Source organism: Chiroxiphia lanceolata, chromosome 14 (assembly GCF_009829145.1).
Source record: "Chiroxiphia lanceolata isolate bChiLan1 chromosome 14, bChiLan1.pri, whole genome shotgun sequence".
Lineage (NCBI taxonomy): Eukaryota > Metazoa > Chordata > Aves > Passeriformes > Pipridae > Chiroxiphia > Chiroxiphia lanceolata.
This window is the reverse complement of record NC_045650.1, coordinates 20,256,903-20,327,791: the sequence shown is the minus strand read 5'-3', so window position 1 is coordinate 20,327,791 and position 70,889 is coordinate 20,256,903. Positions and strand designations below refer to the sequence as shown.

Here is a 70,889-nt window from a genome sequence, read left to right as displayed (position 1 = left end):
TTTCCAGCTGCCTCCTTCCCCAACACAGACAAAGCTGCAGTGGCCCATGAGCACTGGCAGCTAATTTCCTAGGAAAGCGTAGGTTTGGCACATTTATTTCTTGTTTAGTGCTTGCAAAGCAACATTTCATCTCAGGTGACAGTCTCTGTTCTTACTGTTGTCACAGGAAGGTGCTCAGTGTTGCCTTCTCTTGGCCAGGACAAGGGATGCCACCTTCCCTGTTAGTCTGAGCAGGATCCTTATTTCCCAACACCCTCATTAGTGTTGTTTGGTCGAATGGCTCCTTTGCCCTGGGGAGGAAGTCTTAAACGGTGATTTCCACCATTCCTAAGGAGCTGCATGAAAGAGGGTTTATTGTTCAGTGGAAGGCACTCATCCCACCGTTACATGGCTGGAGAAACAGTGGAGTGAGAAAATTACTTATTTTCCAAAAATGGATCCTTACCATGCCCTGTAAGTGAATTACATGTTGGAACATGTGCACAAGTCAGAGATAATAGATATCCTGACTTCAGATCAGAGTTTACAACAAAATAAAGCCAAAATGTAAACCCAGTAGAGATTGAAACCCGAAGGGGACAAGCACCTATTGGTGGTGGAAGAACAGAAGACAACAGAAGGTAGTGTTACTGTCATGGGGGAAGGGAAAGACCCAGATCTGAGGAGCTGGAAGCAGCAGGACTTGCTGACTGATTTCTTTCTCCAAGTTCTAAGCAAAGTCCAGCACATGACAAGGCAATCAGGGACATGGAATGCAAAATTGCTTTTTTTGAAGCTGAAGCCTTTATATCAATCTCACCCCCCCGAATCTGCATGGATCAAACCAATGACCTGTGCTGCCAGTCAGGCCTTGCCTGCCAGTGGTACTAAATCTCTATGGATATATGCCTGGGACTGGCTGCTTCCCTTTGGAACCTGCAGCAGGGTTGGGAAAAGCCTAAAGCTCTTGGAGCCGGTGTGGAGCAGGACCAGGGGCTGCTGGATGTGCTGCACTGACCCCTCTGACTCCTCTGGAAGCAGCTCAGCTCTGCCAGAGGCAGAGAGGGTTCTGAAAGCAGCAGCTCCTTGCCAGTCCTTCCTAATTCCTTCCTTCTGTGCCGAATCCTGAGGCGTCAATGAAATCCTGCCTATGGCAAGAGAGGAGATTTTGTAAGACCGGCAGATTCCTGCTGAGGATGCCCAGAAGGGTGCTCAGGTGAGCCAAATACACCTGGGTTGGTCTGCTCAGAGAGTCTAGGACTCGAGCAGCCGCTCTGGAGCAGCCGCTCTGCGGGGAGCTGGGAGGGCAGGGAGGCAGTGCTGGGGGTCTGCAGCATTCCCTGTGCCAGGAACCGTGCCAGGCTCGGGGGTTGGGTAGGAATTTCCAGCCTTTGGGAAGGAAGACAAAGAAAGGAAACCAAAGCAAACCCAGAGGACCGTGTGAATTCCTGGTCACCACTGAGGGGAGTTCAGAAACGTGGGCCAGCCAGGGGCTGGACGTGCACCGTGACAGCCAGACGCCTGTGTCATGGAAAAGGCATCCCAGCCTCCTTGGAAAGACATCTGTGCAGAGGAGAACTGATGGGAGATACGAGACTGCCTGAGGAGCTTGGAAGGATGGCAGTGTGGGAACTGAACAGGGTAAGGAACTGTTCCAGCACAGCAGTGGGCAGGGAGACACTGGTGACAAAGGTGCTGTGTAGGGATGAATGAAATCCTATGGAACTCACAGTTTCCAGAGCCCGGGAGCTCCTGATACTGACACAAAACAATCATTCCCTCGAGTAGTGTCTAGGTTTGACTGTCATGTCTAGGTTTGACTGTCACTTTAACTTTCACAGAGTTACAGAGAATTTAAAGCAGGGAAATTTGATATCACAATAATGAAATTACAGCACTTCCATGGTTAAGGGAACTGCAGGAAATAGGATCAGTAACATGTCTTTGTGGGAAGGTTCTCAAAAGGAGGAAGCAAAAGAAATCTGGGGGTTTCTGTGACTCCTTGCTTTGCTACAGAAATAGTAAAGGTAGGAAAAACAGCAACAAAGACAAAAATTAAAGGTGAATTTAATTCAAGGAGAATTACAGATATTTTAAGCACTTTAGCAAAGTATATTGAGATGAGAAGCACTGAACTGTTCCCAGCACCACAGGTTTACCCCACCCTGCCCCTTCGCCCCAGCTCAGGCACACTTGGGCTCCTTTGGTTGTCATCAGAGTTTGCTGTTGGGACAAAAAGGTGTGGGGCCATGAGAGCTGCATGAATACAGGTGAGACTGAGAAGATGGAAGCTGAGTGAAGCAAAAGCAATCACCAATGCTTTATGTTGATGCTTTGTGATCTGCGTGGAATGTCCATGGAAGCAAGAGAAAGCAGTGAGCAAAGTGACCAGACCTGTTCATGTGCCAGACAGTTTGAAATTAGGCCTGTACCCTCCTCTGAGACTTCTCAATTTGCTGAGAGCGGAACAAACAGTCCTAAAGTTTACTTTTTCTTTCAGTTCTTCTGTCTAATTTTCTCTAGTCTTTCCAAATATTGGCATCCTGCTCTATCCCTCTTGGGCAGCCCTAGAGTCTGCACAGAGATTTTGTGGTGAGAGACAGTCCATCAGCATGCTGGAATATTTGTGAGGTAGTGCCATTAAAACCAATACAAAAATTTAATGACCCTTTAGTTCCCACTTTTTTTTTGAATTCTCCACCACCGTAGCATGTTTCCCCTTGGTGGAGCAGTATTTATGCTCCATATTTCATGCATAAATTGCAGTCAGTTGTCAATTCAGAACGAAAGCAAGAGAGCAACATTACTCATGCAAATGCTTTATCTGAATGCTTCCCTCATTGCTCCTGAAAGGAAAAGATGAGACAGTATGTAGCCATAATGCCCATCTACAAAATTTCTGATCTTTAGCTTTAGTCATACTTATCAGGCACACACTGCTTATGTGACTCTGCTGGATGTGGATTTTCTTCCTACTGCAGCAGTCCATGCACATCACCCACTTCAAATCAAGTGCAACATTCCCAGAAAGATGCTCCAGGGTACACCCAAAGGGGGAAATCTCAGAGAAATAGTTTGCTGTCAAGCTGAATGAAATAGCTTTATAATTAAGCTTTAGAAATTGCAAATTTTATTTGAAAAATAGTCTAAAATTAGGATCGCTCATAATGGAAGTGGTAGTGGTTTTTCAGATATATTTTTTCATCTTTTTCTTTAGCAGATGTTCAAGGGTGTCCACTGTAGTTCAGCAAGTAAGACAGCAGAGCTCTGGGGTGGGAACTGGAGACCTGGCTGCATTCAGTGACTTCTTTTTTTTCTTTTCCTCATTATTTTGCTTTTAACCTTTGCCCAAAGAAAATGCACCAGTTTCCTTCCAGTTAGGCTGGAAGGAGCACCCATGTGCCCCTGTTGCCCAGGCAGGATCAGTGATTTATATGATTCCCAAAGGTATTTTAACCTACTTTAAACACTATTGTGACATCTGTATGTTTGCTCTTCCCTGCACACACAGAAATGTGCATGTCTGTTCAGGTACTTTCAGCAGGGCAGCGTCCTGTTCACAGCTCTGTGCACGCACCCTCACGGTGCTGTCGGTGAGGTCATTTGGAGTCGGTGATATAAGAACCCGGTTCCTTGGCTGTTGATCCTCCACACTAAACTGTTCTTTTGAGACCCACACTGTGTCCTTAGCACCGACTCTCAGAACTGCTGTGCTGTGCAGTGCTGTGAGATCTGCCCGGGATCCCCTTCAGCAAACAGAGGCTCCAGATGCTGAGGGAGAAGCCCACGGAAGCTCCCGGGAATTCCGCACTCAGCAGCTGGTGTGTGAAGCTGCAGCAGGTGACACTGTGCAGCTCCAGGGCCGGGGGTGTGACACACACACCTTGGGCTCTCCAGGTGGGAGCTCAGGCCACCTGAGGACATGCAGATGCCAAGAGCCAGGTGAGTCCCAAAGGCACCATCGTTTCTCCTGCGAGCTGCACCTGGGCAGATTTTCCCTGGCCCTGCAGAAGGACCACAGCTCAGCACAAGGTCCTTAGACCTTCTGAGCTGGTCCAGCAGGCATGAGTTCACCTTTCCCTGTGTGCAGGAGATGTAAAGTGAGGTGTTAGAGAGAAGACTGTTAATATAGAGGCATTGTAAGTTAGGTGGTCAGGATACCTCAGTGAGAGGCACAATTAAAACTCAGTCACAGCAGCAAGAGATTTGGTGGCACTGATACTCCCTGACCAGCTTGGACATGGAAGACTTATTCCATCTTTTAATTAAATCCCAAATGAAGCAACACGACTTTTTTTTCTGCAGATTTCCTGATTTAGACACCGAGCAGAGACAAGAGTGCCCAATCAGAAAATTATCCTCCGGTCAAAATTACTTGTTTGATGAAGGTCCTGGAGATCCAGAGCTCCATCCCATTTTAGTCCAGCCTACAGCTGAATAGATTTAATCATTTTCTGCTTTTTTTCTGTTCTCACATGTAGCTTAAAATTCCTGATAAGAAATTGAAGGAAAAGAACCAAAAGGGAGGTTATTGGCTTGGCTGAAACTAAACAAGTCTGGAAGTTTTCTTGGAAACTGAGATCCCAATAGCATCCTAAGGGAAAAGTTTTTCCAACCTATTTTGGATATTCCAGCAACAGGAATGTCAAATAAGTCTTTGAACTGTCTGACATTTTTTGTCTGTTCAATATGAGTAGTGTGTGATCCTCAGTAATGTATCAGCTCAGGCTTTTGAAAAAAGACATGGCAGGAGAAGAACATGAGCTTGGTTTAGGACAATGTAATTATGATACATTTGTTTCATCACGTGAAAAGATGGCATGGGGCAGTTGTGCAATTAGACTCAGGTGTTCATTTGCTGACTCCTAGAGAGCTTCAGGTGCTTTTTTCTTGCCAAACTGACTTGGGCAGTAGATCCCATTTCACATTCAAAAGAGCTGAACAGTTTGGCTCTGGCACCTCCCTGGATGAGATCAGTGAGAGCTCCATCACATTTTAGTCAACCAGTGAGTCACTGAGTGGCTCGAGCCACTTGCTAACCATTTTCATCTTGCATTCATCACTGTATTTTTTTTACCTTCATAACAAAGGATGGAGAATCTTCTTAGACTGATGTCCCTGTAGCTCAACTAAGTTTTAGTAAAGCCTCAAATCAAACAGTGGAGGCTACTCTCCAAAGAAGACAGGAACTGCTGGAGGGTCTGTAGACAGAGTAACAGAAATGAGAAATCCTTTAACTTGCCTTTATAACCTACAGAGAACTGCAAATCTGTACAATGCTGTTGAACAGAAGGGAATAGTCTGTTCTATAAGCTCATGCTGGGTAAGACAAGAAATAGTATGCATAAACTGCAGTGAGAATAATTAAAATGAGACGTAAAATAAAAAAAGGTATTGACAAAATACAAAGAAATCCTTGGAACAGATTTTCTGGAGACATGTTGAAGTCTCTGTTACTGGAGATCTTTAAGAACAGGTCAGGAGTAGTTGGTTTTGATTAGACTTGGTTTGTGGTAAAAGATGGATTATCTGGTCTCTGAGGCCCTTCTGGTTTCTGTGAAGCTGTTATTTATCTTCCATGGTTGGTGCCCTGTGCTCTCGGTGTGCTGCAGGCGACTCAGCAAGGAGAGTGGACTCACTTCCAGCCACTGTGGGGGAGCAAACGCTGCCAATGGTGAGTTGTTGCTGTTTACAAAGTCTATGATTGAGAATGGAGACTGAGGATTTTTCAGTGAAATCATCAAGGACCTCTTGAGCTCATGTGTAAGATGTTTGGGGCCCAATAGAAGTAGAATAACTTAGATGTTTCTATGAAACCTCAAAATCATGTGTGTTTTTGCCTTTCTCTGCAATTGCTGGCCAGCGCCATTATTAATTTTCTAGAGCAGCCTTGTCAGGTTGTTTGTCTCCTTTGAAATCCTGATGCATCCTAAATCCCACTCCCTCCATGCAGCAGCAGTGACACAGTATTTCCTGTGAGCTTCATCGTCACTTGTGAAATTTTGCAGGCTGGTAGCAGTGTCTAGTGTTTCCTTGAAAATCCATGGGGTGTTTTATAATTGACCAAAAAGGTTTGGAGTGGTTATTTTGCTTTTCTTAGGGGTACCCTAATTAACTTAGTCAGTACAGACTGGCCAGACTCTGTGCAGCTTTCTTCTTGGTGATGACACAATGTTCATTCTCAACAAACGAGAGTTGCTTTGGGGAAAATAATTAGGCAGTTTTGCCAGCTGTGCCTCAGTCACCTGGTTGCAATGCTGAGTGATGTACACACCCCATGACACCTCAGCTAAGTCTATAATCCCTTGAGTTTGCAATGACACACTTCACTGAGACGAAACCAAGAGCTCTGTGGAAGCTGTGCCCGAGGGAACAGACTCCTCCTGAGCTGCCTGTGCATATGATAGGACAGAAGAAGTGACATCTTATTTCCCTTTGAAGAAGCGAGTGAGACAGGTGGGTAACACAGGCATGTACAGAGCACTGCTTGAAGGTGGAAGAACCAGAAAAAATGAAAAGAGGCAAAGAAACTCACTCTGTTCTGTCATCGTGGTACAGGGTTAATCTCAGTGCTACGGCTTGGAGAGACACTGTCTCCACATGCAGCTGCACCACTTAGTTGATTGCCTTCCAGTGTCCCTAGGAATCTGTATCACTTCTTTTCTCATGGATTTGAAGTTAAAAATTTATCCAGCATGGAAGAAATGGACCAGAATGGACCCTGTAGTTGTGTGGTCAATGAAACAGGCACCAAGAAAGCATTTAAAAGGCATCTACCAGACTTTTCAGGCAGAAATTTATGCCATGCCATGCCATGCCATCCCATTCCAAAAGCTGAAGTAAAAAATAACATAGCCAAAAATCTGAATGATAATAATGACCATTACCCCCATATCCTTAGGACATCCCCTTCCAGGACCGACCCAGCCGAGCCGAGTGCGCTGGGCGAGGCTGCAGCTCTGGGCACGGGCTAAATCACTTCTCTGAATGACCTTTACTTGCAAACCATGACAGCTATGGAAAAAAGGAAATTTAAAAGTAAATAAAAGCTTGCAATGGTTAGTTGATCAAAGCTATTGTTCACCTCTGTGGCCTCAGCAGAAAGCAATGTTATGGCCTCAGACTGGATGGATTTGTTTGGTGAAGTTTGATGGGAACTGATGGGTACTCTGTAGCCCAAGAAATCAAGGAGGAAAAAATAGAAGGCTATTTCCCCCCCAGTGGTTCTTTCTTGCATTTGTGAGGCTTGACTTTTGTATGTCCCATACGAGAATTTCTTAGTGGAAGTTAAGTAATACTGATTTGTATAAGAACCCAGACTAGAAATGGCATTAACTGGTGCCACAACTCTGTCTTGGGCAATTGTTTCAACATGTTTATTTTAGAAGTAGGTTTAGTAATTAAAATTCAAACTGGAGCAGGTGTTGAGAGAGAATTGGGGTGTCAGGGATATACAGTCACCCAAGCTATACCAGAAATACAGGTATCCCTCAAACTCAGTAGTTTGAGGGATAAAAGAAACCTCTTTGTGCAGAAATGTGCCCTGCTCCTCTTCCAGTAGGAATAGATAGGAGGAGGGAAAACAACCCAATCACCTTCTGTGATTGTGTTTAATGAATTTCTGAATGGGATTGTGTGATTCGGTGATGGAAATTGCAAAGAACTGTACCTAATGACTGGTGATATCTCCTGTGTTTTCTCTTCCTGGGAATTTGTGTGAGCAGTCTGTCCTTTTATTCTAGACTGGAAAGCCTTGGAGCAAGGACTGTTCACTTTTAAAAGGCATAAAATAATTAACCAGTTCCACAAAATAACGACAACACTGGAGTTTCTCTTCTAGTACATACCTGGTGGGCAGGAGTGGGGTCTCTGAAGGAAGAGAAACATGAATATCTGCCTGCTGTGCTGGTGTCCTGAGAGTTTTCACCAGAGTTTTTGCTTTTTATCAAGAAAAACATGCCAATAGGATTCCCTCTAAGATCTCTATGTCCAATGTGTCAGAAAAATTCAGTAGTCCCTCCTTGTCACCACATTCCACCTCTGTGTCATTGCAAAAATTTGCAAAAACTGATAAGAATTGCGTGTGTGAAGGGAATGTCTGGGGGAGCACAGAGGGGAAAACAACAGTTCTTGCTCCCAGAGAGCCTTGTGACCCTCTGAGCACATCAGGAAACTGAGCTCTCTGATATTCTGGCTTTAACCTCTGAGCGTATTCACAGACAGAAGCAAGATGATGTATTTTTGTCTTTTAATATGGGGAGAACAAATAGAGAAAAAGAATAAGTATGGAAATACTGTGCAGGTGGAGCTGTGAGCTTGTGTGTACGTGAGAAGGACCTAATACACCATCCTGATGGAAGGAGAGACACTTGCTGGCTGACAACAGGGAGTGCTGTCTCCAGTACAAGCAATTTAGGGGTCAGCAACTGATCCCTGATGGGTCAGAGGTTCACAGTCCAACCAATCTAATCCAAAAGAAGCAGAAGTGCCCAGTCAAACAAGGCACAGAGTGGTATAAAAGCACAGAGCCACTCAGATGCACTGCAAGTTTGGGAGGGGACTGCAGAGGGAAGGGAGCTCCTGCTGTCCTGCCACACCACCTCACCCTGTCCCTCAAATACAGGGGTTTGTAGCTTTCAGTTCCCTTTTCAGGCAGTTACTGCTTCCCCCACATGAATGAGCAGAAGCTGGAGGATACATTGCATGGGTGGCCAGAGCTGGAGGTGGATGGGACTGGGTGGATTAGCTCTGGGACACAGGCACACCTATTACATGATAACTCTCTAAGTGTGGCAGTGCCAGGAGTGGGACACCTGGGGACAGCAGCACCGGGTCTGTGGGAGCCTCAGGTGTCTGTGTGTGTGCACAGGCAGGTGTTAAAGCAGGGTTTGACCCCGAGCTGCAGCTCACGTCTGCCCACCCGGCACAGACCCGGGCACAGCTCAGCAAAGCTTTAACCTGAAGCAAACAAAACTCCTATCTCAGATCATCAGCAGAGAGAATCCTGGAGAGAACAGCCTGTTCCAGCACGGATGCCCAGCAGAGGCATAATGAAATGCCGGGGCTGAAACCTTGAGCTACAAAACTACAATCCAGGAACATGACAGGTTTTTAATGGAGGGGTGGGCAGCTGGAGGAACGGGCTCTCAGGAGAGAGGCTGTTAATTTTTCAGCACTTCAGAGAAGTAAATTAGGACTGGAAGATTTTATGAAAGATGTCTGGTTCTATGAGCAGTTATTGAGCTTGATGAGAGTTTATTTGCACAGCAAGGCAGCCTGTGTCCTAATATAATTCAGTGCAGGTATTCCTGGGCAAAATTGCCACAGCCTGTGTTTCAGGGATCAAGCTAGACCCTGGCAGCAGCCTGCCTTGGCCTGGAAGGATGCAGGCTGCTTGTTTGGGCAAGGAGGTGCTCTTACCACAGGCAGATGGTCATCACCATCGTGGGACATTAGGAGGGAATGTGATAATGCACTCACCATAGCTGTGTGAATAAATAAAGCCAGTTAGCAAATGCATGAAACATTCACAACATATTCTGGTTCCTGTAACAGAGTATTAATAACTGTGTTAATTAAGCAGTATGGAAACATCTTCCAGGGTCATAGATACAGAAAATTACAATGGCAAGATATTGAAATACTCCTTTCCACAATGCTTTTTGTAAAAGCTCCATCAATTTGATGACATTTACCTTGTATTTGACTGTTTACTAAGAAGATTGACTTTGGTGACTCTCTGAAGAGCCTCAGAGGACTATGATGACCGTGGGGACTCAAATTTCTTTATGATGTTTTAGAAAAAAGAAACTTCCCAACAGAAACTTGTCTCTGAGCCCAGGTGTGGTTGGTCAACCAACCATATACATGGATCATTAACACATAGATAGAAATTGGGCATTTCAAACCTCACAGTCTTAAGCCAATAGCCTGGGGAAGAACAGATGTTTCCCTTATCTTGTGCAACAATTTGTACCTGCACGCTTTGGAGTCAGTGGAAACAGTGTATTAGTCATGCTCAAAAACTGTTCCTGGTACAAGCAGGAAAAGAAGACTTTCCCAGTATTTTACTGTCTAGACCACTGCAAATGTTTATCCATTTTCAGGACCCATTTTCCAGTGACTGTTAAGAACTCCTGCCTTGATTCATTTTCCTTGTGGTTTTGTTTGGAATGTGGGCTGGCTGATGTTGAACTGGGGAAGGAAAGTATCAGAGTTACAGCATCTGGAAACACAAAGAACCCATGAAATCACCCATTCATCCATCTGCTTATCCATACTTAACATTGTGATGTTCATTTCTGAAAGGCTGCTGGATGGATTTTTCAACCACTTTCAGTAATAGATAACTCCACTGTCTTAAAAGCACATTGCTATGAAGAGTTTCCAGATATTCCATCTTGACAGTGTTGTCTAGAAGAGAAGAAATTCATCTTCCAGCCACTGGGCCAGTTCAGTGCATGGTGACCAGCAACAGGTCTGATTGCCTGCATTCCTGCCCTGCTGGAGCCCCAGGAGAAGCTCTCTGAGAGCCTGCAGAAGTGGGAAGAGGTGTCAGAGAATGGTGAACATACTTAATTTTCTATGACATTTAGTGGGCTGAAGGTTCCTGATTTCATCCCGATTCACAACATTTGAGTGGTCCTTTAGGAAAGGTTGAAAACTGCAGGATTTTCCTACTGTAGGTTTCCTTTAACAATGTCAGCACATTTCTGTGGAGCCACATCTCTGGCCTGTGTGGATGAGCAGTGGAGGACATTTTGTTTATATTTAGACTTGTTCCAGCTATGAAATTAGTAGAATAAATAAAGATAGAAGTACAAAGTACAAAGATTAGAGGGATTTTAATTTGGTACAGGCATCATTAATAGTTTATTTACTTTGTGTTCTTGGAACTTGAGCCATCTCTTGATAACCAAAAATGCTCCAGAGCAGCTGCAGGGAGCAATGGGGAGAGGAAGACAGAGCCAGAAGCAGGAGAAACTAGGTAACCTGGGACAGGTATTGCAGCCAAAAGCAACGGGCCACATCAACACACTCTTGGTTTTGACCGGTGTGGATGGAAAGTTGCAGATCCCACAGAAGGGAGGTCAGCCATGAGCAGCATCAGGAGGGTGTCTGATGTTGCTTTGTGGATTATTACTAGAATAAAACCAAATTAAATGATGCCACATAGTTGGTAACAACACAGTCCTCTTGAAAATGCGTTAGCATTTCCTCAGCCATGACAGAGGTTAAGACAGAGTCAATTCAGCCTGACCTCTAAATATGCACATGATTTTTATGTCCTTGCCCAAGACTGATGAATGTTTGCATTTGCAGGAGTCCAGGTGAGTCAAACTGGGGCTGCTCCCAGGAATTCCTTTCTCATCTCAGGCTTTCAACCTTTACTGCTTTGGGGGTGAAGACCCAACATCATTTCCACTGGAGGTAGAATGTTCACAGCACCCTAAACCTTGTCAGGGAACCACCTGAAATTTGTGCTCACAGGTTCTGACATCTGTGCTGATGTATCTTTCCTAAACAATGGTGCTGACATGAATAAGGCATTTTACTGAGGCAAAAGCAGCATTGTTTTATCAGGCTGGCCAGGGGCAGCTGGTGCCTGCAGCAGATCCAAACTCTGGCTCACAGCTGCTTTGCTGCAGTTCGGTGTCAAGGCACCTTTACCCTGAGTGAGAAGGAGAGGAGGTTTCCCCACCTGTGCCACTGGATCACTACTCCACCTCTGCTCATTTCCATGTCTCACTTATCTCCCATGCAAAGTGAAATATTTCCCAAAATCATTTGAAGGATGTAGAGCTGGTTCAAGTTTGTGAAGTACTTTATCATTGTGGTTGGAAAACCTCTGTGGAAAAGTTGATGCCATTCCTAAGTGTTTTCAGCTTTTTACTACCTAAACTCACATGATTTTTGATTTTTTTTCCTGTGGTTTTTTTTTGTATTTATTGCACATATTCATCAAGCTGCACTTAGAAAGTCTGATGTAATCACAGCTATGATTGTGAGATGTGATATTTTCATGGTGTTTCATTTATTATCCTGGATACTGGAAAGGAATGCCATCTCACTTCTGGCTTTAGAACAAGACTTGCTTTTGTTTTCAGTCAAACTAACATTCTCTCAGAATCACAGAATATGCCAAGTTGGAAGGAACCCACAAGGATCATCAAGTCCAACTCCTCTCCCTGCACAGAACCAACCCCAAAATTACACCATGTGCCTGAGAGTATCGTCCAAATGCTCCTTGAACTCCTTCCATTTAATGTTCTCTTTTCCCAGTCTCAAGAAGAAATTAGCAAAATTTAGTTGTCAAGGCTTCTTTCTATTCTTAAGGAATTCCAGGAAACTCTCCTACTAGGCCTCAGGGTAGTGGTGGTTCTGGTATTTTTCTTACAAAAATCAAAGTCTTTTGTGGCTTGACCATATGAAGGCTTGTCTGAGTGTAGCTTTGGGTGCTCGTTGAAAGGTAGGAACAAACGACTGGAACCCAGGTCAAGGCCCAGGACCTGGAGAACTGCAACCACATGGAAGAGCTCTGATGCTTCCATTCACGTGTTTAGGAGCCACTGAGTAAATTTTATTCCTGCTTTACAGTGAGATCAAGCAGTTTGACCAGGGAAGACTGTGGAGAAACTGGATTAAAAGTTTTAACTCCAGTAAGCGCTTGGAAAATAGTTGGAGAGCATGCTGGGACCTTGCAGCTCCTTGGCATTTGGATTTGCAATTCATGTGAAGACTTTTCCAATACTTAGTGAGCACCATCAAGTCAGGCCTTGAGTTTCGAGATTTTTGCCAGAAAAATCCCAACAAAGGAATTCCTTTTTCTTCAGTGCTTGACAGCTCTCTGCCAGACACGTAACGTTCTGTTCCTTGTTCTGTTCGTGGCTATCCCAGAACAACCCCAAGCTGATGACTCAGCAGTGTGGAAGGGGGGAAGTCTCTTTATGCAGCTGCATTCTCTGCAGGCTCCAGCGAATATCTAGATCCTCACCAAGAGCACAGTCTGCTGTTGGTACTTCTCCAGTCACTTCAGGGCTGAGTTTTCATTGATTACTGCTTGCAACCCAGAAAAAGGAGAGAACTAACAGTTCTCTATTAGCAGTTGCCTAACAGAGTTCATTAACTTAAAGTCACAAGTTGGATGAATCAATGCTATAGAGAATGACTCTTTCCTAATGATCCAAATATCTTAGAAGCTCAATTTCCCTTTTAATTTAGAACTTCTCTACCAGCCGTTTCCCATGACAGTGACTGAACTCCCTCCTTGGAAAGCGGTACAGCTGACACACTCCTGGGGAACTCACAGCCACAATGAATGAGCTGTGGATCTGTCATTCTAGAGTTTCAAGGAGGAGGTTATTAATTAATTTGTTCTGTGCTTTGCCTGAGATTATCTTAGGTGATTTTGATTGCCTTTCCAACCTCCGGTTTTCCAAATCACCAAAAATCTTGGAGATGAATGGTCTCTGTTGTCTCTTGTTGCTGCTGAGACCTCAGCTCCTGTTTCACTCTGACATTCAGATGCTTTTGCTACCAGCATTGTTTCCTGCTTTGCAGCAGAGAGAGAATATACAGTTGTGGAGATTTCTCTTTATATTATAAAGGCCATAATATCTCCAAGGATGGAAACTCCATAGCTTCTCATTGCAACTTGTTCCAGTATTTGATCATCCTTAAAGTGAAAAAGCTCTTACTTAGGTAGGTATTTTAGAATGTGCCCAAGTGTGTATCTTATTTTGTGCCCAAATGTATATGAGATATAAGCTCACACCTTCTCTCCATGTCCAGTCGTGGAGGACAAGATGGAGACAAATAAGCAGCACTTTTCCCTGATCCCTGTGATGTAGCAATTTTTCTTATTCGACTGTCATTGCCACCAACACTAGAGACAAGCTGTTAGCAGACATTCCCCTAGATATCTTGAGGCAGAATGCAAGCTAAGGAGTACTGAACTTCTCAAGTCTCTGAAATTAAGAGATACAGAGGCAGTTAAAAAACCCCCACAACCAAAACCAAGAAGATGTATGGGCTTGCAGACTTGCCACAGCACTATGACTATTTCAATAGCTTTATTTATTACCAGAATTTTGGAACGAAGGACAGAAGCATAAACCAGAAGATGATTAAAGAGTGAGCTGGGGATGCTTAGACTCCTTTAGAATAAATCTGAATAATGAACAGTATTTATTATGTCTGTTTAAAGGCAAGCTAATAAAGACAAAGGACAAAGCTTCACTACCAATTAGTTGTGGATTCTGGGTTGTATTTGTGCCCGTGTCACCCAGCCACAACCACCTAAGCTCTCTCCAGTTGCTTGCCAGAACAAATACTTTTCAAGCCCATGATTTCTGCTCAGGCAGGAGGCAGATCTACACTCAGCTGCAGACCTTCAATACGCCCCGTGCTGGCAAACACAGACAGTTCTTCCCAAGAAAAGCTTACTCCAAGCTGAACTCCCTGCTCTGATGCCTTCTTATCTTCTGCCAGCATCAGCTCACTCATATGCCGACCTCAAGTGCCCCTCTGCCTACCTGGGGTTTGGCTGTTGGTGCATCCCTGTGGTGCATTTAACCCTTCTTTCCCTCGCAGCCTGCGAGCCCACGTTGGGTTTACAGATCCAGACTGGTTCCTTCTTTTCAGCATCTCACCAGAGGCTTTGGCTGTGCTTCCTGAGGAGCCCAGAGCTGGGATGGGAAGTCAAGGAGTGCAGTGTGGCCTTTGCTCTGGTCACAGCAGCCCCAAAGCCCCAAGGCCTCCCCGTTTGCAAGGAGCACTCAGAACTGGGCACAGCGGGGGGAGAGAATCTCCAGCATCGCTGGCCTGAAACACAAGGGACACAAATCAGAGGTGTGATGATGCACAAGGTACATCCTTGCTATGCAGGGTCAATACTCTGCCTCAGTCCATGGCAGTAATTATTTCCCAGACAGGAAACAGTTCATATTGCTGTGCCATTTGCACAGAGAGCCTTGAGGCACTGTGTGCTGTTGGGGTCTGTGGCAATCATTCACATTCACAGGTAAATATTTTCATCATGAGATATCAAAGATAGCTGAGATTAGTTATCAGTACTGGATACATTCAACCATTTAGAGTGATATCTTTACCTACAGCTGATTGGGTTTGGACCAGTGCTCTCACTCACCACAGAAGTTAGGAATTGTCAAGGCCAAAAATAAATGCTATTGATGTGCAAACTCCCCTGCGGAGAAGTCACAGCTCAGCACGTTACATACAAGCAATAAAAGGGTTTCTATAACCTGCTGCCTACCTGACAGAGATTTTTAACATGAAGCCACCTGCATACAGTTCCAGCCATGGTCAGCTGCAGGGGAACATCACACGTGTTTCTACACTGCTGAACAAGCTCTTCCATGCCTCGGTGTTAGTGAAGCCCTGAAACAAAATCCTTCAGTTCACAACATTTTAACATCTGAGTGTAATTACTGAGCTGTCAGCTCTCACCAGACATTGGAGCTGCTGCAGAACAGCCTGGAGGTGGTGTTGGGTAGAGAGGGTCAGAGCCACAGAATTTGCAATTGGACTCCTCCAGGGTTCAAGTCAGGGGCATGCCTGGTCCTCCATACAGAGACAGGTTTGAGATTCCATCAGTTCAGAGGTGTCCAAGCTTAGTTTCCTTTTGAGTCTCTGCAGATGATGCCCACACAATCTCCTCAGTATCATTTCTTGTATGTGCTTGGGCAGGAGCAAATATTTCTCAGTCTGAATTTATGGATTTGTTTTCACATCTTGAACTTTGATCCACTTCTCAGACTCTGGCCATACGTTTTCCTTTCTCTCCCTGTTTGCCTTTGACTTGCACTATTACCTACGGAATTTACAGCCTGTTTATTTTGGTCAGCAGCTTCAAAAACTGTCCAGGGCTCCCACCCTCTAAGCACTTGGATGAATCTTTGCAAGATGATACTGTGTCCCTTGTGTCAGTGTTTCAAAATACCAACCAAACTGTAAAGTTTTACTCATCCCATTGAATTTAGTGGCCATTTTGCAGCGACTGCAACTTAGACAAATTATAGTGTTTGCATATTTATTTATTTGTTTTCATTTCTCATCTTGGGATGGATATTTTCTGCTGTTTATTTCAGAACTTGGAATCCAGTACAAAATTAGAAGCTGGATTCCATGTACATCATTTCCCTGAACACAGTAGTGTTTCTCATTTAGGAACAGCCACGCGCCCCTCTGATCAGAGGAAGAAAGTCCCTCTGTAATTGCATGTACCTCACAGGGCCAGGGGACCATGCTGTGGCTTCTGGCAGGCCAGCATGGAGTACATGACCTTGGCACCTTACTTTTTTGGTCAGCATCTTAATTCCGGGGCTGGGTCAGGGATCTGAGGATCAAGAACCTGAGGTTTTGTGTTCAGAGCATATTTGTAATACAGAAATAATGGTCCTGCAGTGGTGGAAGGAAGGGAAGGGCTGTTTGATGTGCACTGTACGGTCAAACATCTCCATCTCATTCCTGGTTTTGGTTTGTCACATGTGGCTTGAACAAGTATTCATGAGTGTGTCACCAGCTCTGAGATCAACAGAACTGCTGGACAGCAGAGAGTTTTAGGAATGCTCTGAAGTCAAGAGAATTTTGCAACATACAACCATTGCAAAGTAACATAGCTTTAAAGTTGTATTCACTTAATTTCTTAATCAAAAAGACAAGAGAGGAAGGAGAAAAAACCTCCATAATAATTTCTTTGTGCAGCATATGTGGCCCACTCCTGCCTCATCTGAGGAGGATGGAGGAAAAAAAGGTGGTGGCTGGAATTTACTCCAGAGTCAGAGAGATTAAAATAAGAAACAAGGACTCATTTTTAAAAACAAGGAGATTAAATCCTGGAACAGGCACCTCAACAAAGATCCAGTCTTTCTTCTTGGTGCCACATTCCTACCAAGTTTCTTTCTGGACCATGGGTTGAACTTGCTAAGATAAGGTCTTTCATCAAATATGAACTCAATAGGATATACAGAATATCCCCTAGAGAGTAGGATATCCCCTAGAGATTAGGAATTTATAATTTATCATTATGAGAGCAGAATAGTCTTGAGTTCCAGATGTTTCACATCGCTGTTTCTCACAGAATTTTTTAAAAAGCAGTTCTGCAGTAGGTTCATAAGAAAAAGGCAAAGAGAATTCTTAAAATATATCTCAACCTATCTAAGACCCTTATGAACACACTTCCTGTGCCTTCAACCAGAGGAAAGATCTAAATTGTTTTACTCTTAAACTTTAGCACTTTCTTGTTTCTTGGAAGTGGACAACCACATTCACAGAAGCCTGTGCATAGCTGGAGAGGCAGCAAGTGCCTGGAGTGGTCTGGAGGACCTTTGTGTGTTTGGGTTGCTGCAGGACATGCAGGAGTTCCCACAGGGGTTTGTCTCCTGCAGACACCGGTGGGGCTGTGTGAGACCCCTGCCACTGCCACCTCACTTACACTTCTCTTCCCTTGATGCGGGTAGGAGAAGCCATGTGTCTGGAGAAAAAAGAACATCCAAACATCTGACAAACTTTTCTGCCTACCCCTGTTGCCATCAGCTCCTGCTGAAGTGTCAAAGCAGCTGCTCAGCTCTTCACTCTTTTATTTCCCGTTTATGCTGAGGGTATCTCAGAACACTTCCCTGCCAATCCCATTTTCATTCCAACCATCATAAGTGTCACAGACAGAATTTACAGTCGATTGAACTGCAGCTGTAGTTGATCTAAGCATTAAATTTACCTAGGGACTGCATTAGGCAGCAGGGACATTTCTGCATAGGGGTTCTTCTCTCCGAGGTCCCGACTTAGAGAAGTAAATGAGACTCGGGCCTGTGTGCAACCACCTGGCTGGGTGGGGAGAAGCCTCGTGTGTCTGAGTTTATCATCCTTGGCAGAACAGATACCGTGGCTGGAGGAAGCTGCTGCCATGCCAAACTGCCCCTGTGGCTAAGCTGTCTCAGATGGGGTGCTCACTCCCTGCTCTCCCCGAGTTCCAGCTGAAATCCAACTTCTTTTGAATGCTGACAGCATGCAAATTTTCAAGGGAAATTCAGATCTCTAAGAAAAGTAACGTACACATAGGGTTGGGGTTAACATATACATGTGCCACATGATGAGTGTAGTACAAGCACAGGCACTTGTGCTGCTTTTCTCCTGCTTACATTGGCTGTTGAGAATTAGACTAGGGATTTAGGAAGGGTGTAAAGTCTGGAAACCCTGCTCTGGAAAGCACCTGTCTGGAAAAAACCAGCCCTGAAGTGTTCCTTTGGACAGTACCGAGGCATTCCCAGCACTCACATGCCTCTCTCACCACCGGCTGCTCTTTCTCTTGTTTGTTTCCACAAAAATGTCTTTCTTGCTCCTTTGCTCCCTGTTCCTGCCTCATGGCCTTGCAGTGACTGCGGGCTGCCTTGACAGAAGTCAGAAATCACTGGCTGGAATGATGTGCTTCACCAAGGTTGTCTTTATTTAGACAAGGTTTCTGCTTTCTGAATTCTCTTGTGGGAATGGAGGGATCATAAAGCAACTGCTGCACTTCACATGCTGGAGGCTACATGGGATGCTCAGGGAAAAGGGCCGTTGACATTCCTACCTTGTTTAGCTTCTCTCAGCTTTTTACAAGGAAAACAGAAACTTCTGGATAATTTAGCAGTGTAGCAGACATATTCTGCTTTGAATATATCTACTGTTGGGGGCAATCCTTCCTACAAAGATAGACAGGGCAGTGGCCTGAGCTCAGAAATCCCAAATCACTCCTTCCCAGAGCAGTGGCAAAGGAAATGTGTGTTGATTTTCCCTCCCTTCCCTGTGCACCAGAACACAGCAGACTGCAGCACAGACAGAGTGGTGTTGGGCAGCATGTTGTAGGTGTTAGTGTCTGAGGGGAGTCTAAGCCAGGTCAGCCCTTTCCAAGCACCCTACTTGTGAACAGTGTTCACCCTGAAGAGCTGGCACTCAGACACAGGGAACACCACAAACTGGAGATTAAAGAGCAACAGAAAACAGACTTTCCCAGGCCAGTGACAAAGCCAGGAACAGAGTTCTGATTCCTGTTAACTAGCAACCTTTCTTTAATTTGTATCAATTGGGCATAAGAGATAGATTTGGGTTTAATATACACAAATTCTTTACCTATTGGTAACATTTTCAGGTTAGGTGTCAAAGCTAACTCGAGGAGCTGAGATATTAACCAAAGTGTGCATAATAGGACACTTATTTTAACTGGTGACAGAACTCAATTGTGAGCCTGCTGCTCAGTGTGGGCTGTGCATGCTGATGAGCCTGGTCAGAAGAAGGATCTGAGCACAGATATCGGGTTCATTTTCCCACATAGAGGGGTTGGGATGGATATTTCATCAGTTCCAAAAGGTCTTAAGAAATATGGATGTTAAAAAATACTGGTTAGTGTGAAAGAGCTCAACATGTAGTCAGAATAGAGTAGATTTCATGGGCTTTCAGCCAGATAAAATCAGGCACTGCTCCTTGTTTGTGTGCTGTGATAGTCCCCTGTGGCTCACTGAATCTCTTCCTTTCAGGGAGGTGGGAAACAGCAGCCTCAGACAGAACAGACTGATTTGGTCAGATAAGGATTTAAATTAGCCACTTAATGTTGCTGATAATGCTGCCTAGTTCAGATTTTTGTATGCTGAAGAGAGAGATTTTGCAGTAGACGAGTAATTCCTGACTCTGGAGCAGGATCTGAATAACGGGGCAGAACTGCCGTGTCACCACCTCCAGCCTCACTGGTGAAATGTCTGCAGCCTCACACCTTTCCTAAGGTGGAATTTGTAAATGTCCCTGGCAGAATCAGCCTTTCTGCCATGCTGATGTGATTTATGGGACACAGATTCATCCCAGGTAATCCATAAGCATGAGTGTTCTCCTGACAGAGGAACAAAGTTACCGTCACACAGTCACAATACCTCCCTCCATACAAACATAATGCTCGTGGCTTCCTCCATTCAGCTGGACCCTCGAGCAGAATTTCAGTTGCATTGGTTCATTTTCTAAGCACGAAGAAATAGTTTTAAACCTTTTTATAAGTATCTGAATGGATTGTTGTTTTTTACACACATACAGAGAAGAACCTGCATTAACACCTCAGAGGAACCTGAGGGCAGACAGAGAGAGGAGTTGGAACACCAAGAGCTGATATCCTTGCTGTCTGCTGGCTGCCAGCTGAAAAGCCCAGAGCTGTCTGTCACAGCAGTGGGGTGTGAAGTGTTGCAGCACTGGGAAGGCTGAGCATGCCCAAGTTCTCCCCTCACTCTGCCTCTGCCTCCATCGGTGCTCTGGGGTCACTCACTCCAATCCCAGTCAAAACACTGGCAGGGAGCAGATGCTTAATGTAGATCCTGCAGTTGAATGGGGGGAAATTTCCACCTCTCTCAGCATCCCTCTAACTAGGAAAATGCCTTGTTTGACCTGAAAGTTCCTTTGGACATGTGTGAGGCTGGTTCTGGGCAAGACAAACCGAGCCGGTCTGAGTTGCTGAGGCACTGCAGAACTGCAGAGCAAACGGTGACTTTGAAGTGCTACCAGTGGGGCTGGTTCTGCTGGCTGACATCTCATCTCAGTGACAGTGATGGCAGTGATGGCACTTACTTCATTCCACTGTTATTGGGTTTATTACTAATATACTTGTAACTATTTCCTGACCTGGAGTCACCAAACCTGGAAGAGAGGTCCACATCACCGTGCCTAGAGGCTAACCTTGCTGGTTATATGCAAAAGGGAACAGCTCCCACCATTCCTGTTGATTTCTTTTCCTAGAAATGAATGCAAGATTTGCAGAGGAAACAAATTATGTTGATAGTCTCAAGGACAGCAGCACAGCTGAGTCTGCGGGGCCTGGAATTCTGGCCCTGGTTCTACTGCTGTTCAGGAATTCTCTTCAGAAACAACTGATTAAGGCTCAGACTCCTCCTGCTCTAATTTCTGCTAATTTGGTCCACTCTCCATTTCTCTAAAATGGTCCTAATCACATCCCAAGTTAATTTACTTTGCTGCAGCTACAATCCGTTATTGCCACAGATTCCCTGAGCACAGGGGGCTCTGGGACCTGCTCCCACAGCTCCCACAGGCTCAGCAATGCCTGTTTGTCCTTGGAACTGTGCACTCAGTGATTTGGCTGCCAAATCAAACCCTCATGCACTGCTTTGCCCTTTTTTACTGTTTTGGGTACAAAGTGGAAACTTTGGGTTTCTTTTGTTATGTGCTTTTAAACTTGACTGAAGAGCTGTAGAGTTCTAGATTATTCATTAACTTAAAATTTGTGTTTTTCTAAAGAGGAGGCAGAGGTATAAAGGAGGAAAACAAAGCAGCATTCCCCAGGCTATTCCCTGTGTGGTAATGAGTCGTCTGCAGAACTCCAACTACTGCACAGCACAAGAACCTGTCTTTAAAAGGTTTTTGAAATAAATTGATATTTGGACAAGGATTTTCAATGCATCAGCTGAACTTCTTACTACAACTGAAAAAGAGGAGTAAAGAAAAAACCTCTGTTGGAAGGATGAATTCTTTGTGGTTCAGTGCACTGGAGCTCTGCCCTAAATGCTGCCCTCACCGATGGACAGTTGCACATCAGTGGCCTGAATTTGAGAGAGTTCTGGAACTAGAATTGCCTTTGCAATAAGATCACCTCTCTAAGGCCCCTTAAAATAGCAGTTCTTTACAAATGTACCTCATTTCATAGAATCACAGATTCACAAAATCATTCAGGTTGGAAAAAAACACCAAGATCGTTGAGTCCAACCTGTGACTCATCCCCACCTTGTCACCCAGACCAGAGCACTGAGTCCAGCCATTTCCTGAACAATTCCAGGGGTGGGGACTCAACCACCTCCCTGGGCAGCCCCTACCAATGCCTGACCACCCTTTCCATGAAGAATTCTTCCTGAAATTCACCTAATTTCCTAACTTTTGAGTAGCATTGTTGGGCCCTAATCCTCCTTCAGAAATGTGACAAGCGTCATGGGGTTGGGTGTTCTGGTGAAGCTTCACAGATACCCCAGACCTCGATGGAAATAGAGAGGGAGAAGGAGAGCAGGGCAGAGAGAGGTAAATTAGCAGGAGAAAAAATGAGAACTGCAAGTTTGGACTGAAAGACCTGAAAGGATACGGATAAGGTAGAAGCATGGGGGTGGATGTGCTGGCAGTGCTGGGTGGGAAAGCCTGGGAAGTTTTTGTGTGAGGGGCTGCTCCTCCCTCCCCCAGACCCAGCAGCACACCCAGCATCCAGCTCCCCACTCTGGAGACCTTGGGCTCGGTTTGTCAGCTCTCACACCCAAAGAGCCAGCACCTAGGCTTGAGGATAATTAATCCTTCTTGTAAGGAGAGTGTTCCTCAGAGAATAGATCATTCCCAGGCTTCACTTTGTGCCTGCTTCATAGGGCAGAACATGTTGCCATATATTCTCAGGGCACTGATACTGATTTCCATCAAACCAGCACCAGAAGAATGAAAATGCAATCATAGCAGGGCTGGAGAGAGTTACAGCCCAGGGCTTGGAAGCTCAGCAGTGGCAGCTTAATAGATCTGCCATAAATGAATGGAAAGACAGAAACAATGTGCTGAGGGAACAATAAATATGTGATTATGAAGTAACAAACTGGGATTCCCGAAGTGCTAACAACCTGCTGGCATTCCATTTAATATCTATAAATCTGCCATGGCCCGAGTTAAGTGAATTCCCCTCCGTGTATTAAACTCTTTGTTTACAGGGAGGGTAATTATGGTGACTTTTAGTGCAAATAAGAGACGCCCAGTCCAGGGCATGTAAAACTGAACACAGACATTTCACACTGAGCTGAAAGGCTCCCTGACATTCAGGGCAAACTCCCTGAACTTTGTGCAGGCAGGAAGACCTGCCCATCCCCACCCCTGCAGCCTTTCCCGATGGGGTGGAGGCAGGAAGGGGTTAAAGTCTCCTGTGGCTGTTGACGTGGGCTGTCCAGCGTGTCAGTTGTAAACTGAATGGGGGGGGTTCCTGTGGGAGCACCAAGGTCACATCCCAGGAACAGGAGCTCAGGATTTCTGAGTTTAACCTCGATTTTGACATTGACTGTTTTATGAATTCAGAGAAACCAGAGAAAGTAGCACGGATAGATGGAGGACCAGAAAGCTCACCTATCTTAAAAGGAAGTTTTGCAGGTTAATTAGGGTGCTCTGCTTGTGAAAGGTGCCAGGACATACACCTGATAACATTTGCATACAGCCACAGACAAAGTGAGAAAGATTTAAAATGTTTGTTGGGAAGTCAGTGGGAGCAACAGGAACGGTTCAATTACAAAAAAGGATTGGGAATGGTGTAGAAAACCAACTGGATTTCCAGTCTTTAAATATCATCTCTCAGGCAATGGGGCTGCTGAGGAATGACTGTGTTGGAGAACTTGCTTCCACCACTGAGAACATGAACTGCTAAGGGTGACAGGCACCTATCAAATAGACTCCCGAGGACACTGGGCAGCCACTGCCCAGTACTGGAATCTGGATTGTAGTAGTGGGAAGGAGCTCAGTTATGCCTCAGGGAGAAATGATAGCTGAAAATAAGATTAAGGTCAATCTAGTGGTCCTCAGAAATAGTCTCTGAATAGATGTTTGGGTGAGAAGAAAACAAACTGGACAATGAAAGTATCTTTATACACAGTGGCACAGGACAGATATTGGAGTCACAGAGTCACACACAGAGTGAGGAACTCCTCAGCTGGTTTATGCAAACCCTTCCCAGAATTCTTCTGAAACAAGAGGTTGCTCAGTTCCTGCCAACTCTAAGCTGTGATCCTTGGTGGACATCAGAGGGCGGAGGAAACAGAAAGGTTCCTGTCCTTTTTCATTTCCCACATATATCATACTCAAATTCCTTTTCCCCAGCAATGCAAGGTAATTGCAGTGGCTTAAAGAGTGTGCACAGGTACAGACCTGCCTGGGACCTGCTGAGTGTCCTTCTGACCCAGAACAGTGACAGGTCCCTGCAGCAGCAGCGGAGGGTCCAGCAGACTCTGTACCTCTTACAGGTGAATTGTAATTATGGCAAAACACTAGAGGGAATCAGAGACCATCCCAGTTTACTTTGAACCCTCTCCCACCTGTGAGCCTTAAGAGGCATCATTCTTGCTTTATAGCCAACTCTCAATTATGATTAATCTAATAAGCACCTTTGCCATTCCCAGAGGGTTGTGGCAATAGCAGATCTTTCCTTCACACAGCTCTGTGAGATCAGTTCAAATGTGGCTTTTCAAACCCTCTCTTTCACAGAACCCAAACAGACATGTTTTGGGGTGTTTTTATTGAACACAACCTACAAAAATGAATTTCTCCTTGTTTCCTCATCATGGCCACACACAAGCCGTGAGCTGCTCCCACAGAGTAACTGGAAGATGGATGAGCAAGGAAAACCATGAATGATCTCCAGTTCCAGCAGCAGCAGAAGCAGAGTGATTGGACGTGTAAAAGACAGAATAAACAAAAATACAAAGCAGTAGTGAATGAAGTTGATGTATGGGGAAGGGTTGTGGACAGAGGCAGAGAGGCTGGCCCACTCAGAGGGACAGATTAACAGGGAGAATTCTGTCTTTCATTCCAGTGGCCTTACACAGAGGAAAAGGATCTTCCTTCTCCTTGAAAAGACATCTTTTCCAATATAGTAGCCCACTAACCATCCTAAGGAGGGGCAGAGAGGACATGGAAGATGATTCTTTCCACAACGTTTTTACTTTAGTTATCATTATATAGCAGCCTCTGCAGCTGTTGGTCCTGCATTTTCCTCTCAAAATTTATAATTTCTTCCAAGAGCAGTAAGTGACTGGAAGTGTTCCATGACACTGATTGCATGCAAAACTTTCTCATATGGCTGAGAAGAAGACAGAGTTGGATAAGGAATTGTATTTCACTTTGCCAAATTAGTCAAGACAATGAAGGCAGCAATCAGTCAGTAAACAGGAGGCAGGACCTGGCACCCTCCTGCAGATGGACAGGCAGATAAGGCAGCATGTCCCAGTTACCCAACAGGCAGCCCATGCAGGTTTGCAGTGTCATTACCAAGGTCTGCAAGAAAAGCAGATAATCTATTGAAAAGACCCATTCTCTGCAGAGAAAAAGATGAATTGGAAATACAATGAATTGGCCCACTCTCTCTACTAAATGCATGGAGCTGGCTCAGCTTTTAACACAGCTAAAAGCCTTTTCTCTTTGCAGAACTGATGGGCACTGCAGAGCATGTGCTTAAGGGATCACAGAACATACCAGTCTGAAAGAAACACTGAGTGTGTGCTGATGTGCTGGACCAGCTCTGTGATACACCTGGGCTGTGCTGCTGCAGAGAAAACCATCTAACGAGTTTATATTCTCGGTGGCCGTTGCCCATTTGGTGCCAACAAGCCCAAAAGTCAATTTTGGGCTGACTCTGAGTTAGAACACAGTGCTGTGCCAGACTGTTTCTGAAGGGTTACAACTGTGTCTAAATTGAACAAACATGAAAAAAAATTCATCAAAATAAGCAAAGGGAAGGTCTGCAGGAACTAACAGAGGCGTGGCTTTCCCCCTTGCCCCCTTCCTGCCAGCTGTGGCCAATGTGGTCTCAGGCTCAGGAGGAGGAGAGGAGACCAGGAATGAAATGTGGTGCTTGGCCTCCAGCTGGAGAGGCACAGGCAGCCATTCCCCAGCCTCCCTGGGGCAGGAAGGAGCCAGCGGCTCTCCCTGTCTGCAGGGAGAGGGATGGCAAACCTGCCAGGGATCACAGTGGGAACAATTAGAGAGTGACCCTGGGAATGAGCACGGCTTTCTGGGGAAGGTGGACCCCAGGCCAGTCCTGGGGGATCCGTCAGGATTGCAAAACCGGAGTGCACAGAAAGGGCATTTCTAGTCTCTGTTTCAAAATAGGGCTGGATATCAAAAGGATGGATTCCTTGGAGGGAAGACTGAACAACAACAGAATACAAATACATGCAGGCACTGCACACTGCTCGTGTTTAATATGGAGCTACATAATAAGAAAAATGTTCTCCTTTATTTTTCTGTTAGTAAAGCTGCCAGTTTCTTGACGTTTCAGAAAAACGAAACATCTGCCAATAATTCGCAAGCGCAGAGACTCCTCAAGTGAACTCGTAACAACAGTTTAATCATGAGGAACAATAATGAGCTCTGCAAAGGAGGTTTTGGGCAATACAGTTCCAGATAAAAATTTAAAATTTTAAAGTCAATAAATGTTGGTTATTGGTTGAGCAAGGCACAGACCAACACTCTGTTTAGTAGCATGTCTGTTCTCTGGTCAGTGACCCAATGGGTCAGAGAAGGGCTGCAACCACTGGTGTAACCTCTGTTCCCAGGACGGGACCAGACTGAGGTGTGTGGGTCTGTGTGTGTGCACATCCTCATGTGTGTGCTGCTGAGGCTGGAATTGGAGAAGCAAAGGTAAAGCCTAAGGGACAAACACCCCATATCACTGTCCATGGGAACAGCATTACAGAAATTACACATCTGCCCTGGGTACAGAGAGCTGGGAGTCTCTGTGGCTTCCTTATGCCCAGATTTACTGCCTTGGAATGATGTCACTAAAAGGTTTTTGTACTGTACGTCAAAAGTTTTCAATAGTAATTGAAGAGTGGAGGGAGGTAAATCACTGAAGACTTGTTCCACCAGCAAGTTACTTTTGTGCTGCAGGAGAACATGTGGGGAACATAAACCCACCCAGCTTCTCTGAGTTCTCTGTAAATTATTCTCACCTCTGTGTAAGGGTAAGATATTGTGCTGCAGCTGTCCTGGTGACTTCGTACTCCTGCACCAAGAGGTTTCTTAATTTTGATTCACTGGAGGCCCTTTGGAGACACTACACTACCCATATTTATGATTTTCTTTTCCAGATCATCTAAGTGAGGCATTTCTTGTCCAATACATTTCATTCTCTACTGTGTCTATTGGGGGTGCACTATTCTAGTTTTTCCTTTAATTTATTACCCAAGCGTGCTTTCTCCTTATTCCAGAGGGGCAGGGTAGTGCCTCAGAAAGTGCACAGAAGCAGTGAACACTGGTGTGTAGCACAAGGCAGCCTAAGAATAACAGATTGGATGGGATAATGAGGAAAAGCTGTGGGAGGCAGCAGTAACCAGCGTGGTGTCCTGCAGGCTCCTGTCTCGGTGGTGGGAGGGCCAGGCTGGCTGCTCCTCCAGTTCCTGGAGCCTAATGGGCTCACAGCCTGGCCACAGCATCCAGGAGAGTACAAACCAGCCTCTCTCACCTATGTGCATGTTTCTTTCCCCTAAATTACCTGGTCTTCCTTGCCGTTGAGTCCTCGCTTCCCTGTCACAACTAGGGGGGAGCAGTGACATGTCCCAACCTGCACAAGCACCACTGAGGCTTGAAGTGCCTCTGACTCATCCAGCTGCTGCTGCCTCAGCGGAGAGTGGGATATAATGCTTGTGCTTGGGATTCTTTTTGAATCTTTGCCATTATCTTAAATGCCCTGCAGGAATGATTCCTTTTTCCTATTGAGGCTGTTATGGTTGGAAAGGGCTCCGTTAGTTCAGCATTTAGGGGACATTGACAAGGAAGGTGTATCACAGGCATCTCCTCACAGCTGGGATGGCACAAAACCAGGAGTACCACCAGGGTAATTCCTTATGTGACTGGCTAAGGGCTTATGCCTGCAACTGGCTTCAAGGAATGGAGGCAAAACCATTGGACTCATTTTACTGAAGATTAATGGTGAAAAATGATTGATTCTGCTCCTGGCAAGCTGCACAGGACTGTGATAACATTTGAGCTCTCCATGGCTCCTAGAGATCACCCGGTGTTGATTTTTTGGGGGGGCAATGAAACAAAGGGCCAGCTGTTACTTTTGGGTCTGGAGGGAAATTTTTAATGGAATGGCCCCTATCTCTCTGAAAAATGTTGTTTGCTGCAGTTCTGAGCAGTCACATGGGACATTCTGAGCCAAAGGATTTTATCAGGAAAAGTATTTTCTTGGTGCCCAATGTTTTTGACAGCACTTTTTAAAGAATGATTTTGGTACGGATCCAGCAAAGCACTTAAGTGAATCCTTAACCTTAAGCATGGGAGTATTTCCTAGATTTCACTGGGACTATTTATACACTTCAAGATGAAGATGCATTGAAATCTTGGGCTGGATCAGGTCTCCTCAGCATCTCCTCCTGCCTGAATCAGAGCTCACTCTGCTCCTGATGAGGCCAGACAAAGCACCTGTTCTGTGACACACACTGGAGTTATGTTTTTAAATTGACTTTGAACTGTAAGACCAAACTGCTCACGACATCCACAACTCAGACCTCAGCCTACGGGAAAGGTCCCTTATAAATACCTGTAGGGGACTTTAAATTCACCCTTTATAAACCATTTACAGAGACAAATTACATGAATAAGTGTTATTGGGAGAATGGGAAAATAAAATTGAAACCCATACCAAATTCAAGTTGACAAAAGGACATCTCTAGAACTCAGTGCGATAACTTTGGCAACCAAGTATAAAGTTTAAAATACACAGAGCCTTAAGCACCAGCACGTGCAGTCGTGCACATGCACACCCAGAAAATCCATTCACATTCCACCAATTTTAAATGAAACATTTGAGGACCAGGTAAACAAAATTCTTGCAAGATGTCTGTTCAGGAAATTAATTTAAAATATCTTCATCGTGGATCATCAGTCATAACTGAAATACTGGTTCTGCAGGCTGGGAAGAACATGAACCATTTTTTAGTGTCACTTTCTGCACCTCTGCTGCGATCAACATCCCACAAATCCCACAGTAATGTTCAGACTGGGGGAAAATCCAGGGCCCCGTGGGTGCTGCAGAGAGAGGAGAGGGCAGGGGAATGTGAGCAGTAGGATCAAAGCCAGAGACAGAGCCAAGAGCCAGAAGCTGAAGCTCAAACACATCCCGTCCCAGACAGAAAAGGCTGTTTGAACATCAGAAGTCTTAACTGTGCTGAGGTCTTCACAGCTTGTGGTGTTTCAGGGTGTATGAGCTGAGGATGTTTCCTCCTTGTGGGAAAAGTGGAGTCAAACAAAACTCTGGTCAGACTCCATGTCTTGTTTGAGGCACAGAGGCCTTTGTTCCCACAGGGATACCACGCTGCAGCCCTGGCCCTCAGCCTTTCCCAATACAGTTCCTGAGGCTGATGCTGAGAATCCCCCCTCAGTGTTTTCCATAGTCCCTATATTTCACTCCAGAGGCTTGGCAGCTCTGGGAGGTTGGAAGAGCAAAGACCTGGAATCCTCATCCACTAGGCAGCACGTATCTTACAGCATCTCCCTTGATTTTCACCATCTCAGGTGTTAGCTCTGCTGCTTCAGTGTTTTAGGGGCTACAAGACTTGGTATTAAAGCCCAGCTTGGTGTTTCACCCACACGGAGAGCTGACGAGGTTTCTCTGCAAATGCTCTTCCTCGCTGGTGGCCAGGTAGAGCTGGGCAGAGTCTTTGGCCCATCAGAGCCCGGGGTGTGGCAGCCCCTGCCCACGGCAGTCCTGCCCCCGGCAATGCCCCCGTCCCGACCGGTGCACCGGCCCTCCTCCATCCTCCTTCTCCAGCTGCTCTGCTGTCGGGATATGAGGTTCTTTGGTCACGCAAGCAGGATGGAGGACATCGCCAAATTTTGCTTGGCTGGACTTTGATTTTTGTTTTTATCTTCTGCAGCTTGTAAAAAGGCTTTTAAAAGACTGGACAAGTCTCTCTGTTTTCCCCATGGGCTCCGCTTCTTTATGACTTTTTCCCCTCTGTCTCCAAAGGGGCTGAAAATAACGGGCTTGCGTTAAGTTCCCTCGAATGAAAATGATTCTATTCTCAAATTGCCTGAGGATGGTGCCTCCCAGAAGTTGATTTAGGACTGTTATTGCAGGACCAGCAAGGGGAGCTCAAGCCTTGTTTACGGTAGGTCCTGCACTAATTGTCTCTGGTAGCGAGGGGATTTCCATCCCGGTGCGTGACCCGCATAGGGATACCCACGGGATGGATCGTGCCGTGGCGGGCAGGGGCTGCCGCACTTCGCGGAACAGCGGGGGGTGGGAGAGGGCGTCCGGTCCTCGGGCAGGAGCGAATAGAGACATGGTGCAGGGGTCGGCCAGAGCCCAGCCGGGGAGAGATGCCGAGCGCCGACACGTCAGGGCAAAAAAGAACGTTTTTCTGCCCGAGTCCGCCCAGCTGCGCCAGATGCCAGCAGGGGGGAGAGCCGGCCCGGGGCGGGGATCTGCACGGCCCCGCGCTCTCGGCAGCCGGGGGGAGGCCGGGGCAGCCGCCGCCGTGCGCCCGCCCTGCCCCGCTCCGCCCAGCCGGGCCGCGGGGACCGGGGCGGGCGATCGCCCGGGGGACGCGGTGGCGGGCGCTGTCCCCGCCGGGCCGGGCCGGGCCGGGCCGCCTCGTCCCGCTGCCGTCCCCCGCTGAGGCGCCGAGCCCGGGCACTGCGGCGGGGCTGCGGCTCCGCGTCCGCGCTGCGCCGGGGCCGCCGGGGGACCGGGCGGGCGCCGCTGCCGCCGCGGCCGTCACGGGGTTAATCGCGGCGGAGCCACGGCGCGGGGCGGTCTCCCCGCCGCGCCTCCCGCCCCGCGGCCGCCCCCGCCCGCCCCTCGCTCCGCCGCCGCACCTGCCCGCGCCCCCGCAGCCAACTTTCCCTGCCTGTTGCGCGCACGGAGCATCGCGCCCCGCGGCCGCGGCGATGGGCGTCGCGGGGCAGCGCCGAGGGTAGGCGGCCCGCGGGGTCGGGCCGGGACCGCCGCCGCAGCTCTGCGCGCCCGCCGCGCCTTCCTCCGCCGCCGCCGCCGCGCTCGCTGGCCATGGAGGTGCAGCTGGGGGTCGGCCGCGTCTACCCGCGGCCGGGTGGCAGGACCTTCCGCGGGGCTTTTCAGAGCTTCTTTCAGAGCGTCTGCGAGGCTTTCCAGCCGCCGCGGGAGGAACCGGGCGCGGGGCAGCTGCCGTCGAGCGCGCCCTGCCCGCCGAGCCCCCGGCCGCCGCCGGGCTCCCCCGCCTGCCTGCCGCCCCCCGAGCCCCGCGCCGCCGGGAAGGCGCTGCCGGCCGCCGGCCCCACCATGGGCTCGTCTTTCCCCTGCGCCGGCGAACTGAGGGAGCTGCTGGGCGAAGCGGGATCGATGCCGCTGTTGCCGCCACCCGAGGCCGAGCCGGCGGACAAGGACGACCCGCTGGGCGACAGCGCCCGGCAGCTGTGCCGCGCCGTGTCCGCCTCCATGGGGCTGGCGCTGGAGGCGCTGGAGGCTCCGGCCGAGCCGCTGCCCCGCGAGGACTGCATGTTCGCCGTGCCCGCCGGGCCGCCCCGCGCCCCGCACCCGCCCGCCCGCGACCCCCCCGCCCGCCTTCGCGGCCGCCCTGGCCGCCGAGCCGCCCGCCGGGCCGGGGCTGCCCCGCGGTTTCGGCCGCGTCAAGCTGGAGAGCGCGGCGGGGCTGGGGCCCGCGGCGGGCGGCGGCTGGGGCGGTCCGTGCCGCTTCGGGACCGAGCTGATCCCGCCGGGCCCCGCGCCACCCTGGCCCACCTTCTTCGCCGAGGAGGGGCAGCTGTACGGGCCGTGCCCCGAGCCGCCCGCCGGGCCCGCCGACTGCCCCGCCGACGCCTGGTACCCGCCAGGCCGGGCACCCTTCGCCGCCCCCGCCGCCGGCATCAAGAGCGAGCTGGAGCCCTGGGTCGAGGGCTACGCCGGCGCCTACGGCGACCTCCGGTGAGTACCCGCGTCCCACCGGCACCGGCATCCTGCACCCTGCATCCCACATCCCGCCGGCCGGCACCCCGCGTCCTGCATCCCACCGGCACCCTGCGCCCCTCACCCCGACCCTGCACCGCGCCCCTCCGGCCGCCCCTCTGCCTCCGCAGCTGCCCCGCGCGCCCCGCGACTCCAGCCCCGCTCTGTCCTCGGTGCTCCTCTCCGCTGCCGCACCTTCCCTTTTGCCGGGACGCTGTCACTTGGGACTGACTGGGCGAGATCGTGCCAGGAGTACCTTGGAGTACCCGGTGCCCGCGCTGTTTCGTGAGATCGTTGTGTTTATCGCATTTCTTCACGCTCCCCGCCGCTGGGAGTGGGCAGGATCGGGATGCTGTGCCTGAAGCACGGACGGATCTTAAGATCGAATTAAAATCCTCCCAGCGCCCGGAATGCGCTGTGCAGAGCAGGGAACCCCAAATGTAGCGGCAGAAAAACATCACCTGTGCTTCCGGGCTGTTTTAAGTACAGGTAGAAAATGTGTTTTAAAGTAGAGCTAGAATGGGTTTTGGGAATGCAGCAGGGAAGGAGAAGTTTGTTTGAGAAGTAGGATTTGATCAAAAGTAATTTTTCCTGGTGAATTAACCTCAAAAAAGGGCGATGAACCACCTCTGTAAAATCGTGTACAGCATCTAAACCAGTGGGTACCTGCGTGCTCACCTGTGAGCACGGCAAAGCACGGCTGTGTTGATGGAAACAGGAGGCAGACAGGGCTGCACAAGCGATTTTCTGCTGGCTCAGAGGCAGCCCCAGCCACGAGTGTGTGAGGCCTCAGCTGGGATCTGCAGTCAAGGAAGTCCTGCATCCACATGCTCACCCTGTGGTGCTCGGGATGGTGGGAGCAAAGGCTGAAATGAACAACTAGATTTTCCTGCTAAATTAGCACGGGGCGACTGTGCTGCCTCTGGGCTTGTTTGTGCTTTAAATGTTCTTGGCTTCATTTGGGCGCTGTGGCAGTTTCCATCCATGCAGTGATTTACTGCAGAGAAGTTGAGGGCTTGGCAAAAAATAAGGGGATAAAATTAAAGATAGGTCAAAAAGAATCCAGCTGTGAGCATCATCCAGCTGTGAGCTTCGTATGTGGCAGGAGCTGTGCAAGCCCCGGGTATTCCTTCGGAGTCTGGATAAATCTCTGCTGGAATCAGCACAGAGGGAGCAGGGAGGAATCAAGTTGGAAAAGTTCAGCGTTCCGGATACTGGCGATGGTGGTGCAGGTTTGTGCTGACAGAAGGCTCGGCCGTGCAGCCGTTCTGCCTGCAGAGCCTGTGCAGGATCCTGCACGGACAGGGAACGTTGTGCTGAGCAGAGCAGGTTTGGGCTCCCGTGGAGGTCCGTGGGCAGTCGTGGGGGCTGGACCAGACAGCAGCAGGTACATTTTGCCCGAGTCATGCCTTAGAGATAAATGACGTTTCCCTCATTCCCGAGGCAAGTGCTGTATCCTCCTCTTCCTTGTGGCTCTGTTCAGTGTGCCCTGACTGCGTCCTGCTTCCCCTGGCAGACTTCTATGGGATCAGTGGGGTGTCGGAGCTGGCACAGTGACCTTTTCAACACCAGTGTCTTGTCCTTTGAACTCCAGTGCTTGTACAGCACTACCCTGCTGCTGCGAAGGTACGATGGGCTGACGGAATTTATCCTTTCTTTGTGTTCAGATGCAATTTTCAAACACCGTAAGGAAAGCGGAATGCTCTGTCGTGGTCTGGCTCAAGGCATGTGTGTTAATCACTGCCAGGTTTATCACTTCATCCTAGCAAAGCCTCCGTTAGCTTTACAGTGTGCTGCTGGGCCCATTCCTGCGGCTTTGTGTTTTCTTCTGGATCTGTGGTGGTGCCAGCACAGGAACAGCTCTGCTGCTGCTGGAGCCTCGTGGGTTGTGTACCAGCATTACAGGCAACAATGCCTGCGAGGAGAAAGGTCATGGGAGCTGAGGCTCTGTAGTAAAATTCCCTGATGGAAGGATAATTGGCTCTGGACCTGCACCTCCCTGCTTGTGTCTGGTGCTGGGTCTGAGCTCCTGTCCTCCATGGCATTGCCCAGCGAGCTTTCCCCTCGTAGCCTCGGAGGATGCAGCCTCAGCGCTCTGTGAGGGCAGTGGGGGGCACTCCAGGGTACTCACCCAGCCTGAGGCGATTGTGCTTCTGCTCCCTGTGCCTGGAGGTGCTGGCGAGGGCAGCGGCACACACAGCCTGCTTTGGAGAATAAGGAGCATTTCAAGGTGTGTTGCTCTCACTTGCTTCCCTCTCTGAATGGTCCCACTGTCTGCCAGCAGGATCGTGGCTCTTCCAGGTGAAGCTCTCCCAAGCTCAACTCTGCCCTGTTGCAGTTGTGGCCAGGTATGGATAAGTATTTTTTGTGTTAGAGTCAAACACCCCTCATATGACACTAAAGTGTGAGCAGTTTGTTAATATTTGGGGGGAATTGGGATGGCTGCTGCTCCTGGGCAGGTCTGTAGCCACTTTTGCCCCTTTGGATGGCAGGGTGGTGTCTGGATTTAGAGGTCCTGACACATCACACAGAAAGACTGAGGACATTAATACAATTTGGATTAATTTAAAGCTTTAGGTACAGTGTCCTTCATTGGGCCAGTTGTGCCTACATGTAATTAGCAAACTAATCCCAGCTTTTGTCACCCCATAGACTCTGAGCTGTTCATCTTTGTGCTCTGGTTGTTGCATCATTACTACTAGCAGTCTCTGAGGTGACTGAAAAACCTTTTTCAGGAGCAAGACACAGCACTGACAGAATAAATCCAAGGTTCTACCATCAGAATGACTTGGAAGATGAATCACAGCGGTGGGTAGGGAGGGCTGGCCTCTGGTTTAAGCTGAAATGGAATCAGAGAAGGAGCTGCTACCAAAACAATGGAATGAAAGAGGAGAAAAGGATTTAAGGATCTCTTGGCTCAGGAAAATCTGCAGTCCATGTAGCTTCAGATGTTTTTAAGTGGCATTTGCTATCACTGGTGTTATTTGTTGCTGATACTGGTTGGAATCCTGGTGTTTGCTGGGCACACCTACCTGTGGCTCCTCTTCCCAGTCCAGCTGTGATCAGGTTGGGCCAGTGCCACATGTTTATGCATCGCCTGGCTCGAGGGCTCTGTAATCAATTCAGCTCTGTAATTGTGGTACAGTTTACAGATAACACCTGCAGTAATTCCTGCCTGTGGAGGGAGGAGATAAGATTCTGACAGAGATGAAGGATGAAGGGCAGCTGTTAACCCTGAGAGATGAGATGAGGCAGGAGGCCACTCTCAGGGCTGCCCTCACTCCCAGTCCGTGCCCAGCAGCAGCTGCCCCAGCATTCCTGTCCCAGGAGGGCTCTGGGAACCCCTAGCTCTGTGCTAACAGGACTCCAAAGCCCTTGGGAAGGGGCTGACCCTCCAGTCTGCTGTTGTCAGTGTGACCTTTCTGCTCTGGGGATTGCCCATAGGGTGTAAATATTTCTTTTGGAAGCAAGTGGAGGGTGGCAGAATGCTGTGTGGACAGCCGGTCCCTCTGGCCCATACAGACCCAGGGACAGGGAGCCTGGCAGAGTCAAGCTTGTTGTTGGCTCCTGATAAATGGAGAAGAGAAAACAAACAAATTTCTTCCTCAGCACCTCTCAATCCTTTCTCTGCCGAGGGGCAGAGTAAGACACAGAGTAACAGCAGCACTGGGGCTGGACCAGGGAACTCGGGGCTCAGAGGGGTGTGAGCTGCTGTGTTACCAGGCTGTGGCAGGGTGCTCATCTCTCACGGCTGGAGCTGAGGTTGTGAAACAAGTGATGTGCTGAGGCCAGGTAACTGGAGCCATCAGGACGCTGGAGTTGTGCTCAGCAAGGAGAACCCTTCGGGCCGGGGGAGCAGCGGAGCGGGCGCTGCCCCACACTGCCTGGAGCACGGCACTGCAAGATCCTCTGCCTCCTCCCGAACAGACACTGAGCCTCATAAAACGGTCTCCTCCTTTTCCCCTCCCTCCTCCGTCTGTCCCTCCCTCTCTTCCCTGCTCTCTCACGCTCCAGCTCTACCTTTACCACTGGGAAGGGGAGGTGGGTCACCTGTCAGGGGCTGGGCTGTGTGGGACCTGCCTGGCTGTTGACAGTACACAGCATCTCTCTGCCTCTTCACTGCTCAAGGGCAGACCTTCCCTCATCTTCCTCTGGGTTGTCCCATCCTCTTCTTCACATCTTGAATTTTTGAGCTCTCATACCCTCTGGAAACTGGTTCCATAGTCTCATGCTTGGTATCAGCAATGATTATTCTGCCCTGGTTTCTCTCAAATGCTGGCTGCAGTGCAAGATCAGGCTCTATGGGGCACTTGGTGTTGGAAGCAGCGGCTGAGAAATCAGAAAATTTTGCCAAGGAAATAATCCACAGAAAGCTTGAAGGACATCAGTGGGTTGGAGTCACATAGGCATTTTGTGTGCTCTGTCCTGTATTCCCGAGGCTTCCGAGCAGGAAGCTGTACAGGATCTGCCCAAGAAGCTGTACAGGATCTACCCATGGCAGCTTTCCTTCTGCTTGTGCAGCTTTTACATTCTTCCTGCTATTTACAGATTCCCTGGTATTTATCTATTGCACAGATGAGCTGTGCTTTGCATTACTCCTTGCAGCCAGTCTTTGGCATGACCACTGGTTTTCTTGTTAGGAGAACTTCATTCCAGCTCAAGAGCCAGTTAACAACAGGAAGTGCTTTGGTGCTGCTTTGAGGACAGAAGTATGTTCTCAAAGTGTCAAAATGCTGATTGGGAATAAGAAATAAAGTGTGTTTTGTAGTCCAGGGGACAGGAGTCACCCCTGGGTCAGTAGTCCCAGGGTGTCATTCCCTGGGACAAGATCCCTGCCATGGGGATGGGTAGCAGCTCCCAGGGCAGGAACCGCACCATGGGTACAAGTGTCAGTGGGTGTGGAGTTGGAATCGTGTCCCAGAGCCACAGAACCCGTGATTCCTGGAAGCCACTGCCCCTGGTCCCTTTCTCAGAGTGAGGAAGGTGTGGGACAGCCCTGGGAGGGATCAAAGCAGAAACACTGTAGCGAGGCAGCGAAGGCGAGTGGCGTCCGAGGGGCAACGCCAGCTCCCCTCACCCCCGTGCCAGGATCCTCCAAGGCCGTGCTGGGCGCTGGCAGAGACAACAGCCCGCTCTGTGTCTGTGCCAGGGGTCACTGCCGCGTCCCAAGGGGAGGGGAAGGCGGATTGTGGGTGGGCAGCGGGAGGAACAGGCACCGGGAAAGCTGATCAGAAGGCAAAGTCTCCATGGCAGGAGAGTGTGCTCCTGAGCTGGGAGGAAAGCTGGAAACAGTGCCATGTATTGCAGGAAGAAATCCTAAAATTTCCTAAAATATTGAAAATGTTGTAGTCATATGGGAATATTTGTTTTGATGTGATGAAAGCAGTTTCGTTCCACAGGGTTAAGAATAATTTGTAGTAGAGAGCAGTAGGTCAGTTCTTTGTGTTTTTCTGTCATTCCCATTAATTCAACTCCTGTCTTGACACAGACCCTCATTCATATTTTATAAATTGCTGTTTTGAAGGTGGCTGTCCCAGTTTGACAGTTCTCCATTGGCAGTTGCTGTCTGGAGTTGGAGCACTCACTGCAGGCTGCTGGGTTTGGGTTTGCAATGGATACTTTCTGCTAGTGATTGTGGACTAAAATTACAAAAGAAATAATTGTATTTATTTTATCATCCTCTGGAATGTTTTAAATTTATCAAATGAGTGTTTACTGAAAGAAAACTATTCTGTGGGAGACTTTCTATGAATTCTAGTAAAAACTGTTTGTTTCTCAGAGCTGCCCTGGGAGACCACAGAGGTCTGTGCAGCTGTGGATGGCTCTGAGACATTGGAAATATGTAGAAAAAAAGAGGATTCCCCTTGGACAGCCACTCAGCATGAGGCCTGGGAGCATGGTGCCATAGGATGATGGGTACCATGGGATTATGTCAGCCCTGGGGCTGCAGTGATGTCTGGGATGGTCCTGACACAGGAGCCCAAAACACCTGACACAGGAGCCCGCACACACCTGAGTTACAGAAGGAGGATTTTTGTGTTTGGTGTATTGCAAGATGACCTTGTGTCTTGAGATGCATCAGCTCTGCCTGTGGTGCTTGGTTCCCGCTGCATTCCCAATGTATTTCCAGGGGCTTTGCAGTCTTGGACATATTTGCAAGTGAAAAACCGCTGGATGGCCTTGTGAGCCCAAAGGCAGCACTGGGCCAGGACATGAGCTGAGCTGCTGGAAGGGCCTGGGAGCCATGGGCTTCTCCTCCTCCTGTTCACCTCAGTTCATTACTTCTTGCAAGTGAATTTTCTTTTTTGAGGGTTTTCTGCAAAAGGCACTTCTGCACCTCAAACTGCCGTGAAGCAAATGCCTCAAAGCCATCATGGACAACCTGGGCCAGCTGGCGAGGGTGGCTGTGTGACACCACATGCAGGTGGTCACGTGGCACAGAGGGCACAGGCACCTCTCGTTGGGGTAGTCATTGGGTAAGACATGAACATTGACTGGAGTGATCTCCTCTTGCCTTGGATGAGCCCAGCTCTACACCATGTTTTAGGGAAGCAGCAATGGCAGTGTTTCCTGTGGGGGTACTGGATCCCTTCCAGCTTTCTTTTCCTCCAGAGAGCCAAGAGACAGTGTGCACAGGAGGCATTTATGCCCAGTAAACAATTAAGAGGCAGAGAGAGTCACATCAGCCCTTAGTGTGTGGCCAGTGCAGGCGTGCCCAGAGGTGGCCTTGGCAGTGGCAGGTGGCCCCGCTATCGACCGTCGCTGCACACTGTGGGGACCAGAGCTGGCTCTGTTTGTGAACACTAACAGTGGTACAAGGGAGCTCATTGAAATGAAAAGGAACTGGCCCAGTTGTCATGGCAAAGACTTGTGACCCAGGTTCTCCATCCAAATTCCCTCTTCACTGTTTCCACTACTGTCTCTGTCTCTGCTGACCTGCCCGTGCTACTCATCCATGTCCAACTGCACTTAATCCTCCTCTCAGCTCCAGATGAGGAGCAAAGGGATGGAGGAGCCTCCCAGGGGAGATCCCCACGGTGAGGGGTGCCCTACTCACCCCTGTCAGCTGCCTGCAGTGGGCAGTGCTCATGGGTACTGCGGTGTGTGCCTGTGCTTTGTTCTGCTTTAAATCTCACCATCGCAACCCTGGTTCCCCTTACTCATATTTTTAAATGAGGTTCAAAGTATCCTCTAACAGTAAAAAAAATACTCCCAGTAGTAGTACTTTGTGCTTCAGCAGCACCTTACTGCTGAAGCACTCATGCACAGCAATTCATTCATCTTCCAGGCAATTGTGGAAAACAAGAATTACTCCTGTCCTGCAGGCAGGGGATGAGGTTTGACAGGAGATTGTGGCTTGGCAGCAGCTCCTCGGTGCGTATGAGTGGCTGCAGTCCTGGCAGCTCAGTGCTGGGGTCCTGGGGCCCGGGCTGGCTTTGTGCTGGGGACTGTCCCTGGGGACCGTGCTGTGTGCTGGACTTTGTGCCCCGTCCGTTGACCTGTTCACTTCTGCCGACCCCAGTGCCCCTCGGGGAGGGCTGACCCTGTCCCGCTCCCGGGACAGTGTTTGCAGGAGTGGGGTTACGGGAGTGCAGCACCGTGCCTCGGGATCGGGCAGGAGCCGCCGCGCTCGCGGGCTGCCGGCGCTGGCAGGGGGTGGGATGGGAGGGCAGGCTCTGTTCACCCAGGCAGGGGGTGGGATGGGAGGGCAGGCTCTGTTCACCTTGGCTCAACTTGGCTTCACTGCTCTCCTGCCGCTGCCTTCTCCCTGTTTTGTGCAGTCTGAGCAGAGGTCAGAAAGAACGAGGTCACCCGCTGTGCTGTGGCTTGGAGCTCCCCAGCCCCCCCCGGGGAGGCATCTGCAAATAGTGAAAACAAAGTCAAGTGCTGGCTTGTCCTCAGAAGTGATGGGAATGATTTGTAGGGACATGGACCTCAGATTAAGTGATTTACAATGGTAGAAATAATCTCAGAAGTATAAGCCAGTTTTCCAGGTATTTATAGCTGCTGCCCTTTGCCTGAGTTAATCTGGCTCCACATAGCTCGGGTGTCCACAGGGGTGGATTACACCAGTGCTCTCTGCAGGTATCCTGGTGGCTTCCCTGTGCTAGTCAAAGAGGGAGGGAGTGCACACTATTAAGTATATAGTGATTACTGGAATGAGCTCGTGTTTCTGTTGGTAGGGCTGAGTGGGTGCCTCCGTTGCACTGCCTGGAGGTAGTGAATGGACTGTGCTGAACTCAAGACACAGGAAAAGTGGCTGTCCCTTCTCAAACAGCTCTGAGGGCAAAAGAGATGGCTTAAATCAGGCTGATAAAGTCACTGCAGAACCACCAATACTGGGACACTGACAGTACTGGTCTGGGCCATCCTTGGCATGAGGGGAGGGAGCACTGTGGGCAGCCTTAGCTGGAGCAAGCACCCAGACACAGGCACATTTACCCTTTTACACATCTGCCTGGAGATCTCTGGATGCCCCTGGGACACATTTGGGGTGTGCCTGGGCTGGCAGAGCCTGCTCAGGCTGTGCAGAGCAAGAGCTGCCTGAGAGCTCCATGCAGAGTCCTGGCTGCTGTTCATGTGCTGTGCATGGCTGCAGTCATAACGATTTATCTTTAACTCCTTTAATGTCTGTAGCCAGGTGTCTGTGACAGGCAGTGCTGAGGGATGTCCTGGGTGCCTGTTGCCTGATCCGGGTGCCAGCACCACTCGTGAGGCTCGGGGTCAAGCTCTTGCTGGAGCCTGGGGAATCATGATAGACTCATGGAATGGTTTGGATTGGAAGCCCATTTCATTCCACTCTGCTGCCATTGGCAGGGACACCTTCCACCAGACCAGCTTGCTCTAAGCTCTGTCCAGCCTGGCCTCAATGCACTGGTGTTGCCTGAGGATGGGTGGGTGTGTGCTGGGTGGGTGCAGGCTGGTGGGTGTCCTCTCCCTCCAGACCAATAAGCTCCAGCAAGGACCAGAAACAGGCTGGCTGCAGCCGCTGGCTTTGGAAAGAGCCTTGGGGGCAAATCCTTCTGTTGCAGCAGCCTCTTCTTTTGCCAGACTCCCATCCTGCTGAGGGCTCCTGGAATTGCTGCCTGTGGGACCAATCCCCACTAATGCCAGAGGGGAGGCTGCAGATCTCCAAGATACATTTTAGAGAGGATGTGTTCAGTCTCTGGGATGAGGTGGGAAAACCCTGGGCTTTACTTCCTTCCCTCTGTGCTCTCTCTGCCTACAGATGGCCGGAGGGGGTTTCTCATGTCTCCCAAGATGATACTTCATTTCTCTGGTGTTTTTACCAGTCCCTCAGCACTTTGGCTCTTGTTACATATTTTAGCTGCTCTGGCTTCTTTGCTGGTTAAAAATGGCAGAAAGAATGCTTTGACCTTGGCCCGTGTGCTGAGAACAGAGCCCAGGCACAAGTTTCTGTATTGGTAATTTCCTTGTGAAGGCTCCTGCCTCCTCCCCCTCGTGCTGATCTGCAGAGCAGCATCCACACATCTTCTGATGTGCCATTGGGAGGACTGGGGCAGAGTATCTCAGCAGTTCCTCTTTCCTCTTGAGATGGGAAAGGAAGAAAGGAATTTCATGCAGATCAGATTAATTGCTTTCATCTAGGAAGTGATGAGATGCATTAACTGGAAAATGAAATTCCCCTGCAAAGATAGCTCAGATGATTTACAGTTTCTCTTGGATCGTGTGTGTGCCTGTGCACATTTGTGGATGTTCATCCTCTTCTTTCTGTAAACACCATACATAGAGATTAGTGTGTGTGTTCTCTTCTGTATGAGGAACATACCCATCCCTTGCCCTGGGGCCTGCAGCATTCCCTCTGCAGACATGTCCATGGAGAACGGCCGCCGTGGCCCGTGCTGCCCGTGGGGAGGAGAGGTGACCTTGGCCCCTGGCTGAGGCTCCGTGAGCCTCTGCATGGGCAGCACAGGGCTCGATGTGGGATTGGCATCGCTCCTTCTCCCCACTCAGACACTGAGAACCAGCCCCTCAGGTCACCCTTGGCCCCTCTCCCACTTTCTGGCAGGGCAGGGCTAGGGGGCACCTGTCTGTCTTGGGTCTGATGCCTGGATCTGTGGGTCCGGGGGGACCCGTGATCCCCCAGGCTGGCTCCGGGCCTCGTCCCTGTGTGTGCTCCTGTGCTTCAGGATGTGTGAGGTCATCCCCGTGAACTCAGCCTGTTCACATGGATTTCATTTTCTGCCTTTCAGTAATTGGCTTTGTTTTCGCATGTTGCCTGTGGTCAAAAAGTCTTTTCCCTGGTAATGGGATCTTCTTGCAAAGAAACCCGTTACTTCCCAGTCTGCTCCCAAGTCTCCTGGGAGCATCTTTAAATGGTTAGAAAAACAAGGGCAGCAAAGGCATTTTTTTCCCTTTCTTGTTTACAGCACAGCCTGTGCCAAGTGCTGGGTCCTTGGTTCTGGGCTGTGTCTGGGGTGGGTTTGAAGGGGGAGCAGAGCACAGTGCTGGGACAGAACATCGCCCTGGAGCTGTGCCGAGGGTTGGACAGGGCTGAGCTGAGGTGGGAGCTAAGGGGAGCCCAGGGGGCAGCAGTTCTCTCTTTGCTGGGTTCACCCTCCCTTTTGCCACGTGGGTGCTTAAATCCTTGAATTATGGCCTGAATTGGAGCAGTTGTCATATTCAGCATGAATAAGGTGGCAGCCTGGGGTTAGCAGGGTGGCCAGCCAGTCCCTCTGCACATGATTCCAGTTAATGAAGGGAGCTCAGTGTGTTCTACAGGATCCCCTGGGATCAGTGGGGATCTGTTAACTGCTGGCCATGCTGTGCCCTGCTGGCTGGAGGAGAGGATGGGGCTCTGCCCCTGCCCTCCTGGCGTTTCAGAATTGGGGTCAAGGCGGGCGCGCGACCACTGTGGCAGGACGTCCTGAGCTGACTATCTTGCTGCTCGCTCAAAGAGACTTCAGAGAACGCTCTCAAGGCTGGGAGGCCTAAAATTAGATGTGGCATCTGTGTTTTGGTTTGCAGGCGGGCTTGAAAGAAAACGATTCCTGACTGCTTTCATTCCTTGCCTGCTCGGGAGAGCACGGCAGAGGAGGAGGGGGTAGGGCTTTGATCGCCAAACTGCCACAGCTCTCTCTGGGTACTGCTGCCCAGCAGGGCTGGTGAAAACTCCAATGTGGGTCTGGGGTGATGGAAGGACCTCCCATGCCTGTGGGTCCCTGGCATCAGCCAGCTGCACTGCTGCATCACTGCAGGGCTCTGCCTTCTGTATTTCCCCAGAAATGCTCTCAGCCCCCAAAATGACAGATCTGGCTGTCCCTGCCTGGTGTCACTGAAAGAGCAAACTGGCATCAAAGTTCTGTTTCCCAGTCTATGCTGGGCTGGGATGCCTCAGGTTGGGGGTGTGTGCCACTGGGGTTGATACCAGCATAGCTGGCTGTCCATCCATCCATCCATCCATCCATCCATCCATCCATCCATCCATCCCTCCCTCCCTCCCTCCCTCCCTCCCTCCATCCATCCATCCATCCCTCCCTTCCTCCCTCCCTCCATCCATCCATCCATCCATCCATCCATCCATCCATCCCTCCATCCATCCATCCCTCCCTCCATCCATCCATCCATCCAGGCCTTGCTGAGGGGCCAGTCTTGCACCACTCCTGCCCCAGCCCTGTTCCACTCCTGCCCCAGTCCTGCTGCAGCTGACAGGTGTGGGCAGCTGTGAGCTTTGGGCACGCTGGGAAGGCCAGGCCATGGAGCAGGAGGACCCGATGGATGTGAGCTGGTGGCCATGGGTTGCTGAGGAATTTGCCTCTGTGTTGCCTGTGTTGCTGAGATCGGTGCTAAGAGTGCCAGGGAGACCTGGCACTAAGTAGGTGAAACCTTGGTTATAATTAGTGTGTTTATGCTGTCTGGGATGACTCACAGCACGATCCGCTTGGAGAATGCAGGAACATGATAGTGTTGCACAAGTTGTAAAGTCTCCTTCAGAAACCCAATGCTTTGCCAGCAGAGCTGAAGGGAAATTCTGCAGATAGAGCTTATATCCATTTCCAGACATACTAAGGAAAAGGATTTTTATGCCTCTGCAGTTGTGTCTCTGAAAAGGTTTGGTCTTGGTGTAAATATGCCTAAAAATAACCCAATTCTGCTGGTAAGTTCTGGGACCAGCAGTGCAGAGCCACCGCAGTGAGCCCTGGCATCCCTCCTGTGAGAGGGGTGGGAGCGGGGGCTGCTCCCCGAGATGGGAGGTTCTGCTTCTTCCTCTCATGCCTGTCCATCCCCAGGGCTCTGTGCCAGGGGGAGAGTGCTGGCTCATGCCGTGTGCCTCCCCGGGCAGGTGCCAAATCCGTGGTATTTGTGGTCTCCTCGTGTTTCCACGCTGGGTCCCGCCCTTGTTACCATCTGACTGGTTTTGCCTCATGCTTCATCCAGTGGAGAAATGAAAATGCAGAATTTGTAGCACTGGTTTCTGTAGCAATAATGCCAAAGAAGCGGGGAAAATATTTTGTTTTAAATATCCATGTCTGGGAATGAATCCTGGCATCCCTCAGCAGCCCAGGTGGGAGCTGACCACTGACCTCCGACTACCAGCACCACCTGATCCTTGTTGCCAAGTTAAATTCCAAATACCTTTGGAGTTCTGTGTGACACTGGAATTATTTCACCTTGGGTTTCTCTCGGCAGCACTGTACCACATGCTGTGGTTAGCTGGGGGACCACGGGGACACCCTGTCCCAGTAGAGTCCTCCTCCGGGGCGTGGCAGAGGTGCAGTGCCCTGGTCCCTGTGGAGGGATGGCTGCAGGGGCCAACCTGGCTCTTGGGAAGATCCAGCGTGCCCCGAGGTGATCCCGGTGGGGGCTCGGGGGTGAGGTGCTTGAGGGTTGGCTGTCTGGATGTGCTGCCCACGGGCTGGAGGTGACGGGGAGTGCTGTGCCGATGGCCCCCAGCGGGACGTGGGCCCAGGGGTCCTTTCCGTGTTGGAAGGCTGGTGAATGCGGCTGCAGTGCTCGTCCTGCTACCTAGAAGGTGCACTTGGGTTGGGGAGCAGAGCTGAGAAGGGAGTCTGCATGAGGCACTGACATCAGTCCCCGTCCTGCCCGTGCCATCCGTGCCCCATCGTCCCACCCTCCGGCAGCTGCTGGGTTCAGTCTGGGACACGGTGGTGCCTCGTTGATTGGCTGAGTGGTTTGTGGAAATGCCTCAAGGCCACATGACTGGTTCACCCAAGGTGCTGTGCCTCGTGGCTGGACACCGGTCCAGTGTTCTGTTCCTCTGGAAATCTGCCCAGCACACTGACCATAGGAAAAGCCACCAAGAACTTGCATCCCCTGTTCCAGAGTGTTTCATAAGCATCATTCCCTCTTCTAGAGGGTTTCATAAGCATCACTGTGCTTTATTTTGAGAGAGGGAAAGGTAGAATTCCTCCTACAGGCACAGAAGTTGGTACATGGCATTACAAGCCCACGGTACCCTGGACAATTTCCTGGGAGCTGTAAGCCTGTACCCTGTCTGGAATCATGGCCATATCTCTTGGAGCATGAGATATATGGATCAAGTATCTCATTATTTGTGATTTCCTTTACAGGCACATTTTCTTTTTGTCAGCAGAGGAGATGGATTTGAGAATGGAAGTTTATGATGTGGATTAAACTAACTGCATAAATATCAGTCAGGACAGACTGTCTCCTTGGGAACTAAGTAGGGCTCTCTGGGTACCAAGGACACCAAGGTCCTGTCCTTGGTGACTCCAGGTGCCTCTGCAGTCACCAGGAGGATACAGTGTAGGGCACTGGTGCTCCTCAAGGCTGCAGCCTGCCTGTGCTGCTTCTCATTTCCTTTTTGTCCCCTTCGTGCTTTGTAATCAGGTGAGTTCCCATCTGAAGTGACCTTGCGATGCACTTGTGCTGTCTCTTTTTGTAGGTACCTGCTCCATCTGGGGAAATCAGCTCTTCTCTGAGCTGATTTATTTAAGCTACTCCCTGAGCTCCTGGCTGGAGCTCAGGTTTTGAGGCAGAAGTCTTGGTCTCAGCTGTACCCCAATGCAGGCAGCACCTCTGCCACAGCCACTGGTGAGGTGCAGAGGCTGCAGGGTGGCTTTGCCCTGGCTTTGCATTCCAGGTGTACAAACTTGCCACCTTTCACCTTTATAACCTCCTTTTCTGATTCTTCCTTAGGGATGACTGAAAGGTGAGAGCCCAGGATTGCTGTTGAATGAGGAGCCTCCCCAGAGGTCTGGGTTATGCTGTGGCTCTGCCATCCATCCCATCAGTGGGCCTGCAGTGCCTTGGCCAGTCAGGTTGGCAGGTTGGGGCTGTCTCCTGAGAGCAGGACAAACAGTGGCTGGCTCCATGCAGCAGCAGGCTGGAGCAGCCTTCGTGCACAACAGAGGAGAACAGGAGGGAAAAGAGCCAGGGACTGGGGTGGGGAGGCTTCAGCTGCAGTGGGGATCCGCCGTGTGAAAAATAAACTGTCAAAATAAATAGTGTATTTGAACCCCCCGAGGCTGGAAGGCAGTGCCAAGACTGGAGAGCCCAGCCTGTTCCTGAGAGCTGTTGGTGGAAGGACCTTCTCCTTCTCCAAAGCATTTTCCTTCAGCCAGCCCCCATTGCTGGGATGTTTGAAAAATCTGTTGTCATCTGCTAATATTTATTTTATTAAATCTGGTGATGATCGAGTTCTCATGTGTGTTTACCAGGCCTGTGGCTCACACTGTGCTCTTCTCTGCTCTCAGATGCTCTTGTGCCTCTGCTGCCAGCCATCACACATGAAAACAAGGCACGGGCAGATTGGAAACACACTCAATGCTATTTAGAAGAAAGGAAATAAAATCAGGGTCCACGGCTGCATAGATTGAATTGCTCACAGCATTTTAACAGATGAGATGCTTTAAAGTTTCCCTGCAGGCCTTGTTATGTGGGTGAGCGTGGTGTGGTGGCTGCAGGCACAGGCTCAGCTCAACACTGGCTGGAGCCAGTGGCAGCCAAATGACAGTGCAATGGGACATGAGGATGTGCCCAAAGTGAGCAGTTGTGCCCTTTGCTGGGCATGGGTCTGGCCCCTCGGTGTGAGTCACAGACCTTTGGCCAGACAGGAGGGAAAGCTAGTTAGTTTTAATACTGCATTTGAGGATGTCATGCACAGGCAATGCCTTTTTAAAGGCAGCACTTCTTCCTGGCAACATTAGAGTGTCTCAGAATTGACAGCGGTTGAAATGACTGGAGAGGGTTCTGTGTCACCTGAGTTCACGTGTGAGTGCTGGCTCAGTTCTGGGCTCAGTGTCCTCCTGAGCATGATGGACAGGCAGGTTTTGGACAGAGTGTGATGAAGATGCAAACCCCTTACCCCTTTCCCTGGAGGGAAAGGTGTGGGACCAGCATGCACTACTCCAGGGTTCCTGTACCAGGGTGCATGGCAGCTGCCATCACTTTGTCCTGATCTGGCTTAGGGGTGGGAAGTCGCAGGCAGGGGGACAGTTGTGCCCTGTTCTGGCTGTTGCTGAGACGGAAACGTCCTTTGTGGGTCAGAAGTGGTTGGCTCCTCTCTTACCTGTGCTCGCTCTTGGCTTTCTGGATGTGTTGTGAAATGTGGCTGCTTGGTGAAATTTAACTAATGACAAACACATGTTTGCATTGCAAAATGATCGTTTCTACTCCCAGAAACATTTGCACGTGGCAGGAGCTCAGTAAACTCTCCATTTCCTTACAGAAGCTTTCTCAAACAACAGTAAAGCTCTTCCTACAGCTGTAAGAGAGATACCGAGGTTGTTTTTTCCCGCCACGAAAGCCGCCGAGCTCCTTTGGGAGAGCCCTGACCTTGGCCTTGGGCCGTGTGCCAGGCCTGGCATCGCCGCCCGCTGTCAGCGGCCCAGTTGTGTCTGTGCCGGCCGCTATCGCCCTGCCCGGGCTGGCATCGCCGTGCATCGGACCACTGCAGAGTCCCCCGCAACGCTCTCGGGGCTTGTTTTGGTTCCACCTCAGCACTCCTGCGGCTCTGGGGGGTGGGTGCAGCCAGCAGGGACCCACAGGGTACATATTTCCACCTGGAGGAAATGTGGCAAGCCAGCTGCTGAGCTACCCTCCTGTCACTCGTGTGCCCTACGCAGGGGCAAGGGGCTGGCACCCTGGGACAGGGGGCACCTGAGGCTCTGCCCAGAGTGCTGCCTGCCCCTGAAACCTCCCCAGGCATCTGTTTGGCTCATTGCAGTGTTATTTATTACCTGCACATTCTCAACGCCCTGGAAATGTCTCTTGGAAACTGGAAACTGGATCGTTAAGGCAACCATTAGCACAGCTCACTCTGAGTTGCCCACATTTTAAATTATGTTTTTCTTGCAATTCTCTCTCTAAAAATAAAAAAGAAAAGGCAAATTGGCATCATTTTAAAATCGAGGATGTCCCTGGGCAGGTCGTTCAGCTCTGGGCAGTGTCTGCCAGTGGGGAAGGTGTGGGAGGCAGCTGGGACTCGTGTTGGTGCTGCAGGGCCCGTGGCCGAGCCGCTCCCCGCCTGCCAGAACACCATCTCCTGCCCCGATCGGACTGCCCACACCCCACGGGCAGGAGCCTTACCCACAGGAGCCTGTCCCATGGCCCAGAACCACCTTCCATGCCTGCCAGCGCCCTGCAGGCTCCATCCCTCGGCAGCAACGGGGGCGAGGGTGGCTGAGCACAGAGGGAGTGTGGGGAGCCCTGCCCAGCCCCATCCCTGGCACGGGCACACGCGAGGGGCACACTCCATACACACCTGCTGGAAGGTGTATCTGTACTTGCACAACTCTTCTGTGCAGAAACAGCTCTTTAAAACCTGTTTCAGAAGCCACTCAATTTTGAACCTGCTTTCAGTTTTAGATAATTAATCCTCAAAAACCCCAGGGTGTTCTGGGGGGTCCTGTGTCTGTCGTCAGGACAGCTGCTGTGAGAAGCCCTGCTGCTTGTGGCACACACAGTGCTGAGCATGGGGAAGAGAGCATGAAAGCCTTATGGAAACAGGGAAATATGCACTGTCAGATTTCTGAGTGCACAGCGGGGAAAAGAGAGGTGTTGAGTCTTTAGCAGAAAGGTCTGGTTCTGTGGGAATCTAATACATGCTGGGGAAATAAGACATTTTTAGCCAAGCTTTCTTATGTGCTGCTGGTATTCCTCAGTAGGGTCTGCTCCCCAACAGCCCCTCACACTGAGTGCCAGGGCTCCGTGGCACAGGGTGGCGGCGTGGGAGGGTGCGGGGGTGCCCTGGGATGGGGTGGTGGGATCATGCCAGGAGGATGGGCAGTGTGCCAGGGAGCCTGAGACAGGGAGACGTTGCTTGCATCAGGACTAGACTGTGGCAGTCACAGTGCAGCCAATTGTGTCTTCATTTAATCAGTAATTCAAGAAAAGTCTTGGAAATGGAGATGGTTGGGAAATGGTGGTTGAGCAGCATCTACAGACAAGTTTCTGATTGTTGCTGGCAAAGAGATGAGAAATCACTCAAAAGGTTTCTGCCTTAAGCACTGAGGGTGAAATTGCTGCTCCAGTTGCTGACCTGCAACTGAGGTGGGGTCTGCACAGCTCCCAGGGAGGGAAAGGAGGGAGCAGCACTGCGGGGGGACAGACAGGCAGCGAGGTCAGAGCAAGGTGACCCTGCAGACTGAGATCACCAGTGGCTGTCCCCTGTTGTGCTTTAATCCCAAAGTGTGAGGGGCTTGGAGATGAGCTGTCCAGGGCTTGGAAAAGAGCTGTCCTTTGGCAAAGAGCCCTGCCCGCTGTGACAGACACACTGCACTGGTCCTCTGGAAATAGCCTGGTCTTGGGCTGGAGTTGAGCATCCCAGCTCATATGAAAACCATTTAAAACCTCTCTCTCCTCAGTTTAATTTATGTCTTTCAGGAAGCAGAACAGGAGGGGATGGATAATCTGAACTAATAAAGCAGCTCTTGTTATCAGAATTAGAATATCTAAGGAAAAATCTGTTTTCAGTGGGTTTGGGGTTTACTGTGGGCCCAAGTGGGGCTTTTCTGGGTATAAAGGTTTTTTCCAAGAAGTCCCATCTTTGTTACATTCACTGTTGATGCAATCTGATTTCTCAGAACCCACCTGAAAGCAACAAACAACGCCAGAAACCAAAAGGGATCTAATTTTTACTCAAAAGTTGCAGTGACCTGCAGACTGTTAGAAGCTAATTGCCTCATCCAGTGGTTGGAGAAAAAGCAAGTTTTAGCAAATAACTCAATGTGCTCCTGCTCCCCAGACTGCCTGGGCATGCTGACTCCTGGTTTGGATAAGCCCCTCTGCTGCTGCCATGTCCTCTGGAAAAGCAGCTTCTCCATGGATTTGATCAAAGAGATCAGATCAGGGTGGGGAGGGGGTCAGCAGGAGGGTGCCAGCCTAGAGGGGAGGATGTGGGCGTGTGGGTGGGGAAAGCATGAGGGCTGTTTGGGGAGGGGGGTGGGCTCTCGGGAAGTCTCAGCTGGGTGGTTCATGTGGCATTAGGCAGCTGGCAGCACTGCAATCTGCCTTGTTTGGTGTACGAGCTTCCTTACTGAAGCCAGAATTCCATGGGCACTGCAACAGCCCGTCTCAGTCGCTTCTCTCTCTAGGCTGTGCTGTCACTTTGCCACACATTGTCACACACTGCACCTGGGGCAGTGTCAGGAGGGGCACCTGGCACGGTCTCTGCATGGTCAGAGCCCAGTTTGGCTCAGTCCTTGCTCACTTGCTTGCTGCTCAGTGCTTGGCTTGTTCATCCCCTCAGTTTTGGGTTTGCCACGAGGGTTCTCCAAGGCTCCCTGTAGCTTGTCTTGGCCACGTTTGCTGACCCTTCCCTTATTCTCTCTGTTTTATGCTACAGGTTGGAGACTGGCCGTGACCACGTCCTGCCCATTGACTATTACTTCCCACCTCAGAAGACCTGCCTGATCTGTGGAGATGAAGCGTCCGGGTGCCATTACGGAGCCCTCACGTGTGGGAGCTGCAAAGTCTTCTTCAAACGGGCGGCTGAAGGTAATGGGGCAGAGAGGAGGAAGGTCACTGCCACAGCATGTGGTGGGGTTCTAAGACCTCTTAAACCAGGAAAGGAGAAAAATCCAGGATAAATTGATTTCTTTGTCCTGTGTTTGTCATTCCACATTACAGATTGCCCTCAAAAGGTAGCCAAACCAGTTTGCCAAAACACTATTCTTTTCAGTGGCATTGAGCAACTTGGTGTAGTGGAAGGTGTCGCTTCTCATGGCAGGGTTGTGGAACAAGGTGGTCTTTAATGTCCCTTCCAACCCAAACCCTTCTGTGATTCCATGATTATCTGAAATGACCTAGTGAGTCCCCAGAGCAGTCAGTTCCTGCTTCTCCTCTTGACTCTCTGGAGTTCTTTAAGCTCCCATCAGCCCACCTGCGATCTCAGACCCACAACTCCAAATCTGGGGAAGGCTTTTCCTCTCCTGCATCCCTTTCAGAGGGTCACTTCTGTCAATGCCTGCAAAACAGCACAACTGTCTGTCCTTGAGGAGCTGTGCTCTGACCTCGGGGTCCATGATCCTTCTCCCCAGCCCCTGAGAGAGCAACTCCTCCTTCGTGTCCAGCTCTGTAGTTCCAGGCTCTCCAGCACTATGTGTGAGTCCAAATGTTTCCTCTCAACAGCAAGGCCTTTGCACCATCTCTCCTCGGGAAAGAGCGTGCAGAAGGACCAAGCCCAGCTGTTTCCTTGGGCTGTGGCTCAGCAACGTCTGGTTTCTGCCTGCAGTTCAGAGTTGTGGTTCCTTGGCAGCAGTGAGAGTCTCTGTTGTGGAAGATTAACTGTCCAGCAATGCAACGTGCCTGTAATCACTCATTGGGCTTGTTTTCAGGAGTGATGAACCAGCACAAGCACCACTTCCTTGGTGCTAACACAATTTCCATGGTGTGTGCTGTTGGCAGCAGTGTCACCAGCCGTGGTGTCCCTGGGAGAGGGAGGCCCCGTGGTCCTTGGCTGGCAGCAGTGATGGAGACAGAGCTTCTGTCTCACTGGCACCTCCCCGTGTGCCCACCCTCTCCCCTCTGAGCAGAGGTCCCACTCTGGGGGTGCTCACCTGCTGTTGTCAGTGATGCTTCCAGATCAGTTATCATTATCCTGCCTGGGTTTGGAGTGTGCCAGGAGCCAACTTGCCAGTGCTGGTTTAGGGAAGAATGGGAGCTGTGCCACAGGGGACATCAGTGTCCTGTTGCCAGAAAGGGTGGTCAAATAATAGTTAATAAATTTGGCGTATTTCTCCCAAGTAAATCATTTGCAGATCTGTCTCTGCTGCACATCAGTCTGTGTCAGGCCAAGTGGCTTGGCTTATGCAACCAGAGTAAATAACAGATACTTGTTTAAGTCAGCAAGTTGTTGTTGATTTATAGTAAGTGGAGTCTTGGCTCTCAGTCAGACAAACTGTCTGTGGCTCGGTGTTGGAGCTGCAGTCCCCTGGCACTGGGTGGGCTCTGTCCTGTGGGTGACAGGAGCTGGAGGTGCCCACGGGGCAGAGGGGCAGCCTGGGCTGCTCACACTGCTCCACAGGCATGTGCTGTGGGGTTGTTCCCTTTCCTGATTGTGTTATATCATTAATTTAAATGGTATTTATGCCTCTTCCTGGTTCTTCAACCTTGCAGTATGGCAGAGGGTTAAAAGTGTTTGGCCATGATGGAATCAGGCAACAGCTCTTTGGCCTGGAGCCATGTGTGTGTGCAGGGAGGGGCAGAGGCACCTGCTGGAGTGTAAGCTTTCATCTTATGTTACCCTGAGGTACGTGGATAGTCTTTTTTTGGGGAGAAAGACAATAAATCAGGCTCCATTACAGGTATTGAATGCAAGGCAGGGCCAGGTTTTTGTCCTAACTCTTGCCTGATGACTGTCCAGCCACATCGTTCCTTCTCAAAGCTGAGGAGCAGTATTCAAAGCTGATATTTCAGTGCATTCTCGTGGTTTAAAGTCCATAAAATGCATCTCTGGAAACCTTGGGTCACCCCTGGAGGCTTTACAACAACAGATCAGAACATTTCCCCATGAGAAAAGAAATCTGTTACTTTCCTGGTGTGGGACCTGTTACCTTCCTGGTGCTGGTGTCAAACTGCAGCTGCTGATGGAGGGAGCAGCAGGGGGCTGGGAGCAGCACAAACAGCACCTTGGAGGGGAGGGAAATAGCTGGACACATTGTTTCTCTTTTATTATATTCTCCTAACATAATACTGAACTTATCTGGCAGGAATTCGGGCATATTTAATCACAGTTTGTCCAGAAGGATCCTGGGGGACACAGTATCGAAAGTTTTACTGAAATCCAAAAAGATCCCATCAGCTGGCTTCCCTTGATCAGCCAGGCAGGTCACCTTGTCATAGAAGGAAATCAGGTCTGATAAGCAGGACTTTCCTCTTATGAAGCTGTGGTGGCTGTGACCAATTACTGTGTTGTCTTTCAGGTGTTTTTCAACACCTCCTGGAATAATCTCCATAACTTTACCAGGCACTGAAGTGAGACTGACAGGCCTGGAGTTTCCAGGGTCCTCCTTCTTGCCCTTCTTGAAAACTGGAACAATGTTCTTCAGCTTCCAGTCAGCTGGGACCTCCCTGGATTCCCAAGACCACTCAAAAATCTTTGAGAGAGATTTTGTGATGACATCAGCGCTATATGAGGATTCTGTGATGAATCCCATCAGGCCCCAGAGATTTGTAGGCATCCAGCTGGAGCAGCAGATCCTGCACAATTTCAGACTCGACTGGGAGTTGATCATTCTCACAGTCATGGTCCTGCAGCTCAGGGCACTGAAACCCCCTTGCTCCATCATCCGTGTTGAAGACAAAGGCAAAGAAAGCGTTAAACACGTCTGCCTTGTCTCTGTCCCTGTGTGGGAGGTGACCATCCTCATCCTGGAAAGGTGATGATATTGCCTATTGCCATTAATATATTTGAAAAAATTCTTTTTATTGTCCCCCACATTTCTGGCAGCTTCAAATCCAGTTGAGCTTTGGCCACACAGACTTTCTCCCTGTAGTGGCAAGCAGCTTCTCTGTATTCTTCCCATGTCACTTGACCTTGCTTCCCCTGGGCACACAACTTCCTTTTTTGCCTTATCTCTGAGAGAAGATCCCTGTTCAGCCAAGCCAGCCTTCTGCCTCGCCTGCTTGCTTTGGGAATTGCTGCTCCTGTGCCCTGAGGTGGTGATGTTTAAAACGTGGCTGGCAGTGATGGACTCCAGCACCTGCAAAAACACTTTCCCAGGGAACCTTTCTTACTAATTCCCTGAGAAGCCTGAATTCTGCTCTCCTCATGTCCAGAGTTGAGGTTTTGCTGGCACTTTTCTTTCTGTCAACAGAGATTTTAAACTCGATCACTTCATGCTCACTGCGGCCAAGACGGCCCCAACCTCCACTTCTCTCAGGAGATCCTGTCTGTTGACAGGCAGCAGATCCAGGAGGGCACTTCTCTGAGTCAGCTCCCTTAGGAGCTGTTCCATAAAGTTGTCATCCAGGTTTTTTAGGAATCTTCTGGACCGGGTTGTACCACTGTGAGATGCTCCCAGTTAATTTATGGCAAGTTGAAGTCCCCCTTAGGACAAGGGCAGTTGATTTGGAAGTGTCCCTTAGTTCCTCAAAGAATAATTCATCCTGGCTGGGAGGTCTGTACCAGACTCCCACGGTGACCTCGGCATTGTTTGTTTGCCCCTTGATTCTTACCCAGAGGCTCCCAACTGTGCCACTGCCAACTGTGAGCTCCACACATTCTAACCCTTCCATTACATACAGTGCCACCCTCTGCCTCTTCTGCCCTGCCCATCCCTCCTGAAGAGCCTGTAACCATCCAACAGGGCACTCCAGTCACAGGGCTCTTCCTGCCAGGATTCGCTTATGCCAGTGTTGTCAAATCTCTGGGACTGGGCCAAAGCTCTGTCTGTTCCTCGTGCTGCTGAGCTCCTCTTGTCTGTTCCTCATGCTGCTGCAGTGGTGTAGAAACATTTCAGGTGTGGTGCATTGTAGCCAATACCTCTTGAGGCAGATTGAGGGATCCCATGAATGCTGATTTTCTCAAGCTTTGGCACCATCCTGTCGCTCATCACTGCTGAGCCTGGTTTTGTCCCTTTCCCCCTTCCAAGCCAGTTTAAAGCTCTGTCAATGAGCCCTGCTGGCTCCTGTGCTCTTTTTCCCCTCTGAGAAAGGTGCATCCTGTCAGGTGTCAGGAGACCTGGTGTTGAGTAGGTCATCCCGTGGTCAAAAGACCCAAAATTTAAGGAGGTCTTATGGAAATGCGCTGGTGGAGAGAAAGGGTAAAGATTTTAGAGACAAAGTTGTGAGGCTGATTCTTCCCTTTGGACACACTGAGGGGTTTGCAGCAGGAGCAGTGCTTTCTTACCCCTGATTTGATGAAATGGTTGATAGATTTGAGGGTTTTCAGAATCTCAGGTTCAACTGATTCATCCAAAAAGATGCTGGAAGAGGTAACAGAAAAGGCAGGGTTGTTCTGATCTCGTTCTGCCGGCTCTCTTGATTCATGGACTCTCCCAAGATGTCCAGGCTGTGTCTAGGACAGCACTGAAGCACACCCTGCAGATTGCCCCTGCCCTTCTTTTGTGACCAAGCCCAGAGCTGGGCTCTTCCTTGCTGTCACCCACCTGGGGGTCCTGGCACAGAGGGTCTGGAGGGTCCAGAGGGCTGGGGCTGGCTGCCCGGCCAGCTGGGCTGCTGCTCCTCTGCTGCCCACAAAGAGGGCTCCTCCTCCTCGTTGGGTGAACAAAAAGCTCACTCATCTCAGCACAGATGCCGTTTTTCTTGACACAAGTAGGCAGGAGTAGACAAGGCACCTCTCAGCATGGTTAGGCTGGCTGGTGGGTTGAAGACATCAGAGTTCAGTCCTCGTGATGCCACCCTTACCCCTGAAGCAGAAAAATGCTTCGAACACAACAGCTTCTGTTTCAATTAGCAGCCCAGGGCTTCCTGTCCCCGTCCTGTACTTGTCCCTGCATCCACCCTTGGAGAGTGGCAGACCTTCCACACCCCTCTGAGGTTGCTGAGATCTGGTGGCTACCTGAGCCATCCCAGAACTGCCTCTGCACAACATTCCTGGCAGTGCAGGACTGGGATGCCTTGGAGTGTGTTCCTGATGGGGCTGCCTTTAAATAGTAGAGAGCTGAATGAAAAAAATAACACAGTATTTGGCAATTTTCTTAGTGGGCACCCAGCCAGGCTGCTGTGCAGGCTGCTCTGATTGCCTCCATCAGTCTCCATATGGATTAGTGTTCTATGTCCTGACCTGCTGAGGATTAGCCTAGCACCAGAGAGATGTCACTGGGCCAACTCAGCAGTATCTTGCCAGATTTCAAGATGACATCAAGTTAAAGTGAATGTTTGCAAAGTCCCTTGCCACGTTTCAAAATGCTTTCTCCTTCCTCTTGGGCTGATCTGACATGCAAACAAGTCAGCTCTGCAGATTTGGTGGTGCTGCAGCACCACGATGCTCCTGCTTCAGTGGTGTGTTTCTCATGACTGTTTTGGTGTTATGTGCCTTAAAAATCCATGGGGAGAGCAGAAAGTGGGATGAACAGAGCTGGGGAAGCTCTGGATGCTTTCCCCGTGTTCTCTGTAGCCATCTGGTAAATACAGGGGACTATTCAGAAAACGACTTTGCAAAGGGAGTTCATCAGCAGTGCCTCAGTGCTGCCTCCCAGGAGCCTCGTGGCTGAGCCCTCTTGGGTTGTTAATGGGAGCATCCTCTGGGAAGTGGTGCTCAAACCCATGGGCTCAGCTCTGGGCATGGCCCTGCTGGTGTCGGCCCAAGGACCAGAGGTTTCCCAGGAGAGCACTGGAACTTCAGTGGTAACACGAGGCCCTGGGGGATTCGCATTCACAGAAAGCTTGGCCTTATCCCCCAGCTCTTAGAATTCTGTTTATGCCCTGAAATACGAGGATCTCCCTCTTCCAAAAAGCATTTACTGGGTTTTATATCTCTCTTCCAAAAGACATTTACTGGGTTTTCACATTTACAGTCATAAATCTTGCTCCAGATGTTTGCACAGATTACTTTGCTGTCTAGAAGAAAAAGTTATTCTGGGCAAAACAGGTCGTGTGGCAACAGGCTGTTAGTTAGATAACTCCTGCAGGCTGTTAGTAAGATAATTCCTCTGAATTGAGCAACTCTCCTCCATAAATCACTATTTTTAGTCCAGGCTGGAAAGTGCCTCTTCCCCTTGGCTCTGGCTGTGCACTGCGGTCCCAGGGGATGGGTGGGAGGGGCTTGGAGGTGGCGCAAGAATCTTCCTGCCTGGGGTGAGATGGCACAGGATGGGCCTGAGGTGGTGGCACGGGCTGTTCCCAGCGAGGGGGGCAGTGGCACAGCAGCGTGTTCCTGGTGGGGGTGCCACAGACTGCAAGGGCATCGGAGGAACAGAGGCTCTCCTGTGGTGCCTGTGCTGGTCTGGGAGGGCAGAGGATGCTGGGTGCCTTTGTGACTTTGCTCCTCACCTGTGTACGTGTCAAACAGGACCTGGGCTGCAGGGGAGGAGCAGGGACTTCTCAGGGTGACATCTGCAGTGTCCTCAGCTGGGCTGTGGTCTCTGGGCAGACACCTTGCCAGTGCTGGGAGATGGGCCTTGCAAAGAGTGGAGAACACCAGAGAATGGATGTAAGGTTTGGACCTGTATGTACAGGTTTGCAAAACAAGACCCTCTGCATTGCAGTGACACAATGCAGACGTTGTTTGCAGGGAAGAAAAGGAGGTGAAAAAGTCTTTTCAGAGTTAAACTTCAGAGAAGGAAAACCGGCGCGTTTGTCTTCAAATAAAGAACAGCTGATTGCAAATGTCTCCAGTTGTTCTGAAATGAGGAGAGTGAATTACCCTGAAATTAGAAACAGGTGTGCGAGAAGTTACTTCATACAGAAGGAACCCATCTATGTCCCAGCCACCCTTCCCAGTTCTCTGGGCTTTTACAGATGCTGACTCCTTCCCTAGTGGTTAGGAGGGGAGTCTCTGCACCCCCAGGAATTAGGATGATGTGGGTGAGGTGAGCAGCTCATCCTCACAGGGAGCAGCAGCAGCCCCATGACCTGCCATGGCTTTTTGTTTCCCTTTTTGTTACTGGTGAACAGCATAAAGCAAACAGGCTCACTTGTGCAGGCTCAGGCAACAGGGAATGGGCTCCTGCCCCAAAGAGCCTCCATGAACCAGGAAGCTGCCCTGGCCACCCAGTAATGTCCCTGTACCATGACTGTGGGGAGAATTGTTGTCTGCAGCTCACAGCCTGTGCTGCTCCCAGCCCATGCCGAGGCACGGCCATCCTGCAGACTCCTCAGTTTGTCACCTGGGCACTGGGGCACCCACCTGCTCCTGGCTGGTGGGAGAGGCTCCCTCTCCATGTCCCTTCCCAGCAGTACCAGGGCTGGCAAATGCTGCTGAGGAGCTGATGGGGAACAGCACGGCTGCCTCACTGAGCAAAGCTTGGACCCCACTCCCAGATCTCATCCGTCCCCCTGCTCCCCTCCTGTGGGTGCCTAGGGGGACAGAGCAGAGTGGGGGAGAAGCCCATGTGTTGGGATGCAGCTCAAATCCCAGGGATGAGGAAGGGGCTGGGGCTGGTGGGCGCTGCTTCTGGACAGGGGAATTCAGGGTGAACTGTGCCTGACCTTGGAGTGTCCCTGGAGGCTCAGGCAGTAGTGGTGCCACCTGCTCAGGCCCTTCACAGGAGAGGCCTGACCTTTGGGAAGATTTTGAGCTATTATTGTTGCAAAAAATGCTGTAGTTTAGACTAGGGAGGTGAGACAGGGCTGGAACAGGAGCTGAGGGGAGAGCTGGGGGGGCATGTGGGTGCTCCTGGGGCAGCACTGGTCGCTGCAGCCATACAGCCTCGGCCAGGCACTGGGGTGGCCCCGTGGGCTGGGCTGGAGCTCAGCCTGTTGTACTGGTGGTGGCTCGATGAGCTCTGGAGCATTCCAGCAACAGGCACTGTTGTCATAGGGCAGGAGTCAAATCTCATTCCTGCTCTCCATACTTCAGAAAGTAGGGTGCCCATTCCTGATTGATGTGAGCACCTGAAGAGGTTGAGGGGAGGGAATGTGGCCTAGTGCTCAGTGCCCCCGGCACAAAAATAACTCCAGGTAACCCAATTTCAGCTGAAGTTGTTTATTACTCATCCTCCTCAATGAACTGCTGAAAGGGAAGATGGTGCTTGTGCTCCTTTGCATTCAGGTGTCATTGAGGTTTCCCTGGGTGTCCTTCACATGGAAAATGAGCTGGGGAGGGGGTGAGAAGAGCTGCTCTGAGGACAGAGTTAAAGGGTTTAGGAATGTCAGGTAGTGCAGGTAATGCCCTGGGGTGTGGGGGCGGCTGATGATCCGCTCTGAAGGGGATGGCTCTGAGAAGGTTGAACAAAGGGTGTTTGTGCAGCCCTTGGGTGCTGAGAGAGGACAGGTCGGTGCTGAGCCCCGCGGGGGCTTCGCTGTGCCCCTGCACGGGGGGTCTGTGCTGGCAGAGTGGCTGGTCCTGCCGGGCAGGAGTGGAGGGACCCGGGAGGGCGCTGGGAAAGCCACAGGCAGTGCCAGTGAGGGCAGCAGTGGTGGAGGTGTGTGAGGGAGGTGGGGATTATTAAATCTGTGCACCAAAATTGGTGCATCTCTTGTCAAAGCTCATACATTAAGGAGTTGAATTCAGCCTCGTCCTGTTAGCAGATTTCTGATGACTCCAAAGGGCTCTTCCTATAGGAATACAAAAAGCAAACCCTTGCAGGATGATGATAATAAAGGCCACGGGCTGGTTTCCCATGTGGATTGCCCATGGGTCTGTGAGCTGCACCTGTCTTTTATGGGCTGAGCCTGGTTTAGTTTGGAATGATCTGAAGAACATCAGATAAATCCTGATCCAGTAAATGTGTTTATACTTGACAAGGAAACAAGTGATGAGTCAGGAAGAACAGTTCATTTGTGGCTTGTCTAGCAAATGGGGCAGTGAACAAAAAAGCTGTGGTCTGGATCTGCATGGGCTGCTCTCTGAGTGAAAGGAGGGTGAGTCTGAGGTGCGGGTTAGTCCGACAATAAGTAACTTCCGAATTTTCTGCAAGCCCCCAAAACCCGCGGCTGTGCAAGGTCCCCCTTGCAGGGAGTCACTGGTCCCAGTTCCCTCCTGGCTGGCTGTGGGGGCAGCCCAGGGGATGGGGTGGCATCAGACTCACCTGTAGAGCAGCAGCTCCCCAACCCCCGTGTCTGTAACCTGCAGCCAACAGACCCAACTGGTATTGATGGGTGGCACAAAAAGTAATTCAGCCACAAAAGGGCTTGTACAGAGTTGTAGTTGAACAGTGAGTCTGGGAACTGTGTTCGGCCAACTGTAGTTGAGTGTCAGGGCAGGAGATCAAACTGTGGGGTCTGGTGTTCTGGGAGAAAACCACCAAAAGCCAGGCAATAGATAGATGGATGACACTTAAAAAATGAGAACCCAACTCTCCATATTTCAGTGCTTTTTAATTGCTCATTATTGTTTGCCTCTGCTTGCTGCACTGTGCAGCGTGCCTGGGTTTTCAGTCTTCAAGGACTTTTCTCCTTGGAGATTTTGGTCTAAAAGCCTCTGCTGTGTGTGGGTGAAGGGCAGCAGTGCAGGGCAGGGGTGCTGGAGTGTGGTAGAACAGCAGTGACCCAGCTGCATTTTGGGGAGCCAGTGCTTGTGCAACGTCTGGCCATGAACCACTCCTGCAGCACCAAAGGCAGAACTGTACTGTTTTCCCAAAAGATACTGGCTTCCAACATAATTTTTTTTTCTAGAGAGTGCACTGGGAAACCAGCACTGATGTGGTCTTCTCCTCCTTCTCTTCCTTCTCCTCTTCTCCACCTCTTCCCATCCCTCTCCCTCTCTTCTCCTCATGCCACTGCCCCTGGTGATACCAAAAAAGCCCGAGCCCGTTTCTCCCACCAGTACCCAGCACCCATGTTCCGTTTCTCTGGTGTTTTAGGCAAACAGAAGTACCTGTGTGCCAGCCGGAACGACTGCACCATCGACAAGTTCCGAAGGAAAAACTGCCCGTCCTGCCGCCTGCGGAAGTGCTACGAGGCCGGGATGACGCTGGGAGGTATGGTCAGGGTCCCCTCCCGGGTCCCTGCACATCACTTAGTGTGTGAGCAATCAGTAAATGGCTGCAAAATGAGGCTGATGGAGCACGATGAGCTTCAGGAAGCATTTGCAGGGTTCTAACACCAGAACTGTGAATTTCACTAATTTCTGTTTGCATTTCAGAAAGCATTCTTTTCTCTGATTTCTAATGTTGTTAATCTGAAAAAATGTAAACAGCCAAGTGAGCTGGTTCTCACTCCTGGAGCCTCAGAGCAGAGCACTCCCCTCTTTTGATGGGATTTTTCCCAGCAGAAAAGGGCAATTTCTTGGTGAAATTACAGCCCCGGTGCTTTCCTTCACTGGATGAAGCCGTGCCTGTGTTCCTGGTGAAGGTCCTTGTTGCAGTTTGTCTCTGTTCCCAAACCTGTAGCCCTACCAAAACCTGACAGAGTGGCCATATCCAAAATCTGAGGTTTTCTGTGCAAAATCTGGAAACTACAGTGGGTGGCTCCACATTGAGCTGATTTGATGAAACCCTTCCCTGTGAGGGCAGTGAGGCCCTGGCACAGGGTGCCCAGAGAAGCTGTAGCTGCCCTACCCCTGAAAGTGTCCAAGGCCAGGTTGGACGGGGCTTGGAGCAACCTGGGATAGTGGAAGGTGTCCCTGCCCGTGGCAGGGGGTGGAATGAGATGAGCTTTAAGGTCCTTTCCACCCAAACCATCCTGGGATTCTGTGATGTACAGTGAGGAAGAAAATACCCTGGAAAAGGGGATTGAGGGACCTGCTCCCTGCTGGGAAGCCCTGGATTGAGGAGTGTTATGGGGAGGAACTCCAGCACAGCTTGGGTGGGCAGTGGGGAGCCCAGGCTGCTCAGATGTGCCAGTGTTTTGGGTTAAATCCTGAGCCCACTGCTGGGATGGGCTGAGTCTCCCGGGACTGCTGGACTGCCACAACGCTGTCTTGAAGGACTTGTTACTGAAGTGGTTCTGATTTGTGGCTCACCAACGAGCAGAGGGTTTAGTTTTGTTTCTTCCCAATGGTCCCAAAAGGTAATGCAGTCCTAATCCCCAGTTTTTAGCTTATTTTTAAGTGCTTTTTCCTGGTGAAGTTTCCTTAAGTAGGAGAAAACATACATCAGTGTAACCTTCTTCTGCAGGACACACTGACAAAATTAATGCTAATATGAACACACCCCCCCTTCTTTTTCCTTCAGCTCTTTGGGTCACCCTGACCTGTTCTGCCTGGTCTGTTTTACGTTTGGTTTGGATGTCGGTATAAAGGCAATTGTTACAAACATGCAGGCTTGTGATTGCCCACAGTAGCGTCTCCCACGGTGGAGGCAGAGCATTTGAAATTGCTCCCAGGCTCCAGGCAGTTGTTTTTAACCGCTGGTTAATTACCGTCGCTGTTGGGGTACAGCCTGGCAGCCCTGCGGCTCTCACGGCGGGGGAGGAGGAGGAGGAGGTGACACACCGAATGCCTTCTGCCGGCTCTGCTCTGGCACAGGATGACAACATCTTGAAGCACTTCATTATTACTTGAGATCACTGTGACCTGCAAGCTGGAATCCATTAAACAGGATCTTCTCTCCTGAATGACAGTGTGGAGAGGGAAAGACGAAAAAAACCCAAACCACCAAAATAAAAAAAAAAGAAAAAAACCCCCAGTGATAATGCAATTTCTGTGTGCTTGGTCCTGCTGGTGTGCTGGCTGTGCCTACCGACCCACCACCCTGTGCCTGCTGCCAGGGCAGGTGCTGCAGGGATCCTGCCAGCCCCCGTGTGAGGTGCCGGGGGCTGTTCCCGTGGGATGCCCCAAGCGCCTGTGCCCGCAACCAGAGCTGGCAGCTGCCCGTGCTGTAGGACATCAGGGCATCTCCAGCCTGGCCACTGTACCCTGTGGGTCCTGGCTTGGGACAAAATCTCCCAAACACGTGAAATTCCATTAATTTTGGTGGTGGTAGGGCTGGAAATCTCCTGTGGTAACAGCCGAAAGGTTGTGAAAGCCCAGGCTTGAGGCACAGTTGTGTTTAGCCCTAATTCAGGTCCAGCTGCTGGGGGCAGAGCAGGGCTCCCATCTCACACACACGGTGGGTGTTGATGTGAGCCATTCCAGCCAGGGGGAATCTGACACGAGTTTTGCAGAGCCATTGCAGTAGTTAATTATGATCAGTGTTGTGTTGGATGTACCTTTTTTTCATCATCTGCCCTTAATTTCCAGCAATTGGATCTTTATTACAATCTTGTTTGCTCAGTTGAAAAAACGAGTTTTATTGAATTTCTCTCCCTGCAGTGGATATTTGTTGGCTGTGACTCAATAACCCTTTTGCCTTCTGCACAGCCACCTGGGTGACATTCCTTACCTCCTTACTCCGAGGTGTGTTGTTAAATCTTCAGTGTTCTCATGGCTCCTGCAGTTTGCCAACATCTGTCAACACTTATCTGCAGACCTCGGTCTGTCTGTTCAGTGATCAGTCCTTTGTGTTCATCCCTATTTTCCCATCCATGCATTGCTATACAGACTGGTTGAGGAAAAATGGTTAATTCTGGTTTGGGGATGAATGTAGACATTTACTAGCAGAAAGCCGTAAGCCACCCTTGTAAAAAACAAACCTGTCTGATGTTCAACACTTATACTTGCCTTTGAGATGTGTCACTGGGGGGTTGCAATCATTCAGCAATACTGTCTGATTTTATATCCTTTGAGTTCTTTTCATTCACATGGGCCTGATTGACTCAGATCTCTTAAACGTGTCTGCTGCACCAACAATGTTGTAATTATCAAATAAAATTATTGTGTCAGATAAGACTGATAGCTTGACAGGTTCAGGTTTTGACAAGCCACACACTGAAGTTCATAAAAACTTCAAAAAACAGGATATAAGTCAAGTCCTGTTCAGCTCCTCTGTGTCCTGCCTGCAGCTGAGCTCAGCATGTGCTGCCAGGCGCAGGATGTCTCCACTATTGTCAGTGCAAAAGCAGCTTCTTCCAAGTCCCCAGAACTTGCTTGAGTCCTGTCATTCACGAAAAATTGGTTCTGGAGCCCAGAGTGCTCCTCCCTCAGGGCTTCAGAAATGCCTGCCAGGAGGGCAGTTGTTCGAACTGTGCTCCCCGGGGGTTCTTGCACTGGTGAATATTTTATTGTGACACCATGTAATTGTGTCCTTTAAGCTTTTTTCCAAATCCACACGGTAGTTGCCCGGTGACCCCCAAGCCAGCTCACATTGGTGCTGCAGGGGGTTTGGGGCAGTGCTGTGCTGCAGCTGCACCTTGAGGCTCCTGGGTGCTGCTGTCCCCTGTCCCTGGTGGCAGCTGAGCAGGAACACCCCCTGTTATAGGGTTCCTCCCACCTTGGCTTGAAGAAATGCAGTGTATAGTTCTGCCCAGCTTAGCTCATCCTAGGAAAAAAAATTACAGATGTCTTCAATTCCTATTTTTCTATTTCTGTTTTTGTTCCCGGTAGCTGCTGAGTGGGAGCTACCACCACAAAGAGGTTTGGCACAGGTGCTGAGTATAAACCAGTCTTTTCATCTGAAACTTTTTTTCACCAAGTAGCATCTGTATTTCAGTGAGCTGTGGGACAGCTGCTCCTGGAATACCCAAACCCCAATATGCAGTTATCACACCCTAGCACAGAGGGGTCTGGTTTGTGGCTGCAATCTCAGAGCCGGCACGGTTGGTCCTTGCCCTCTTCTTACTTCACTCAGGATATTTTAGCACTAGATAATTAAATCTTAAGGAAAACCCCCACATTTAAACCAAACCATATGTGTATCTTATACTTGTGGGTTTGGCTCCATTCACACCCAGGCCCCAGGGCACTGGTTGTTTCTAAACCCAAAGGGTTGTCCAGCCCTGGCACAGCTGCCCAGGGCAGCAGTGGCATCCTGGGGGGATTTAACAGCCATGTGGATGTGGCACTTGGGGACATGGGTCACTGGTGGCCTGGGCAGTGCTGTGACTTCAGGAGGGGTGAGAGACAGGGCCCTGCCACCCGAGCGGGCGATGGCCGGAGGCTGTCACGCTGCCCTGTTTTCCTCTCGCACTCCTTTATTTGTGTTACTCATGTCTCCTCCCTTTTTACAGAGCAGCCTGTCTTCATTGCCCATACACCAGATCATCTAGAGTACAGTGCTTAGAGATCAATGTTTGCAGTTGATTTACAGGGCTGCACTTTGACTTGACATTTTTATGTCTCGCTGCTTATTTTTCTAATTACAGCTGAAAGGAAATTCAAGATAAGTATCATGTAATGAAGGAGCCAAACCCCCCCGAGGACAACTGTTTTGATGTCGTATTCCCTGCTTGAAGGAAGTCATGGGTTTTTGTTCTCTAATTCGTGAGGGTTTGGAGTTGGTGAGGGGTGGCAGTAGCAGCCCACCTATGCCAAGCACTGTCACACAGGTATCAGTGAGGGGAACACAAACTCTCCAAGGGCTCTGACATTGCCTCTGGAGCATGGACGTGCCTTGCAGGCAGACCAGCAGCTGTGGTTAAGAGCCAGCAGTGTGGGAGGAACACTTTGTCATGGTGCCGTGGGCACAGTTGCTTATGGGGCTCATGAAGCAGAGTGAGGCCACCTCTGCCCAGGTCTGCTCCCCATGGTTGCAGGCCCTGGAATTGCCTGCTGGCTTCTGAAATGTGTTTTCCATAATATATGTGCGATATCTGGGAGAGCCTGGATATGGGGGAGCAGGTGTTGCAAAGAGAAGGCTTTTATCTCAGTTGCATCCCACTTTCACTTTGGCCTGGAATGGAACAATCCCACTTGGGTATCCAAGTGCAATCGCTTTTTTCCCTAGAACGTGATCGTGTGCTGAGTTCATCTTCTTGTGAGCAGTTGAGTCAGTCACCTCTTCTCACTTTTCCCTGGATGATCTCTGTGTTTATGTGGGAGTTGGAGACCAGTCATGGCTGAGGATGTAAATGGTGCTGGTTCTTTTCCATGTTACATTAACAAGGAAATGGATTTTGTCGTGCAGTGTGTGGTCCCCTTGTCCTTAGGTGAGGGCTGCAGTGCCGGGGCACTCCTTGGGCAACGTCCACTAAGGGAGGAGCTGCTACTGGTCATCACTTTTCCTTTCCTCATAATTATAAGTGGAGCCAAGAAGCCTCAACCTTTTTTTTTTTCTTTTAATTTTTAAGTCTCACACTAAACCGTGTACTTCCCACAGCCCGCAAGCTGAAGAAACTGGGTAACCTGAAGACACAGGATGAGGTGGAGGCAGGCAGCTCATCCAGCCCCACGGAGGAGCAAGCTCCCAAGCTGGTGATGACACGCATCGATGGCTACGAGTGCCAGCCCATCTTCCTCAACGTCCTGGAGGCCATCGAGCCCGGCGTGGTGTGTGCTGGCCACGACAACAGCCAGCCAGACTCCTTCTCCAACCTGCTGACCAGCCTGAACGAGCTTGGGGAGCGGCAGCTGGTCTACGTCGTCAAATGGGCGAAGGCCCTGCCAGGTGAGGAGGAAAACAAACAAATCCCCTCCTTTTCCAGATCCAAAGCCCCCATCTGCATTGGCAGGGTGCAAAGGGAGAGGTCTGCAGCTCGTGTGCCACTGTCACACAGCTCCTGGGGGAGGGCTCCGTGGGCACTGTGAGTGTCCCCTCCCCGGGCAGCAGCCACAGCACTGGGGGTTGTCTGGGGGGCTGGGGGTGATGGAGGATATCAGAACTTGTGCTTTGCTTTGTGACAGCCCCTGGCCTGGGCTACCAGGTGGTCATGGGGCACTCGCCCCTGGGGGGGCTGCTGCTGCTGCTCAGAGTCCAGCTGTCCTCCCCCTCTCCCAGCTCCAGGCTGTGTCCTCCAGCCCTGCAGAATTCCCCTCTAAACAAGTATTAGCCCTGTCCCATGACCCACCTGAAGTGATGAAAAGGGTAAATTCCACCAGCTAATTAATTGGAATATGGCAGAAGAGCAATGCAGGATCCCAAAGGGCTCTTTCCTGGCAGTCACTTGGGTTGCCTGTGCGATGGCCTGGTGGGATACATTTACGATTCCTTTAGAGTGGTGCTACAGGCTGGGAAGTTTCTAGATGCCAGTCAGCAGGTGCAGTAAATGGAGCATCCCAATGACAGATGAATTCACTGAGCCAGGTCAGTGCAGGGTCACTGGGTGGTGACACACTGCCTGTTCCACATTGTAATCCTGCAACCGAGTGAGTGGGATTGCAGAGGGCTGAGCTCACTCTGGGCACAGCAGGATCCAGTTCACCTCTGAGCATCTCTGAGACTGGGGTGTGGGGCTGGTTCCTAATGCCTTCCCCATCCCAGCCTCACTCTCCAGGGAACACTGCAGAAAAGAGGGACCCCACTCCTCATGTGCAGGGTGACACAGCCAAAGGAGGAGACCAAGACACAGTAAGTTTACCACTCTATGTCAGACCCTGGTGATGAACTGTGGTTCCCAGGAGTTTAGCATCCCCCTGGACTGGTGATGCCAGGGGGATAGTAGTCTGAATACCCTTAAATGCAGAGTAGCCCATTCTGTTTCTGATATTCTTAAGTCACTTGGCTTGTAAAACCAGGGACAAATTGTGCTTTCTCTTTGGCTTATCTATGCCAGCCATCAAGATCAGACACAGAGACACCACCAAAGCCACCCTGGGGCTGAGGCCCTGCAGTGGGGCTGATGGAAAGGAAGAGTGCTTTGGAAAACATTTTCCATCTTAACCACCCCATTAAGAAAGGGTTTTACTCTCCTGAACTGCACCTGATGCTGACCCCTTGGTGTGTGGCTGTGCCAGCTGCTGCCCCACTGACCCCTGGGGCCAGTGTCCACTGTGCCAGGGCAGCATCTGGGCAAGATTCATTCTCCTGCTGTTTGGCTTTGAGAGCTCCCCAAGCCACAGAGAGCCTTGCCTCAATGGATTGTAGTTACACACAGGAGATGTTAAATTGCTTTAATATTTGATTCAAAAAATGTATGATTGTCTGTAAACTCAGTTATATTTGCCTATTTACAAGTGTCTGGAAAAAAGCAGTGTTGGAGGTGGTGTAAACATGCCTGGGATTTAACTCTGAACTGCCATCTGGGCATAGGAAATTTGAATTTAGTTGCTATTTTTGTCTCTCTTGCAATGCAGACGAGGTTTCTGTGCTCATTTCCACAGTCATTAGATCCATGCAGTGTGTATTGGACAGAAACCAGAGTGTCTGTGGCCATGGGGTGAGGCCTCGGGGTTACCTGCTGGCTCTGAGCATCACATTAAAATCCAGCTACTTAAATTTGGTGAAGTCCTAATGGGACTTTCTCCCCTCCTTGTGTTCAAAGTCCCCTTTATCCCCTTCCAGGGGCAGGTCTGTGCTTGGCTGTCCCTGATTCCCAGTCAGGGTCCCAGCCCTGGGCTGCCGACCCTGCAGCTGTGTCACTGCTGGCGTGTGCATGTCCCGGGACGTGCTGAGCTTGGGCTGTGAACTGACCACCTTGTCCCAGAGGAGCACTGCAGGAGAGCTGGAGTCTGTGTGGAAACAGTCCTGGGAACTGCAGGAACACAACATTAATTCGTAACATCCCTCCCTCATTGTTTATTAGGATTTCGCAACCTGCATGTGGATGACCAGATGTCAATAATCCAGTACTCTTGGATGGGCCTCATGGTGTTTGCTATGGGGTGGAGATCCTTCACCAACGTCAATTCCAGAATGCTTTACTTTGCTCCAGACCTGGTCTTCAATGAGTAAGTGTGAAACAACACCAGCCTAAGCCAGGCTTTGGGTCAGACCAGGTGACAAACTGAGCATCTCGTGCTTCGACCTGCCCAGCCCAGTGTGGCGGGTCCTGTTCCCTACTCCAGCCACCCGTGGTGACCTCCAGCAGTGGGGAGGGCACTGTGACGCCTCTCCTGGTCCTTTGCCCCGCTCCCCCAGCCTTGCCATGGGCTGACTCCCACCAGGGCAGCCGGAGCTGCTGTGGGATGAAAAGCTGCTCCGTATGGACCTCTCTTTCTGCTAAAGGGTTTGAGTTCCAGTTTCCAACTCTGTTGGGCAGCTGGAGAGAACAGAAACAGAGATAATGTGTATTATAAGGTCCTGCTGGGCTCTCCCTGATGTACCATCAGCTTAGAGCTGGGGAGGGTTTGCTGGCACTGAGGTAGAAGAGCCTGAACCTAATAACTAAGCACAGCGCAAGGCAAACCCACACCTCCCTGGGAGCTCCAACTTGGTCTGGGATCCCTCACGGATAGACACGTTTGGGGAATCATTGCAGTTGCTCCTCAGATGAACCTTGCAAATCCCCAGTTCCATCTGTTTCCAAAGAGGGTTGGTTGCACACAGGCATTTTGGAGAATGTTCCTGTCCTGCCTGCGGCGTTGCTGGGACAGAGCTTGGGCCCTTGGCAGCGGGGACGGGCCAGGAGAGGGGGTTGCTGGGTCGAGGAGCGTGTCCTCCCCCCTCACACAGCTGCACTTTGGTCTCGGTGCCATCCATGCCCATCTTGCCCTGCCAGGTACCGCATGCACAAATCCAGGATGTACAGCCAGTGTGTCAGGATGAGGCACCTCTCCCAGGAGTTCGGGTGGCTTCAGATCACGCCCCAGGAGTTCCTCTGTATGAAGGCTCTCCTTTTCTTCAGTGTTAGTAAGTACCCACACCCTTTCCTCCACAGAACTCCAGTACCTGCCACTGCATCACCCTTGAGGTGTCTGGTGCTTTCCCTGTGCCTGGACTCTCACCTCCCAGGGGGAGCTGGGAAGTTCCCTGCTTCAGCCTTCCTCCTGCTCTCCTGTTCCCTGCTCTCTGGGCTCCTCTCACTGTTTCCTTCCCATCCCACCCAGTTCCAGTGGATGGCCTGAAGAACCAGAAGCTGTTCGATGAGCTCCGCATGAATTACATTAAGGAACTTGACCGCATCATCGCCTGCAAGAGGAAGAACCCCACCTCCTGCTCCCGGCGGTTTTACCAGCTCACCAAGGTCCTGGACTCCGTGCACCCGGTGAGAGAGGACAGGGAAATGTCCATCTATACACGTAAGAAACTATAAGAAAGAAACTTTACAGTGAGAATGATCATTCCCTGGAACAACCTCCCCAGGGTCAGGGCAGCCCTATCATGGGGAGAGTTCAAATGCAGTTGGACAGGGTGCTGGATAGTCTCATCCAGGCTCCCTTTCCCAGGCAAGGTAGAACCTCTGCTCTGTATCTTTCCAGTGAAAACGCTACACAGGGACTCATTTAACCCCCTCTCTTCCTTCCCCAGATTGCCAAGGACCTGCACCAGTTTACATTTGACCTGTTAATCAAGGCACACATGGTGAGCGTGGACTACCCGGAAATGATGGCTGAGATCATCTCTGTGCAGGTTCCCAAGATCCTGTCTGGAAAAGTCAAGCCTATCTACTTCCATGCACAGTGATCTTCCATAGGGACCCCTGAGCTGCCTCCCCCATTCCAGCCATCTCCTGCCTGTTGTTTCTGCACTACTGTCCTGCAGTGCCTTGGGGAATCCCTCCGCGGTGGTGGCCGAGGGGACAGGCAGTGACAGACCTGCTGGGATTCCTGAGATTTCTATTTTCCTGAGGTACCTCTGAACTGAACCCCTGACCTCGGCCTCTGCCCAGCTCTGGCTGCTTGTGGTGATGGACAGGGACTGGCACGGAGCAGCAGGACCCCGCCTGCTCTCTCGTCTCTGTGTTTGTCACCGTGACTCCAGCGGCCCAGGGCCACAGAAGAGTGGGAGAAGTGCCAGTAGTTGGTGGGTTTGGGGTGTTTTCTATACGCAGAACATGACGTGAAGCAGGTTGCAGCTCCACGTTTGGTTGCATTATGGCGCTGGGAAGCAGATGAGTTCAAACATTGCAGCAGAGAAGCAGAGCAGAGCTGGGGGATGAGTTGAATTTGCGGCCGAGGAGTTCCCAGGCCCCGGGGCCGCTGTGGGATGTGTCCGGCCAGCCCGGCCCCGGGACCCGCCTGTGCCGCCGGGACACAGGCGACGGAGCAGATGGGCTGCAGCCAAGGGCTGCCGAGGAAGATGACCTTGGAAAGCCCCCACTGGCAGCTGGCTCCTGTTTTCCACCTAGGATGTTTGTGCTACAGCCTGTCTGGGTCTCAGTCTGCCCCGCAGGCCCCCCGGTGCTCGGCAGTCAATGTTCCCATCCTTGCCAGCTGCTGCTCCCTGACAAAGCCAAACCCACCTCCAGAAGTGCCTGATGCCCTTGGAGCTCCCACCTGCCTGGCCACCCTGGGCCCCTGCAGCCCCTGCCCAGCCCCACGCCTGCTCTGCTGCTGCCGCTCTCCACAGACCCT

The 70,889-nt window shown here is 50.3% G+C and overlaps 1 protein-coding gene across 1 annotated transcript; it reads left to right on the top strand.

The window, feature by feature from the left end:
- The first annotated feature begins 30,642 nt into the window (after positions 1-30,642).
- AR (androgen receptor) lies at positions 30,643-70,076 on the top strand. Its single transcript, XM_032701858.1, is given in 9 exon segments — positions 30,643-31,281; positions 31,283-31,651; positions 50,463-50,614; positions 60,547-60,663; positions 65,818-66,105; positions 68,180-68,324; positions 69,095-69,225; positions 69,423-69,580; positions 69,844-70,076. Coding segments are annotated over 9 exon segments (2,040 nt in total). The 5' UTR covers positions 30,643-30,757; the 3' UTR covers positions 70,000-70,076.
- The last annotated feature ends 813 nt before the right edge of the window (positions 70,077-70,889 follow it).